Raw genomic sequence first — 72,089 nt, forward strand, 5'->3', positions numbered from 1 at the left:
GTTCCTCACCTGCTTCCTTTTCTGAAATACCTCTAGAAAAGTAACCTGGAACTAGGGGTGGTTTCTGTTCAGGATAAAGAAAACAAATGTTGGTAACTGTCTGCTCAAAGTGCGTGGGCGGCTGTTTAATACTGTGCCCCGTGGGAGCCAGTGGAACTGCACAAGGGTCTGTGCAGCCACGGTGAGACAGTCGTGACCCCAAATGCCTATGCTCAGAGAAGTGGTATCCCTCAGCGGGGACCATGGCGTGGGGATGGTGTGGCTGTGCCTGGGTGGGTGGTGGTGGTTCTGCCATGGTGAGTTAATTACTGGAGGGGAAAAGAGGCTTGCCATTTTCTCTAGGGCTGTGAATGGGATTGCTCTCTGTAGCCAAATATCACTTTGGGAGGCACAGCAGCACCTAAAGTGTGAGCTAACACTTGTGGAGGAAACGCTTTTCAGTCCTTCCCCAAGTTTATGCTTCCTAAACCATCTGTGGTTTTCTGCGTTATCACTTCTTGTATCTTCACTGCTTGCTGCATCGCTGACTCCATGGCATTCTCCCATCTATTTCACATCCATTTCTACCCTTCCTGAACAGCCTTTTCGCACCTTCCTCTTATCCCAGAGCAAAAAAATGGAACTTTGGACCCATTTTATACTGGTCTGGATTTTTATCCAGATGTTCTTCTCAAGGAGCTCCAATCCTAACATTAGGCCCTTTCAAATACTGTCATTGTGCACTGCATTATTTATACATGGAAAATAATAAGCGGATGCTAAACTTCTGGGCCAGCTGTTTTAGCAGCAGAAGTAAACTGCCTCTGAGTCAGCTGCTGATAAAGCTTAGGGCTGATTCTGATCTCAGCTGCACACCATGTCAGCAGAATACTTGATTTTTGCAAAGTACTTGGAAACATCCAGGATAGACTATGGATCAAAATCCTGCCAAAAGTAAGGAGAACTATAACTGAGACCCTTAAAAAAACCCCTCTAACACCAGTAAGGTGCCTAATTACACTGAGCTGCTTTGAGAGTTTCTATCTAAATAATAATAATGAAAATAGGGCAACAAAATTAATCTAACAATACACCAATCAATATTGCTTCATACTTAATACAAAGGAATGGAAATTAATTCTAGTAAACTGAACTCTATTACAATAGAGACTTATTAGTGCTATAATCACTCTTGCTGGATTACAACTATCTGAAGAGCTTATGTTATTCAGGACATTTTCTCCTGTTATTAGTCATCTAAAAAGTCAGCTCACTAGGTGGTTGCATGCAGGGTAACCACATAAGACTGTGTGTGTTAGACTATGAGCAAAATAAAATGCCTCGCGTAGTTAAACGTCAGAAGGGGCATTGCTGTGGTAACAAGGTTCCCAGAACAACTGCGCAGCATAAGCAGCGTTAATGGCATTGCGGCTATGCTGACTGCCTGCTTACTCCATTCGCGTCTGCCCTGGGGCATGTGCTGAGAGCTTTTCACTTCGTTCTTCACCATGTGCATCCCACAGCTACAGAAGAGGGGCATTTCAAAGCAGAGGCTCACTGAGATGATTGCATTAGAGTCTGGCGTTGGAAGATACGTGTTAGACGGTTTAGGGGCAAGGTTCAGGATGAAGCCCGAAGGCCCGTGGTCAGATGAGTGGTGTAGGACATTTCCCCTTCTGGGTGAGTTCTGTGCAACCTCCTCCAGCTATTTTGCTGCAGCCATCGCTTATTTGCACCCTGCCTACGCACATTGCCTGTGAGATGTGTGGGCTATCCAAAGTAACACTGGAACTATCGCTTCTGGTCCCTTCCCAGCAACCAGGGAAGCTTGATGGTGGTTTATAACACAGGCCGCAATCCACAGCTCTCAGTGGTGCATGAGATGCATGCTCAGATGCCTGTGCATGTTGACAGCTGTGGCAAATATTGCTGCATAGGAGCTTGTGGGGACTCTGGGCACATAAGCAGCAATTTTCTACAGACTTTCATTCAGCAGCACTTTTCTCTTTGCTTGGTTAAGGCTTCTGCAACCCTGAAACATCACAGTTTTAAAATCTAGATGCAATCCTAAAATACCCTGTTTCAAGATACCTGGCACAATCAGCTGACCTATACCCATTTCTCACTTGACTCTTCCTACTCCTCTCAAAGAGAGAATATTCTCCTTTAAAGTCCCTGTTTCCACCTGCTGTGACACAAAACCTGTTCCTGTAGTATGTTGAGGGGGGTGCTGGCTCCCAGGCTGACTGCATTTGCCATGTGATTTTTAGAGCAGATGCACTGTAGTTTCTTGAATGCTTCCCTCATGTTCCCTTCCAGCCCAAGAACAACGGTGCCTTTGCAGGCTGCAGATGCTCTTTCTCTTGGGCAATCTATGGCTTGAACCTCCATTTGCCATGATTTGCACATAGACTTCCATCAAAACCATTTAAGCAAGACTTGCAGGTTGTGCCTGTGTCCAAACCTGCCTGAGCCTGTGAAAACAGGGCATTCCAGCTTTTCCAGCTCCCCAGCACTGTGTCCTTAGGGATTCCTGCACCAAAAAGGTGCTATAGAGGTACCTGGGCTGTCCTCACTACATGCAGTGTAGTGTCCTGTGCATTTAATCCCCTGCAGGGATTTATTTGGGGAAATAGAATGACTTCTCTCCAGGAACGTACACTTGAGTCCTTTGGGCTGTGTCATAACTGTCCCACATACCCCTGTTGAGCTGAGAGCGGCTCAGAGGCAGGATTTCATCACTGCTCACCTTTCCTGTGCTGGAAAGCTATTACTGTGCCTAATGTGGCTGCTTTTACAGTTCTTGCCTTTCCAGGCAGAATGACTTGTTCACTAATTGCCTACAAATGATTCACTTCACCTGAATCCTGTCATTAATGAGGATTTTCAGAGATGATTTATAAAACAATTTCTGGTGTTTATTAGGCATTTATTAGACACAATGAAATGCTAACTAATTATTAGCTTACTTGCTGTCTCAGCTAGCCACTTTCCTTGCTCAAATGCAGATATCCCATTTTCAAACCAAATTTCCCAAGTCTTGCTACGTTTTGGACAGATTAACATTCCCCAGTCACTGTCCCTCTGAACCCATTTAGTCAGTCAGGGATCTCTCCCTTTTCGGCAGGTCCGTTTCAGTGACGGAGCCCAGGGCTGCTGGGCTGCTGCACTTTGCAGCACCTATTGCAACTGAGAGACTGCTGTTATTTGTGCTTCGACCTTGGCAGCTGAGCAGGGTGTGTGCAGCAGATCCACACACCTCTGAATTTTTCCTCTCTGGTCTGGTGGCCCTCCTGAACTGGCAGATTTACCTTATACTAGTAACAATTCTATTCTGTAGCCATTTTTTCTTCACTGCAAAACATTCATTTTTTCTTTTTTTTTGCATTTCCTCCAATTAATGAACCCCATTCATCACCATTCCTAACACCCCCTCCTCCATACCACCATGTCTTAGCATCTCCTTTCCCTTCCTTTGCAGAAAAAAGGCAGAATTTGAGACCAGGCCTACATGGATGGATTTCCATCTTCTTCCCATCCCCTCAGCAGCTGCTGCCTCTCTTGCCCACTGCTCTAAGGAAAGACTCAACTTTTGTGGCAGCCTCACTCTTTGTCTTTGGCCTCCTAGCAGTCACTTTCAGGTGACGTCTTTGTGAACATCCATGGCCAATTGCCCTGCAAGGGCTTGTTCTGGTCACTGGACTGCAGGAACTGAAGTTACCGTGGGGTCCCTTTCTCCGAGCTCTCTGTGCTTCCCTGCCCAGCTCAGTCCCTGACCATATGTGAAGGACCTGCTGCAGGTCTGGTGTGCGTTATCTCAGTCCTGGACACACGGACCAGCACTGCCTGCTGCAGCTGTTCAGCTAAATCCTACTTTGCAGGGCTCACAGCTGAGCCCAGAGCAGAATGAGCCATAAGATGACCCTTTCTCAGAGATATTTGTTTGATAAATCAGACAATATGAAAAGCAAAGATGCTTCTCTGTGTGGGGAAGGATTCCTGAGTCTTTTCCGGTGAGTAGCGTAAGAAAGAAGCTGTGAGTCAACTTATCAGAGACAAGAGTGGGAACATCTCCAGCCTTCTTGGAAAGCAAATGAAAAGAGAATTATGCTTTGTAGTTCCTCTTTCTTGGGACAAACCAATCCAGGAAGGACATGGCCACAAGATGCTGACTCAATCCCCACTGTTGGTTAGGATTTGATGAGGCAGGAGCTGACAGTGACCAGACTAGTTCAGGCAAAGAAATTGTAAATGGAATCAGCTGTTTGCAAGAGCCCCTGTTCCCACATGAGAGCAGAGCACAGGCGCAGAGCAAGTAGAAAGCCACCGTCTGCTGCTTTGCCTCCTCTGCTCCTGCCCCAGCAAACTGTCTGGAGAACTGCTGGAGCTGAGAACGGATGCAGGATAGGGGCGGGGACTCTCGGAGAGAACTGAGGCTGGTCGGTGCTGTTTTGTGTAGTGACTTTGCCAGCGGTTGTTTCCTGTATGCCAGGAATCCCTGGAGACTTGCAGGGATTTCTCAAAAATGTACTTTCCCAAGTTACCAAATCCAGGCAGTGCTCTTCATTGCTCTTTTTATTCATATTTGGCTTAGTAAATCCTCCTTCCCCACTGCTCGGCAAGCATGCTGCTCTGGATCCCCCCCAAAAACTTCACTTGTGTGCTCAGCACCCCTCTTTCCAGCGGTTTTCAGCTATCTGTCCAAGAGAAAGCTGGGAGCCTACTGGGCGGTTTGGCAAGGGGAGTCCTCAAAGATGATGAATCTGCCCAGGAGCAGAGCGCACCAGTGAGGGCAGGGTGGCTTTTCCGACAGCCCCAGGAGCTGCGTCTCTGAGCGGTGGATCAGTGGTCACAGTGAAAGTGTGAGCAAGTGAAAATTCAAGCACTGGAAATCCATATAGTGGATTTCTCTTATCAATTTCTAGAAAATTAAGCAGTAAAAGAGGTTCCCCATCCCTCTCTTCCTGATACATACTCTGTTGTCTTCTCCTTAAGTCCCTGTTAGGATGCACCACTTGTGTTTTATGTGTCCCTGGGGCACCCAGGAAGCAGTTGTGTATGGAAAACAGCAGCTGGATTTCTCGCAGACAGGAAATAGCATAATGCCTGTGTTCCTCAGGCATGTACGCACTGTCACCAACGCGCTGGACTGTGCTGTCTAGGATAGAAACCACTCCAGTGCAGCACACCCACTAATGGGATGGGTCCTTCTTGTGGAAACTCTGAAAGGCTTTTGACACAATGAAGCAAAGATAGAAAAAACAGAAGAAAGGACAAATGCCTGCTATATTAATGCATATAAATTTCACTGACTCTAAACAGCCAAAGGATAGAACGATATTTAAACTGTTTAGGCAAAGAATTCACTGTACAGAGGTATCACAATTCACCTCGAGTAAGTCTGAAACACGCTCTTTAGACTGCAGCTCCCACGTGAGCGAGGGAGCGTGCTTGAGAGCCCTCCCCAGTTCAGTCTCGGCACTGATGCTCTGATGTTCCCCCAAGCACTCAACGGGGCATTAATGAGGGATAAAATATTGAAATGCCTGCCAGCTAGAAAGGCTGAGCTGGAATTGCCATTCTGCTCCGATGGCAGGAGGAGACAAGGGCTCAGCAGAGATGTTGCAAAGCAGTCGGCAACCAGCATGCGATCTTTGGAGGCTCCTGCAAGAGGGCTGGGATGCAGTGGAAGGGGAACTAATCGCGTTAGCTTATCTCAGCCCAGTAATAAAAATTAATGGCAGCGGAAGCGCTTCCAACAGGACCAGGCAGCTCAAAAGAGCAATTCGTAGAAACGCTTCAGCAACATGCACCTGAGTAACAGCAGCAAAATGAACGGCCCCGGAGAAAACACCGTGGCAGCTCAGGCCACGAGGGGGAAAGCAGAGCGGGTGCTGCTGGAACAACACTTGCTCTGGAATTGCTGTGGTAACTCCTGGGACCTAAATCTTCCTGTGCTTCTCCCCAGATTGCAGACAGCTTGAGGCAGCGCTTCCATTTTCCAGTTACTTCTCTCCAAGTGTATCCCGTCCCCAGAGGTACCCAGCACCATGCCCATTCACATGCCAGAACACTGCAGAGGGCTCAGGAGGAGTCTGATCTCCCTTCACCCCCCTGCCAGAAACACTGGCAATGCTGCTGGCCTGCTCCTGTCCCAAATGGAGGTCAGCTGGGGACTGGCAAAGCTCTTGTCCCAGGAATGAGGGCTGTTAGGAAGCGACAGAGCCTGTGGCTTGCAGAGAAGTGGGTTGGCAGCAGACCCTGTGGGACAAGGCTTGCAGCAGCTGTGGGCACACACAGCCTCCGAGGATGCGGCCTGGCCCACGCTCCCGCACCCTGTCTCCAGCAGTGTCAGAGCCCCTTACGTTCAGCCAGGCCAAGGAGGGGTTCAGCTTCCTCATCTCCGTGTACTATTTCTTCCCAATCATCACGCATGTCATCACGATATGCTAAGAGCACATTCAGGGTAATTGCTGCATTTTCTTCTGCAAGAGTAAGGAAACATCAAGCTTGTTAAGACAGGAGTGGTACAGAAAATCAGAAAGGTGGGAGGGCCTTTAAATATTGAAAGAACCTACAAAAGAGGCATATAGTTACAGTGGCAATAAAAGCTCTTATTTTATTTAAAACTATAGATCTGAAGACTGTGAAGTTCATATTGATTTCCCATAATAGTTAGTCTCTAACAAGAAAAAGAACTCAAAAAGCCATGGGCTGTTGTATAATCTTAATGTCAGGTGCTAAGTAGGAAAGCAGATATGTGAGCAATGGAGCACTTCTTTGTGTCAACTACCCAGCAAACCCTTCCAAAAATAAATCCATTGCTGCTTATTTTACTCCCATGAAAAAGCATAGACTTCGTCTCATCTTTGAGAGTAGGAATGACAGACATTTATAATACACAAACTAAGCAGAATTCAGCAGCAGTCTCCAGCTGTATACGTCTTGTCTCTGATGGTTTATTCTCCTGCCATTCTTTCCCCTTGCAATACAGGCACTCCTTTATTTTCATTGTAAGGAAATCCCATTTGATAGCTTTAGGCTACAGGCTCTGTGGCAGGAGAGCAAATGTGTTTCAGTATCCCCACAACATACTAATTGCCAGGGTCCTTCACATGACTTCTCCCAGGCCTAATACAACATCCAGGCAGGATAAACAGTTCCGTATTGAGGCAACACCCCCCCCCCCAAAAAAAAAAAAAAAAAACACTTTGAGCAGGGTGCAGCTGGGTTCACAAATACCCAGGTTGGGCATATCAGTAACAGCATTCAAAAGTGTCTTCTGTTATAGAGGAGACTGGGTTCTGGGGAAAGGACAAGACCAAGGCATGTGAGGAACTACTTATTTTTCCTCAAAGCCTGAGAGGTGGCTCACTGCATTTCTGCTACTGGATGAGGAGCTGGTCCCTGTCTTTGGCAGGAGCTCAGGACCAGAGCTCATTAAACATGCTGATTATACAAGTGTAATGGCCAGGGCGGAGTGTTTCACTGACACAGAAATACTGCGTCCTCTTTGGGAGCCCAGTCATGTGTACACATGATGTCCCTAGTGCTGTATGCATATACAGTACTGCAAAGCCCAGGGGAAGCGCTGTCTCCGTCAGAGACTTCTATGGGCAAAGCCATTTCTAACATGTTCACACAGACAGAGTCCTCTAGGTGCTCCAAGGGGAATGCAGCAAGGAAAGCAGTGGACCAGCTCTCATTTCAGCTTTCTGCTTTCCTCTGTACTACTGTGCCCAAGCTGGTCTGCACCAGGATCCCCTGTCTTGGAGGGAGTGCAAATTTTGTTGTTATTCCAAACAACAGAAAGAAAGGAATTGCATACCTTCTAAAAAGATTTGATTTCCAAAGATGAAATCAAAGGTGTAGAAGGCATGGTTTGGTTATGCTGATTGAACTTTTAAGAAAAGAGAGAAAGTGACTTTCTTAGGTTGTTGTCCATCTTGAATGCAATGTCCAGCTGCATGATGAAAAGCATGAACTGGAACCAGGGGCTCATCTCCTTGTTAGGAAGAGGAATGTGAACAGCAAACACGATATCATTGGCCTCTATCTGCCTGCTCACCGCTTCGTCGAAGTCTTTGATCTTCTCACAGTGGTTAGGTCCCCAGGGCGTTAGCCGCTTGGTTTTGTGGTGGTTTTTTCTTACATCAATGCACTTCACTGACATGTAAGGAACTTTTATTAGAGGACACATCACTTAGCATGACTTAAGAGAAGGAAATCTCTTGGTAATTTCCTGCTACATGAGAACCTGCTTGTGTTCCTCACCTAAGGAGCTACAAACTGGCTCTGCGGGAAGATGCTGGTGTGCAACCCGCAGAGTTACGTGTCCTCCTACTGTGACTCCTCTTAGTACTGCTCCCTAAATGAAATATGCAGTCAAGACTTTAAAATGAAAAGATAGGAAAGCAGTGACCCCAGTACAAAATGGCACAGGTTCTTTTTTTCTTTTTTTTTTTTAACAAAAAGATATTTTTGTGTGAAAGCATCTAGTTAATCTTTGCTTTTGCTTAACTGAAGATTGGGCAATTCCCTGCAGCCACTCACATAAGCGACAGAACTCTAATTACCTCCCTTTGCACAACCATTCATTCCTTTCCAACTTGATAATGAAAGCAGGAAAAACTGTTCAATTGCTTTTTTTTTTTTTCCTGCTCTTTCCTTCTCTGTACTCAAAGAGACTTTATAAAACTCTAATATTTTAACAGGTAGCTAAACACTGAGGAAGAGAGAGGGAGAAAGATGGAGGATATTTGCATTTTTAACACTCGCCAGTGGGACTTCCTAACAGAAATGCAGCGATTTGGAAAAATCAGCAAGATTTTGAGCCTTTTTGAAATCTAGGTAGACAATATAAACTGGATTATCCTTATCCACATGATGGTTGACTCCTCAGAGAACTCTAAAATGTCTGAGGCAAGACTTCCCTTTACAGAAGCTGTACTGTGCTGCCTCTTCCAAAACAGCTCAATTTGTTACGTATCTCCTAGTTCTATACTTTATTAGAGTTTCTGCTAACATGTCCAATATAGACATCAGGTTCACAGGCCCAGTTCCCCAGGTACCTCCCAAAACAGAAGTTGGCATCCTATTTGCTGCCTTCAGGTAAAAAGGCAGTTGTAGCATAAAGTTACTCATTACTGCTAATAATTCAGCTGTTCATCCCTCAGTTCCTACAGAAGTCGGATGAGTATCATCTGATCCTAGTATTTGTTAGCACTCGCTTTATCAACTTGTTCCGTAAACAAACCGATGACAAATTGTGACTCTTGGAAAGGGTTCTCTGGTGTAAGACTCTTCCTCTTTTCTTTCATTGCAAATATAAAAGAACAGAATTCAAGTGGCTTCCTTGCAGTTGACAGGCCCTCTCCGAGGACGATGCTGACCACCAGCCAGGCTGGCTGGCAGCAGCTAGGAATCTACACCGAGATCCACCAGCAAAGCACTCTGACATGGGCCCAGCCAGAGAAGGTGGAGAGCGGGCTAGCTCGCCGCAGCTTGAGATCAATGCCATTTTATCCGCCTGAGCAGACATCCTTCAGCTTTCTCTCCTCTCCCCGGGGAGCTATTCCGCTTGTGCGGCAGTTCCCAGGCTGCAGGAGGGGAGGCAGAGCTGAAGCACACGCTCTCAGCTGCTGAGGACGCAGCAGAGCACCCGGCTGAGAAGCTGGCTGAAGAAGGGGCGGGAGATGGGACTGAAGGTCCTTGCAAGGAGCAGCACCACAGAGAGCAGGGAGAGAGGGAGCCCGGGAGGAGAGGGAGCCCCACTCACCCGAAGCCACGGCCTCCTTCTGGGGCTGTGGACAGTCTCAACAGCAAAACCATCAGGAGCGCAGCTTAGCTCAGGACCTTCCTCTGCATATGGTCTCTGCTCCTCACTACTTTAAATGACGTTCAAGCTGATGAAGGGCCTTCAGGGAAATGTCATGATGATCTGAGGTTTCTGTTTGAAGGTGAATCAATTTAGAGTTGCATACTTACATCTCAGTTTACACAGATGTGAGTGGGAGGAAAGGAATAACAAACAAGGCTGCATTGGAGTCTGCTGGAGTCCTTCTATCTGCTGACTGACTTTAGAGCAGAAGAGAAAGATTCTGGTCCCAGCCTTGTTATAAGAAAAAATCAGAGAGAGGTCTAATAAAAAAAACAGTCAAACTTTCTCAACTAAAAGACCATTTGCTTACTTTTCTAGAATCATGGCCCCCAATTGACCCACAAAGGCCTCATATAATCCACTTCAGTTTCTCCCAGCTAATTCCAGCTGCTTACAGCAACATCAGTTAACCCTTTAAAGAAAATCTCAGGTACTTTTTCCTGCTCCTCTCTAGTTTCTATGCCCAGCTGCACTTATGTACTAAGCTCCTGGGATAGCTTTAAACCTGAAAAGCACCTTGCAAATTGTAGGAACTTTTACAAATAAGCATTTTTTCCCACACGTTAGAGGGTTTTTGTTGTTGTTGGTTTTTTTTTAATCTAGATTAATCCAGATGTTCTCCTGTCAGCAGAGGGCAGCAAAGGACTTCCACTGTAAGGAGTACATCCCCAAAGAGTAACAAAGAAAGTCTACATAAGTAATCTGGAAAGAAAAGCAGTGTGGGAGGGTAGTAGTGGTTTTACAGTAATTTAAAATTCATGAATTTGCTCTTTTGAAATTCATTAGATCCTGGAAGTGCTGTACTCCCTTCTAGCTTGCCTTTGAGGAGCCTGGTTCTTTTCTGTGGTAGAAGAGAAAGAAAAGCTTTAGTCAACATGGTTTTAGCAGAAAAGGAGTCATGATCTCTTCATAAAACAATCTCATCAGCATAGTTCTTCTCTGATGTGCAATTTTATAAAGACAGCTTCCTATTCCAACTTCAAGTTGTTGATTATTGCACTTAATCTGTGGTCAAATTTTTCATTACTTCTGAAGCACAAGTACTGGGAAACATTTTTTCCTGAATAATAGACAGAAAAACACATAATTCTTTGTCAGTACAGCATCTCTTTCTGTTGTTCAGAGGTTATATTGAAGACAGAGTTTGTTGGCTACCAGAAATAGGCAGTCCTATTTGTATTAATAAAGTACCTGTTAAGGAGATTTGAGCATAGCGGAGGTCTCAGCCACCAAAAGCCGTCAGTTTGGTTTTAAATGTCTGCCCTAACAGAATTTGCAGAAATGAGCTGGATTTTTTCCTGCTCTGTTAAAACACCCAAGATCCAAATAAACAGGAGAGTGGACTGCAGGACTCGGAAGGCAGTGCCTTCTAACATGTTACCAAACGAGGCTACCAAAATCCTGGAGTCATTGTAGAGTAATAGGAGCATTCAAAAGAGCCATAAAATTGCAACTTATGAAGTCCACAGCATAGCTGTGACAAATTCAAGGGCCAGACAGCCTGGACAGGCAAGTCCAACGTACAAAACCTGATGAAAAACCTAGCAGTTGCACCACACTGCCTGAGCCCAGATAACTCCGCTGTATTACGTTGGCTTTAAAAACATCGTTGGGGTATATTTGGAAAGATCCGGAGCCTCACTTGCTTTACAGGCTTCTTGCAGCATGTGTGCACAATGCTCAAATCTCATACCCTAGGTGACACAGGAAAATGGGCCTTGTTGCTGCAGGTTCCCGCTCCATCCCACCCCGGCAGCTTTCTGCGCTGGAGCCGCGCTGCCGGCTCTTCCCTCCTGGCACGGGCAGGCCCTGGGATCTCTCTCCAAGAGGGGAGGCTGCGCTGCGGGGAAAGCCCAGGCAAAGGAGAGCGCTCTGCTTCCAGTCAGGGTGGGAAGACTGATCTGTGCCTCACAGCTGCTGCGGGAACTCGTGGTCGTCAGCTGGGAAAGCCAAAACAGGGGCTTTCACACACAAGTGGAGGGGAAGACTCACGGTCCCTGTGTCCTTTCGAGCTCTGCCACCATGGAACAGGAGAGCGGTAGTGTCTAGTGGGGGCAGAACAAGAAGAGGCGCTGAAGATCCCATATTCACGTGAGGTTGAACTTACCTGCTAGCATCTGACCTGATCACTGTCTGATGAGCTGCAAATTGGTTTTGCCCTAACTCGCTGCTTCTTGACAGTGCTATCCTGCGACAGAGCTGGTAGGTCCAAGAGAAGGATGATTATCTCACTTCAAGATTTTTCACGAGATTTCACTCTGTTTCCCTCAGCGTCTTGTACAAACATGCATGTCTAAATTAGTGTGGGAAGTCAGCCTGAAATGTAGGGCTGGCTGAGTCAAGCCTTGACAGAAGGACACCAGCTGCGATACAGGAAGCAGCCCTGCTTCCATGTCCATTCACTTCAGCGGGAACAGACTCTCCATAAACAAGGCAGAAATTACTCTGCTAATGATTAGTCCTAAAGCAAAGTTTTAAAAGACAAAAGGCATTGGTCATTAAAGGACTGTTTTTCTGCACCTCAAAGCATTTAAAGAGATGCAACGGAACTGAACTAAGTTAGTCAATCATTTTCCCCAGCAACAAGTTACATGAGAGGGAATTACTAACAGCCAGTTGTCTCTTGCCTCAAGTATAAGACTAAATACAAGTAAACAAGATCACAGCCAGAAAAACTATGCTTTCTTCTCACTCAGTGAACCAGGCCAACAACAAAACCACAATACTGTTTATTTTATTTAAATTAACAAATCTACATGTTTTCCAGGTTGCTTAAAGCATTCTGTAAAAAGTGAACACAACCTAAACAAAAAAAGGATATATTTTAGTAAGACCCATGGACTACTTCTGAGACATATGAGAAGGGCTTAGGAATTAAGAAATAAAAAAGTATATATATATATTTATATAATATATATATGTACACACACACATATGTGCCCCCCCCCAACAAACCATTAGTGTTTGACACAAAATTTGGTTTTAAAGCTGCAATGCCCCATTTGTAAAGAGCCTTTACAAAATGCAATGCTATACTAAGCTGTAAAAGAAATCATGGACACATCTATTCCAACAACATAAATATTACATAATAACCCAATGTAAAAAGAATGTTAAAGTTGCAAAGTCGAGCACTCAGCCAGGAAAATGCTGGAATTATGGTTGTGTGCATTAATTTAATTCACCTCCTAGTTGAAGAACTACTGCAGTACACATTTTTTCTTCCAGCACTTGCTTCCTTATGCAAATTGCTAGCAAATTACATTTTGCCATCACTGTTGAAAGTATGGTCCTATAACTTATTCCACATACAGTAAGTATCCCCCTCCTCTTTTTTTTCCTCTTTTTTAATAAGATATCCTTTGAGTACAGGGGCATTATCATCCCACTTTACAAAAAGATAGTTACCAAAAACGTTTACTGTTCCAGTTCAAGTATTCAAAATCATCCAAAGCTACTTTTTTTTTTTTTAAGTAGTATTTAGCACTTTTTTGTGCTACAGTGATTTCATATGTTCAAACATAGCAGCATATGAATGACTTCATCTGGAGTGTTGCATTCAACAATCCTCAAGTTTGACCCAATGTGTCTTGAATGAGACACTGGTAGGGAGAGGATTCCTAGCTTCACAGCCTCAACTCCTGCCCAGAGCCCAACACACACATACAAAACAGAATTTATTGTAAAAATAGTATGCAACAATCTTTAATTGTATGTCTTAATGCATACGTTGGCTAGAGATGAACTAAGGCTACACAGGTCATATTAATTTGCAGCCTTAATATTCTAGACAGTTTATGTGTAATTTCAGAGGTCTTAAGAATCCAAGGACAACATGTCACCTTTTTTAGGACAGTATTTCTAGTGGCATCTGTGAGAACTGTCAGCAGCTTTGGAAGCTGCAGTTCTCTTGAGAGTCTTGGACACCTCTGCAACTGATGGAAGCAGATTCTTATCTTCTAGGGGGAAAACTGGGCTAGGGAGGTTGAGATACACATAACTAGCAAGAAACACAGACATGGACTAGTATCAGGTAATGAGGCCCTCTGGATTCTTAGGCTCTCCTCCAGGTCCTGGAAGAACATATGTCCTGAGCAGGATGGGCCCTTTGGTCCGAGCCCAAGCCATCAAAAGCTCTCTTTTAACTTGTCCCCAGCATAGTCCAGTTTAAGCCTCCATCCCATATTAGTGCCCATTCTCCTCCACCGCTAGTCATCTCACAAGAGTCAGTTCCACCTATTCATGGAAGGGGGGTGATCTCATCTTCTACTACTGCTCTTCCTCTGAAAAGCAAATAACCATGCTAGTACGTGACAAGTGGATTTTTTCAAGTCTGTTAATTGTCAGAAAAATCCATCTCTACCAAGTATGCTCCATCCTGGCAATGCAAGGACAAGCAGGATTCTCCAGCAGATCCTTTGCCCAACTTACAGGCATGGAAACTGAGAACAGACCCTTCCCCGTGCTCTTTCTGTTCTTCCTCACGGCACATAAGCAGCATAAAAATGAAGGAGCCATAACAAGTAGGTAAGATGGAGGAAGACAACAAGAGGGAGTAGAGCCAAAGAGGCTGAGAAATAGGTAGGAGCTGGCTGTAAGAACCGTAACTCTAGGAATTCAGGACAGGAGCTCTAGAGCACACATTTCTCCTGAAACTGAACTCAGGCATCAAGTTTTTACATTCCCCTATATTCAACAAACAGCAGTAAAACCTACTGAAAAAGCATGTTGTTTCTTCTAGTACTTGAATCTTATATATTACAAACAATCTACTCCCTTCCCCCGTTATGCTTCACTCAAGTGATAAGAGGTTTGCTGTGGAGTTAAAGGGCTGTACTAAAGACCACAAATTGGGGTCAATATGGTTATAGATGATGGAATTAAATGTTTCTGAAGTGAGGCTTTAGTCCATCCCCCAAGCCCAACACCTTAAGGAGCTACACGTACAAAAAAACCTCAAAGTACTGAATAGCTGCTCATTGCCTGAGCTCCATTCACTGTTTGCACTGTATGCACAGGCACAAGGTAGCCAAGTAAAAATTACCCAACGTCAGGTCTGCCACTTCCTAACTTCTGAATGTGCGACTTTGCAACCTTAATGCTTTTCTAGCAGATCTTTATGTGCTTGAGTGTAACACAATATACGCATCCCTCCCCCCAGAAATAACTACACCGTATTAAAGAGTTTACAAATGTTCTGCTTGGTGTCACTGCTCTGTGAAAATACACTAGATACTGGGCATTCATAAAGCAAGTTACTTCAGACACATCTCCTCGAGGAGGATGCTGTGTCGTCCTGTGTACTCCACTTCATTCTGTGTCTCAGTTGAGATGTTCTCAGTGTTACTCCTGGGCTTCCTTGCGAGCCAGCTTATAAACCTCTGTTGGCCCATCCACATGGGTGATCGTGGTGGTGAGCTGGAGCTCCTCGCCACTGTTTACGCCCAGGTCACCTGAGGAACAAAGTTATTCTGTTAGGCTGGGCTCACAATAAAACATTGGCAGGGAGAAAGCAAAGGATGTATTTTATTCACTACTGACTTTCAGGAGCAATAATGTGAACTAAGGAGTAAGTAACATCTCTGTTAATCCTTTTATTTATAAGCTAAATACAAGCATATTTGAAGAAGAAGATTTCTATGCTACTGAAGACTACTGAAAGGCAACCAACAGTATTGCCATTCCCCACTTGCCCAGACTTCTATTTTCTCCTTTCCCCATTCCTCCGTTTGACCAACAGAATTACAGTTGGACAAAACACCCTTGATTTCTTTCAGTTTCTTGGTGATTATAAAAAATAAAAAGAAAAATAAAAAAAAGAAAAAGAAAATGAAATCTTTTCAGCGATAATCCCGAGAAACCATCTATTAACGAGCTGACCCACAATACAAAGTGCTTTGTATGATTTAAAATTAATATTAAAAAAGAAGAACAGCTAGAATGTTTTTAGAAAGCATTGACTAAGTACTCAGACTTTTCTGGTGTAGTCATCAAATAAAATGTCTGCAAGAATAAAAGTGTTTTGAAAAACAAACTATCATTTGAACAACATTTCAGGATGATAAATTTTCATTTCAGCAAAAAAAGCACACAAGTATCGCCCGCTTGATATCCCTTTCTTCCCATGATAGCTTTCATGTGCAGATCATTTAGCGCCACTTACCGTTTGACTGATCTTCACCATAATTCTTGTGTGATGGAGCATACAGGAACATAAGTGCAAAGACGTACAGGTTCCACATCCCATAGATGCCTGTGAAGAAGGCGCTGTTCACTTGTATTGTTATGTCCCCCCACTTCCAGTGGCCTTCGGTCACCTGTCCGTGAGACACCAGACACACACTGACATGTCAGCAAGACTGAATTCACAACAGCTCGCAAAATACAGAAATGAGCTCTACTGCAGTAGCTTGGGGTAAATTAATAAGAAAATAACAATTCAACAGGATCAAGTAAATGGATGTGTAATAGATTCAGTAACACAGACATTAGCCTAGAATTCTCTTTGTTAGCCTCCATCTGCAGGAAAAAATGGGACTTACGAAAGGAGCAGATCAGACAGTTTCTTTATCATTCTTAAATGCGACAAAATCTCTCACATTCTGTGATATATCATTGCCATAACTGAGGTGTTCAGCAAAGATTGTCACATAAAGAACAGTACCTAGGAGACAACTAGTTACATCTGAAAACATTAGACTTCTATAAATAGACCTTTTATACAAGGAAAAACAGCATGAATAATGCGAAAAGCTAATGTGCTGAATGCCTTCTTGCTGCTTCTGTCTTATGACAGAGACCTAGGCTGACAGCATGCCTTAGACATACAGAGATATTTTCATAAACCGTGACTATCATCAATATTAATATTACTTGAAGATATACAGACTGTTCACGCTGCAACGTTGGCTTTTCATTAAAGAAACAGACACAAGGTGACAGCATGCCTTTTCCTGATAAGGGGAGTTTCCCTTTGAAAACAACTGAAAGTTCTGCTCCAAAGAGAAGCCACAATAGTACAAACCTTGCCTTTACAGAAATCCAGACTAGCCTGGAAAGAGGAGCTGGACAAGATAGTTTGCGTTATGCCCATGAACAGTGACGGTTATGGTCATTAATACTCAATGATGCACTGAATTGCAAAGTGGCATTTCTCAAACCCTTGCTTCAGTCTAACAGATTTTTAGACCTAAATCTTCTGCTGGTATATTTTCCATCAGGACCCATCACATACCTCAAAGCATAAACAATGCAGAGAGTGAGAAAATACTCCTGAACATGTAATTCTATAGAGTACATAGTAAGAAGATCATTCGTAAGACTGTATCCACTGTTCTTCTGAAGCTGCAAGCAGCTTGTGCTTAGTAACAACCATAAATGCCATCTTTGAGACAAATGCAATTTTAACAGTAGGCTGTTTGCACAGAAAGCTCATTCATACAGAAAGTCCACGTTCTAGCTCAGAATAAATAGGTATATATGCTGTTAGAAACAACAGGGTCACTAAGTCAAAAAACAGGAAATCCTTAATTCTGGTATTTATTATGTTTCTTTGTGGGTATAAAAAGCCACAGGATCCTTTTAACATGAACAGAATATTTTTCCTCTTGCTGGGTTCTTAGAAGTGACTGAACTATTTTGGCTGATATTACAAAAAACATAGGCCTAAACGTTACTATGAGCCAGAAGCCTTAGTGAAAGTTTCAGCCTAAATGATTTTATGGCAGTGTTTTAAATAAATGAAAACAAGTTCTTAAAAAGCAAATCTACCTACAACGTGCATGCAGACCTTTTCTCTCTAAACTATAAGTAGCTGACATTGTTAGCAGCTGGAGAATTTGAGGCTGACATTCTCAAATGAGCTGAATTTCAGCACACTCACCTGACTCACTATAAAGAAGATGACTGTCATTGCTGCACAAGCCAGAGTAATGAGCATCAAGAACTTGAACCTAAAAATCAGCCCCTGTTTAGAGAAATGTCACTGGTCACATTAACAGAATCCACAAAAACCCATTTTTGTTTTTAGCATGTAAAAGACAAGTTTAAAAAAAAGTCCAACCCACGAAACCCCAAACCAAAACAACTTCCGCCCACTCCTTTGTGCTGTGCTCCTGCCAGCCAATATTCTCCATTCCCCACACACGTCTGCATTCCTCCCCAATACACCGAGCAGGGCGGGCATGTCTGGACAGCGCTTGCTTTCCATTACACTCGCTTTTGTGACTGATTTACTATGAGTTAATGAGAAAGAGGAGGCACGTCAGTCCAAACTAGAGGTTTCACTAACTGAACAGCAAATCTGATAGCTCACAGCTTTTCTTAAGCAAACAGACATGCCTTTGGTCTGGAATAACATCTGTGGAGAGACTTTACATTTTAGCAAGGCACCTCTGGGTTTCTAGAGTGATGATACTGGGTTTGCACAAGACGACTAATCCTCACCCCCAAAGAATATCTGGCAAGAAATTACAGCAATTCTAAATGCTTGTCAAAAATTAGTCTGTGTATTTGCAAAAGAATGTAGATTATAAGACAAACAATTTATGGCTCAGGATCACATTTTCTGGAATCCTACCATGCATGTTATTTGCTTTTACTACCTTTAAAATTTTACTAACAAAAAAAAAAGGTTTTGGATTTGTTTTCTTTTTTCTTTTATTTCTTTTTAATTGTTTCTGGAATTTTGATGGAAATGTCAGCGTGTGCATAACTATTAGGCCATAACATGACAACAAATAGCTATTAATTGAACTCTTCCAGATAAGATTCAGCCCTGCTAGATGTTTGTATTTGGAGCGCTGCTACAACAAAAGTACAATACAAGCTAAAAGTCTTGCGCCTCTCGTTAAAGGGAAAGATGGGGAAAAAAATGCTAAATATCTTGTCCAGATTGTTTCAGATCCTATTTTTTCTTTGGAAGGAATTATGTGCATTCCTGATGAGCGATAACCGATCTGTTCAAATCGGAAGCAATCACTATTAAACAGAACAATATTGGTGATAAATATTTACACACCCATGAAAACAACAGGCTCTCTCTCTCAGTTTTAGCACTTAAAGTGAGCTCCTCTTGTTTTGCAGCAGTTAAAGACAGCTAGGACAGAAGCAACATACAAAAACACAGGCTAAAAAGGGGATAATTAGCTGAACACATTGGTTTTTAACCCTATTCTGACAGTTTCCCTCCTGTAGTTTGTCTAGGAAAAATAACCCCATAAATCTGTGAATTTGTGCCATGGAAAAACAGGAAGGTCTTAGTAATACTTTCCATTAAACACAATCGCTGATATTGCAGAAGGAGAAAGTGGGACACAGAGACCTGATGTGCTTTCTCCCCATAGTAGCTTAAATTGTAATTTGGGGAGTTATCCTCTATCCTCAAACACTGTTCTGAGGGAAAAGACAGTAAACTGGGAGATCACAATTACTCATAAAAATGAGAGCTAGCTTACATACCCTCCTGAGAGATCAAAACATTACATCAGGGCTAAAGATCCAAATAAAGAAAAAACCATCATTAATAACAGTCTAAAGGAACACAAAGGCAATTAGGGAGATCTGAGCAACATAAGAAAGCCAATAAAAATCAGATTTTCCAGGTTCAGGAAAATATTGATAGAAAAGTTTTCAGTATGCTCTTGAAAAATCAAAATAAAGCTGAAAATGCATTTTAAAAATAAAGAGCCTAAGCAATAACGAGTTACTACCTCATAATGAAGACGGCGAGCCTTGCTCATTGCTGGGAGGCTTGACTGTTTTCCACTGATGTTTCTGAACACTTGAAACACCATAAAACACAGGAACAGAAAATACAGACACAAGCAAATGCCTGCAACTATAATAAAGGCCATCTGAATAGAACAAGTTAAAAGAAACAGTATAAACGAAATAGAAATAATATAAATTATTATTCAGGCGATTCATATATTAATAATATCACGAAGATCATAATTAAACTTTTTGAGTGCAGCAGTCATTAAAGATGGACCGCAGCTCCCATGTGAGCGAGGGAGCGTGCTTGAGAGCCCTCCCCAGTTCAGTCTCGGCGCTGATGCTCTGATGTTCCCCCAAGCACTCGACGGGGCATTAATGAGGGATAAAATATTGAAATGCCTGCCAGCTAGAAAGGCTGAGCTGGAATTGCCATTCTGCTCCGATGGCAGGAGGAGACAAGGGCTCAGCAGAGATGTTGCAAAGCAGTCGGCAACCAGCGTGCGACCTTTGGAGGCTCCTGCGAGAGGGCTGGGATGCAGTGGAAGGGGAACTAATCGCGTTAGCTTATCTCAGCCCAGTAATAAAAATTAATGGCAGCGGAAGCGCTTCCAACAGGACCAGGCAGCTCAAAAGAGCAATTCGTAGAAACGCTTCAGCAACATGCACCTGAGTAACAGCAGCAAAATGAACGGCCCCGGAGAAAACACCGTGGCAGCTCAGGCCACGAGGGGGAAAGCAGAGCGGGTGCTGCTGGAACAACACTTGCTCTGGAATTGCTGTGGTAACTCCTGGGACCTAAACCCTCCTGTGCTTCTCCCCAGATTGCAGACAGCTTGAGGCAGCGCTTCCATTTTCCAGTTACTTCTCTCCAAGCGCATCCCCAGTCCCCAGAGGTACCCAGCTGGGACTGCTTCTTCAAAACCACGCCAGCACCTTCCACAACCCCCGAGCCCTACCTGACAGCCCTGGTCTACCACAAGGAAGAGGGTTTCCCCACCTCCAGCAGGTATCTGGCAGGAGTATGGAATATGCATTTCCCTCCCCAGCAGCAAGGGCCCTTCCCCAAGCCCAGCAGAAGGATACAGCCAGCTCCGTGCCGACTTCAGTGGTCCAGATACTGTAGAAGGGATTTTTCAGTTGCACTCCCCTGGCAAGGTGAGAGAAAACACGGTGCTGTCACAGAATGCCCAAAGGCTCAGAGAGAAGCACACTTCTACTCTACAGCCTGGAAAGAGCCGGCCAACACTGCTTTCCCCTTCTGGGCTGAGGAGAAGACAAGGTGGGAAGCATTTCTTTTAGACCCTAGGGGACAGGATACGCTGCTCTGACACGCCAGAATACTGCAGAGCGTTCATTAGGACTCTGTTTTCTCGTCATGGGGAAAGACTGCCCCTAATTGGTAGGGCAACAGCTGTCAGCAGAGACACACATCTGTGTGCGTCTGCATGTTTGTGCCTGTGTGCATGATCACCTTGGTCTCTTCAGTTGACTTGGCCCTTTCCAGTGCTGCAAAAATATACCCATGTTCATCAAGCACTTCTCACTGACCCTCAGAAAGACCCGCAGAGGAAAGAGCAAGGACTTGTCACATCTCTGTGCACATCCTTCCACTGGGGAGAAGGAACAAGAAATGTACTGCGGCACATGAGACGCGTTTGCACACCCAGCCGCACAAGTTAAACCATTTACTCCCTCACTCACTGTGGCACCTTGAAACTGTGTCCTCAAAAACAGACAGGGGCCAGGAGATCCCCGGGGGGGGGGGGGTGGTATAAAGGCTCTGCCCTTCTCCTCCCCACGTGCCACAGTGCATGCAGCAAGGCCCACAAGCGCTCGCCTGGGTTCAGATGCTGAGCCTCCAGCGCGGCAGTACTTCTGCTCCCTGTTGCGGAAGGCGGCCCCCCCCGAGCCTCCTCTGCACGCTGCTAAGGAAAGGCTCGCCTCTCGTGTCGGAGCAGCAAAAGGCAGGGCTTCACCTACCTCTCACACATGTCAAAGATGAAGAGGCAGAAGGAGCCAACAGCTATGGGTCCAACCTGCTTCCAGTACCCAGAGAGATGATTCCGTTCATTCTGATCCTAATCAGAGGGTCAAGAGGTGAGGAGGAGAGCAGGAGAAACCAAAAACAGCAAGTTAGCGTGTAATCATCTGATCTGGAACGAAGCCCCACAACACTGTTTCCAACACAGAGCAAGTAAAGGGAGGTTGCCCAGGTAGTGCTGCAAGTGGGGATGGAAACCACTTTCCATTCTGTGTCATACCTACCATCATGTGCTCTCCGCAGAAGATGATCCAAAACGACAGGAGCATGGCATAGAAAATGCCTTGTCGAATGTCTCCAAACAGTAACATCCAAGTCCAGTCAAATCCAATGGAAAACCACTCCACTGGGATGTTGATGAATGTCATGGAAATTCCCAGAGCAAAGATGACCCTGGAGAAGCAGAAATACCGTCTCGTTCTAGCTTGCAAGGAAGGGATACAGAGCGATAGAGCCAGAGAAGTGCAAGAGCAGTGACCCAAGGAATCAGGCAGTGCTGGATGGGTGGCAGTGGGGGTGTTTCCAGAGCCAGGGGGCAGCACCTCGCTTCCACCAAACCCTTTGGGACTAAGCCCTCGCAGCAACCACAGGCAAATGCAGCCCCGGAGGAAGCAGCCTGGCCCACACCCCCCCTGGGGGAACGGGTCTCTGCTTGGCGAGGCTCGATAGAGGTTGTGATTTTGTCATGAACCTCAGCTAGGGGTTCTTGCATGTGCCCCAAAAGCTACCAAACACAGACTGACCACCCACGTGACTCGGCTTGGAACAGCCTAGCAACTCCAGTCACCCATAGGGATAGAGGGAGTGGCTACCAATCCTGTAGGTTTAAGGGGGAAGAAAAGAAAGGAGATGTCATTGAGCTCTCCTGCTCCCAGGGTGCCCGGGTGAAGGGAGGGGACAGGGAGAAGAGAGACAACTCCTTTCTCCCCATCAGAGGCACTGGAGCAGCAGCCACCTAGGTCAGAGTCTGGGGAGATCAGCACTGGGTCTCTTGCGTCAGGGTCACCTTACCCAAGAGCGCTCACCCCTACTCACTTCTCCAGCAGGACAGGAGCACGTGTCATCAGTGTGATCCGTCTCCAATACCAGACCATGATAATTAAAATGCTGGGGGTGAGGAAAGTTTTCATGGCAAACCACACTTTTGTAAAGCCTCCATTTTGATGGATACCCTAAGGAAAAATGAGGTTGACTGCAACAGCTGTACACATTTTAACACTGTTATTCTTACTTGTGTTTATTCTTACATTCTGTGCTCTTTCTCCTGTGCTGACGTGAGAGGCAAGTACAGTGCAGTATTTAACATGTAAGCACACGTAGATGCAACCGCTCTTTGAAAGACACTGTTTGTTCAACACAGGAAAGAGCAGCTGCCTACTCAGCACCCAGACCATCCAAGCAGACTTCAAAAGTCCTTAAAACTAAAGCCAAAATGCGCAGCTTTCGTCATGAGGAAGAATGCGGTTTGAGAGAGAGGCACTTCCGACAGAGCATGGAAAAACCATACAAAACGGTTCCCAAAAAGTAACAAGACACGCACAAAGCTAAGCCACCACTGCTGGGAAGAGCATCAGCCAAATTAATGTGTTTCTCCAGACACCTGCCCTCCCCACCCCATCTGCGAACGCCACAGCGAGCTGGCTGACAAGTTCTGCTGAAAGAGACAGTGGTAGGAGGCTTTCTAGCCAACAGCACCCGCAATCACTGAATCCCAAGGGAGCGCAGAAAGAGGGATAGCTGACAGCCATTCCAAACACTTGCTTTGAGACAGACAACTCTGTGACAGAGCTAGATGCCCTCCGAACCCTATTACTCCATTTCTCTCACTTCCCACGCTCCTTAGCTCTTTACCATGAGAGGCAGGATTTAATCAGGAGAGCTCTGTGCCCAAGTCAGACCACTGCAAGGAGGGGAGGAAAGAAAGGGAGCCTGCAGAAACATGGGAAGAGCCCAGCTCTGGAGTTAGTGACTGGGGAGCTCAGGAGAGGAGCGCTGCTCAAGGCTCAGGTAGGGAACCAGGGAGGGCTGCTCAGAGGAGACCAGTCAAAGAGGAGAACCCCTGGGCAAGAGACAGCACTTGCCTCTCCTGTCAGCCCAGGAGAGCACAGATCAGCACATTTACAGGCAGGAGACACCCGTGAAGAAGTGTAGGACCTTCACTGTGGATCAAACAGGAGGAGAACAAGAAAGGAGCCGCCATAGGCACCAGTTACTCTGCAATGACAGTTCCAGTCCGGAAGCACCTGCTGACTCCAGCACCTCACAGAGTACAGTCATTCCCTAAAGCAAGGCAAGGAACTCCGACAGAGGCAATACAGACACTTACCACGAGGCGAATATCCTTTATTTCCCCAATCCCCACATTAATGCCTTTCCTCTCGTTCACAGGGAGACGAATGTTGATGAGGTAGTACTTGTGAGCCACGCTTCCAATCTCCATGAATGGAAGGAAGTCACAGTCATAGTGACGGCCTTCAGACTCCAGGGTCTAGTGAAAGAGCACAGAGTGGCAATAGTGGTCAGGCTCTTTTATGTAAGAGCACATCCCTCATTGTGCATTCCTGTAAAACCCCAGCTCTGAACATAGCTGGGATTTTATTGCTAATCCCAACCTTTTCCCAAGGCTGGGGAGAGGCTGTGCAAGTCTAGAGATATGCATCAGCAGTGTGGGGACTTATTCCGCAAGCTTTTGATTGTTTTGGGTCATTGCATCAATAGTATTTGACCTCAAGCAGTTTCCTGTTTCAGGTTCTTAAATACACTGAAAGTCACCAAAGCCTTTCAAAAAATGGTAGTCCAGTTTGGGATCCAAACTTCCCCCACAGCAGACACAACTTGAGCCAAAACATGCATGCAACCCCCTCACACACGTGTTTTGGTCTGGAGTTTTTAAAGTCCTTTTCTACCAGCAATATTCCTCCCTGAACCTTGCATCTATTTACTGTGTATGTATGGCTTCATGGAAGAGTACAAGTGTTAGTGGAGGTGTAAGTGGTTTGCTGAAAGGGACTGTGAAATGGGAGAATAAGGCACAGAGCTGAAAACATGGCATGGTGAAGACACCAGATGAATTCAAACACAGGAATTACAGTCCGCAGCACAAAAACCGATTTATTTGAACAAGATATTCTGTTCTCACTGCTAGTTGTGCTCTTTGCTCCTAAGCTTTATACCTTGAGGCATTAAGCAACTATTTCAAGAAACTCTGGTCCTGCCTCCCCCTTGTTCTTTGACTGTTGCAGTGTCCCTGACGAGTTATTTTCCTTGCCATTCCTAGAGAGCAAGGTTTTGCTGTCATAGAAGCACAAGATGGAGAGGTCCAAGTTTTCTAGAATGGTTTGGGATGTGCAGATCTCAAAGTGCTGGAGTTCTGGCCTGTCCACAACTGCAGAGGACAATTCTGTTTGCACTTGGACCTGTGCATTGATCTCACAGCCTCTTCTTCCTTACAGTCTTGATTCACACCTCTGACTTCAGCCCTTTTCCTTACATCACAAAATAGAATCAACTGCATAAGGAGTTCATCAGGTTTTCAAAGATTTTGAGCCAAAAGAAAGCTGACAAGTTTGAAAGTTTTGGCTGAACAATTCAGTCAGAGCTTCTAGGAACCACCACAAAAAAAAGAAGAGAACAGCTCCCACCGCGCTCCCACACCTTCCCACTTCCAGCATTATCAGAACACCTTACTTTTGGTGAGCCAAAGGTGCACTTCAGCTTCCTGAGCTCTATTGCATGTGCTATTTCTTCCCAATCATCAAACATGTCATCGCGATACGCTAACGACACATCCAGTGTAATTTCTGCGTTTTCTTCTGCAAGAGTAAGGAAACATCAAGCTTGTTAGGCAGGACAGGAATTGTACAGAACACCGGAAAGGTGGAAGAGCCTCTAAATGCTGAAAGGGCCTATGAAAGAGGCACAAAAGTTACAGTGAGAATGAAATCTTTGCATTCCAAACAATACAGGTTAAACTACCTTTATTCAAAACATTTATTTCCTCTCTAGTAGAGGAGTAAGAGCCTAATTTCTATTGGTCATAAAAACCTGGTATCTTGCTAACTTATGACCTATAGCTTGTGTCATGGTTGTGGTTGAAGACCATTATTTATATAGCATTAGAAGCTATAGTTCACATTGCAACTGTCTAGGTTTCAGTTTTAAGACAGACAATAAACCAAGAAGTAATCCAGCAGACTCTTCACCACAGGTTGGCAGAGGGACTAATAAGACAAACTTTTATTCAGACCTTCTGCAGTTAAGATATGGATATGCAATAGGTCCTTCCTTTTCAGGAAGTAACTATATTGTATCATAAAATATGTTTTAAGTTGACATTGAATTTTTCTGTTTAGCTGGGGAAAAAAAAAGAGAAATAAACTATGTAACTGTACATGGTTTGATGAACTGTATAAATGAGAAACTATGTAACTAATGGTAATTTTTGTTCATTAAACATGATAGCAAAAGTCATCTAGCAATGTAACCTTAGATTTCTTCCGGTGGCCAAGTTCACCATCCACACACCTAACAGGAAGAGCACTGTCCTGCAGAACTAAACAAGTTCAGTTCCTGTTCAGCTGAACACCATCTGTTCAACTGAACACCATCAAACAACATTAAAACAAGCCCAACATCTTGAATAAAAAGACATTTGACGAAGATGTAGTTTACAAGAGAGATTTTATGTGAAAGAAAAAGGCTCACAGAGATCTTTTGGGGGTGGTGGGGCATGGAGAAACACTGCTGGGAAAAAGTTAAAATGCATCACTGAAAGTAAAATCACTTCAGAATTATCCATAATGAGGATCCTTAGATAAGCCAGGTTTCCCAGAGTAATAAGAAACACTACAGAGTTCCTTGCAAATAAATAAATAAGCAAGCTTAGCTGTGCTGGTCTTGCTGGGAAAAGGAAAGTCCTACAATTTCAGAGACAACAGTCTCCACGTGATGTTTTCTATGGGCAACATCTAACTTAAGTCATTCTACACAAGCTTGTCAGAAGGATTTTATAATCCCCCCCACAAACACAGCCCATGAGCAGCACTGGCTTGTTTCCATCTTTACAGATGCACCAATGTGCACTTAAGTAAACACACATGGAGCATTTATACACCTAGGTAAGGTGACCACACAAGATTTGTCTCAACAGTTTGTTATTCTCCAGGCAAGGAAGAATAAAGCAGAGGGGCAAATTAATAATCAGGAGGAGTAAAATGTAGGATTCCTGTGTTTGAAATGTCTCAATAGGCCAGCAACTCTTTACCAAACTGCAGATGGTGAGGTATGCAACAGGTCACGCGGCAGACCCGAAATACCAGCATTTCTATCAGCAGCTTCAGTTCTTCAGGACAGTGCTCTTCCTGTTACGTGCAAATAGTCAGCCCGTCCTTTCCTGGACACCTTCAGAGCAGTATATGGGGTGTAACCGCTTTCAAACATACTCCTTCTAGGATGTTGCTAAGAGGTCATTGCTGTAAGAAGGAAATGGGGTTAAAACAGACATATTTAGATACCATAATTGAGCAAGTCCACAAAATTGAAAGAGTTACAGTGCAAGTCTGCCAAGCAGCAACACAAACAGTTTAAAAACCTAAAACAAGTCTGTACCAGCTTTACCAGATGCAAAATCCTCCTATTTACCAGGCATCGGTCCAAGGAAAGGCTCTCAAAGAGGAAAACGTTCCGAAAAAAACATGTGCATGCTACAACCTAGCCTGCTTTCATAACTCAGACTCCTCCAGGTAGTTGTAGCCATTGAAAAACTGTTGAACCATTCACTATTTGTTGTGCCAGTGTTGAAATACTGTACTGTTATTGCAAATAGCTCATACTTTGAAGCTCCCTAGAAGCAAGATGCGGCATGCTTGTGAACTCAGTACATCAGAAGTTCCTCTGTGGTAAGTCCCGTCCCCCGTCTCCCCCCGTCCCCAAATTCCATCTAGTCTGCATCATTAGAAAGTAAGACACCATATGTACTATATCACTAAAGATATATATTCGGACTTTCAGCATGTTTACTGGAGCAGACCAAGTGGAATGCCTACAAAATAGTCAATGGCCGTAGCTTTTTACCGTGAACTTTGTGTGAAAAACAGCTACCTGCTTTCACAGCAAAATTCTACACATGGGAATAGACTGCAAAGAAAATCAGTATCTGACCCACTTAATGATTTTGAAGTTTGGCACACAGTGCTTCATTACTCCGAAAAAAAATCTGGTCTTCATAATTCTGAAGGGAAAATGTTTAATGTCTACAAGTAAGCATGACTCTTTGAAGCACTACGTGTCCCATATATTTGTCATCTTTTTCAGTTATATTTTTGTTGGGAATATGTGGTGGCACACTCATCCAAAATGATGAGAAGGGGTGTGGATGGTCTCTGCGGTTTAGACTTGCTATTTATACAGTGTTTGGAGGTGGTTCTGTTATGCTTTAATGTGGATGCAACACGATTTTTCAGAGCTTTTTTTTGTATACACATATGATCTATACTATCCAGATTGACAGCAAATTCTTTTCTGCAGCAGCCATTAGTTATGGAAAATTCATGTTTCACGGAAACCTCTCAGATCCACTATGGAGAAGACCAGCAAAAATGAATAAATGGGAACATAAGGTTAAACTTGGCCCCATTAAAGGGAACTAAAAACTTTATTTCAGAAGCTGTAAAACCAGCTAGAATGTTTGGGATTAAATCCAACAGAAACAGCTTTTATTATTTCATCTTTGTACTCCAAATGTTGCTGCTGCAATTGCATATGAAAACCATAAGGCAAAAGACATACTCGCGTACCTTTCCAAGCCAATGAAAGTGTAAATTAGAATCTCCCTCTGAATTTCCATTAATGCCTATACTGGAATACCATCTCCCCTTAGAAGAGAATTTTTTACAGAGACCCAAGCCTGCCAACAGAAAACAGAAAAGAATAAGTATTTCAGCACCGCAGACTGATACCCCTACACCAGGGCACTCAGTGCCTCTTTCGGTAGCAGTTCCCAGTGTTTGAGGGGAACAAACAAGGACGATGACATACTATTTGGCAGACAACTACATCTTCAGGAGATGGGTGACTTATTCGCACATGTTAAGATGACATGTCTTAATGATATTAAGACATAATATAGTGGACAGACAATGAGGGGGAGCTCTTCAGGCACAGCATTACTGCTCCCGAAGTCCTTTGAATACTCCTGGCACCCACGGGCCTGCGCATGCACATATACCTGCAGGGAAGAGGGAGGGCAGCAGGGGAGCAGAGCTGACGTTCCACCATACTTGGTTCAGCAAAAGGAAAGGTGTTTTAAGACAGTGTCATTTACCATCAAGATAGGGGATGAAAGGAGGGAGCAGGAGGCTGGAGACTGGCCACTGAGTCAGTATTTGCTGGGGGGGGGGGGGGGGGCGGGGGGAGAAGAGACTTTACCAGCTTCTTTTCAGAAAGAAACAGAGTTATGCCTCGGGAACCAGGCACTTTAGAAGAATAAAGATCAACAGTATGGGATGTAAAAAACAAAATAAGCGCAAGCTATGCAAAAGCAATTTTCTTATGGGTATAAAGTCACGGCCTATGAGAAAACTAAAGCCACGCAACAGAGTGCAGAGCACGCCACTAACCAAGTCCGGGGCCCTTTCCCGTCCTGCAGAGCACCGCCTTTTTTCTGCTTGGCATCATCTTCTCTACTTCCCCTTCAGAGGAATGCATGGTATTTTTGGAACAGAAATTATTACCGCAGTCAAATCCTAACAAGACTTCAGGTAGATGGTACCATCTAAAGACAGTGAAGAAGGAAACAACTTTCTAGTTTTCTTTGTGGAAAGAAAGAGAGGATAAATACAGAAAAGCAATGGCAGAGGACAGAGTATTTTATATATTCAAGGTTGAGCCACAACAGATAGGGGGGAGGCAGCAGGGAGAAGAGTATGAAAACAGGCAAGGAAGGAACAGAAAGAGCTATATACCTATACTCAGCTCAGGGAAAGTAAATATTCACTTCCTCCATGTATGGTAATTAAGATTCTCCAGAACTTCTCAACAGCAAAAAGTAGAAATAGGTAGACAGAAATCTCCATCTTATTCAGTATTAAAAAGATGAAATGGTCCTTGCTGGGAAACACCTTCTCTCAAAGGCTGGGGCAGAGCACCTCCTCAAGGCATGATCAAGATGAATCTTACAAAGAGTCACTGGCACTGAAAAACTTTTTGCCATTCGATCATAATTACTGAGATGTTCAATACAGCAGTGTAAATAAAGTCTAGGCAATTTGGAGCCTGGAAATGCAAAAAAAAAAAAAAATGCAAAAAAAAAAAAATCAGTATCCAGGATCTTTTCCATGATTCACTTTAAAGTGTGATATTAGCACACAATGTCTTCACTCACATTACAATAGTCTAAAAATAGAGAAGCTGTTTAGGAAGATGGCTCTGTGCCAGCTGCACACTAATACAGCTATCTGAAGAGAAGTCTATGCAAGCAAACAGGAAAAAAAAAATTAGGATTATGTTTTTGTACTTTACTAGCCCTCTAAAATTACAAAACCTACCACAGAGACAAATTTGTATAAATTTGAACAGGAATATATAATGCTCAGCCATACAATTGTACACAACTTCTTTTGAACAGCAAACTGAAGTCATTCTCACTTATTAACATTTTAAATTTGCTAGAAATAAAAAGAGAAGAAATGCTTTTTCGGAATGAATAACTTTAAAGACCTGTCCACATTGTTTTGCCATCCCATAAATGAAGGCATCGTTACTGAACGTCTAATATGGTGCAACTGTCATTTTGTACTTGTAAGGGACATTTATAGATGTCAAATCAATGTTAAGCTTTTTTTTTTTTTTTTTTTTTTTTTTTTTAAATTCTTCTACAAGGTGAAACTCTGGGATGAAGGTCAAGAGATTCGACTTTGTGGACTTCTGCGAGTCTGTGACAGCCAGCGATCGAGCAGACTCCAGGTCCCCTGCTCTAACTACGAACAAATACAAATGAATTAGTTCTTGGCACGCAGAAGGTTATACTGTGAAGCAGCTTGGAGAGAAGGACTAATGTTCCCTGTTATAAACACTAACGCTTGCCAAATGCAAAGGGCCTAGACCCATGGCAGCACACACACAAATCCCCAAACCCCACAACTTCCAGTCCCAGAGCACACTGTCCCCCCTTCTACAAAGCGTTCTGTGTATGAACAGTGCCAACAACTAACAACCAAGGCAAGGCAGGAATGAGTTTTTGAAGTGAAATTGAAGTATCTAAAGGGATGAAAACAAACAGATTAATGCAACCTGTAAAAGAAAGCGAATATAAGCAATTCCTAAAAGCCTACAAAACCAGGAATACTGCCTGTGGACAGCAACATTGCTGCTTTGTTCCAAGCAGCAGCAAACACAGGAATGAAAGACAGGAAGACTGCAATTAATAGCGAGAGTTTAGCCAAGCATGTACTGTATGAAATGAGGGACAGTACTCTGAGGACAGGTGCTATTTTGGAGAATGGGCTTTGATGAGCTAAATGGCCTTTATCCCTTCCCTAGAACGGCCCAGTGTTCCTCAAATTCAATGACAGGAATAAGATCTAATTGCACAGTAACAGAGTAACACTTAAAGTTTCTAAAGAAGCCTTTTGTGCTAGCTCTACACAAGAGATTTCTTATGGTCAGAAACCAGATTATCGCCGCTGCTCCTCCAACTAATTCTACTTCACTTCCAAGGCTGCTGCCAGCCAGCTAAATGTCAGATTACTGCACACAGACATTCCCTCGCAGAGCTGCATCCATCGCCCTGGTGACTAAGCTCTTTCAACAGCTGTGTTATTGCTGGAGAGTGGCCAGTGTTGTTCCTACAGAGCATTTGTTTCATGCAGTCCGTGTGAATGAGACATTCTGCACCGAGGCGAGCGCAGGGTCCTGCCTGCAGATGTTATCTTCCTCGCGGACTGTGCAAAGTTTTACTGGAGCTTTTGTTATCGAGGTACAGAAAGTTTTACGACAACTTCATCTAGTTTCTCTTTCCACCTTCTTTCCCTGTTCTGGAAGGCATCTATTTTCAGTAACTGAATGCACAATGAAGGACAAAAACAGCTTAGACACAAAAATTGTCTTTTCTTCAGAGAAAATGTCTGAATGTATTGCAGCTTTCCATGAGAGATAAACATAAGGCAAATAGTTTAGCTTGTAAATATCTGAGTTCTTGGAGTCCAGAACAGCTTTCTAGAAGTGAACACGCTAATGCCTCGTTTCTCTCCGGAAGGGTATCAACACCACGCAGCGTTCCTGGTGGCATGCTCCAGGCGGCCCAGAGCCGGCCGCCGTGCAGGCTGATGGATTGCTCTCCGATGCCATCGGGGGCACTCTGCCAGGTCTGACATTTCCTTCTGCCACAGAAAAATCCTTGCTCACTTGATGACCAAGCCTGCAGTCAGAGGGCTGACACACATGCCCGATTTCTGGCGTTCTGCGCACCCAGTGATGCGTCATAAGCAAGCAGAGCAGCCCTAATTAACCTGCGGTACAGCTGGGACTTAGCCTCCTGTTAGCCTTGCCCTGCGGCCAGAGAGACAAACTTTAGAGCTGGCAGCGGCGAGAGGAAGAGCCCGCGTCACGCGCGTGAGTCACCGCGGTGGCCTCCTCTCCGGCCGCAGAGCCCCCCAGGAGCGCACAGGAATGCTCCGAGTCCGGTGCTTGTGAACAGCTACCTTGTCCTTCAGCGTCGTCCGACCACTTCTGCGCGGCATCCGCAGCCGCCGGAGGCAGGGATGTTCCTCGGGCAAACGGGGCAGTTGGTTTCTTCGCTTGGATAAAACATTGCCAGTTACTACATGGCGCTGCTTCCCTGGACGATCCGAGGCGACTTCAGAACGGTTATTATAACGGCGACTGACAACGTCTGTAACAACTGTGAAGCCTTCCAGAACTCTGCTGGTTTGGCACTAACCCCTATTGGCATTAACTACAGCAGGATAATTGACATGTCCGAGGTCTTAAATTAAGGCTTAAGAGAGAAGCAGCTTAAAAGTGTGAAATAAACTTATTTCTGTTCTTTAAATTGACAGTTTAATGTTACTATTTTGAAAAGTTGATTCCAATTGTCTGATAAATAGAGCTCGTAAAACTCTGCAAAGTTACCAGAAAAGCACAGATAGTTAATAACTTTGGGTTAACAATCTTTTTGGTTAACTTTGTTTTATTATCCGTTTTTAACACAGTCTAGGAAGCAAGAAATGTGTTATTCACTCGTTTCTTAGATAGCTTTTACACTTAATTTAAATCTGACTTCAGCTTGGCACAAAGTGTAGAAAAACAGCAGTTTAAAGCTTTTTGCAGTCAATGAAAGAAATCCTTCAAGATGTGCCAAAGAAGCTTACACAATAAGAAGTATTAATAGGTCTTGTCTCAAAATGCTTCTTATAAACAAAGAACACCAGTAGCTATTGAACTGATAATGACCAGAAACAAAATCTTCCCAAACTACAGAAGCAGTGCATCTCATCTCCAAATACTTGGTTTTATTAACCAGAGGGTGGCAAAAGACAGTTTTTTCCTGCTTTTAAATCTCAAAAAGAAATCCCAGCTTTGAAGGAATTGGTCATTGAACTGCACAAATAACGATGAGAGGGTTCTCTCTGTGCTTACAGGAGAAAATACTGTCAAAAGTTTGCTTGGCATTTTAACAGACTGGTTCCAGGTGTTCAGCCAGTGACTTATTCCAGCTCACTGGTTTGATTTTAAAAGCATCAGAAGGAAGAGTTATTTTACTAAACACAATAATCTTTTAAAGTCTAAAAAGCTGAGGTCCTAATAAAGCTATGAAGTATAATTCCCTTCATATTTTAGAAGTAAATATAGTTAAAAATACATATGCCAATTCTATAAAAATCACATTTTTCAACTTATCTTAATGCTGTTGTATTACATAGCTGGGAAGAAACAGGCCCACATTGATCAGACAAGGCAAAGGAGTGCGATTTCAGGAAAACTTAAACAGATCCAAGCTGACCTTGCTACAGCCCCCACAGTGCATACGCCCAGCTCCCCTGCTTGTATCATCGCCCCGCCAGGGAGCTCGTCCAGATCCTCAACAAAGCAGGTAGTTTCAAAAACTCATTTGCTCCCTGAACCAATCCACCGCATGATCACATGAACACTAGTCCCAGGCCCAAGAAGAGGGAGACGGTGCAGCCAGAGAAAGAGCTAGAGAAGCCCCAGTTGAGACCAGGTAAAACTATCAAGAACTATAACCCAACTATGAATGAATAATTTATTTTTCAAAGAAAGGGAGTTTTCCATAACTTTTTTTAAAAAAAAACGCAATCACACCTACGATTGTTCTTTTGGTAAGAGGCTGATTAGTCTGACATTGTTTTGCAGATTTGTCTTGCAGGGGTTTTTTTTCCTCTCCATATTTTATCTTCTTCCAGGTACTGCCTAAGGGTGAATCCCAGTAAGACAAAGGGAAATTAGACAGATCACAGTCAGCACGAAATAAGTGACACAAAGCAACTTACTTAGGTCGTTGTCCATCTTGAATGCAATGTCCAGCTGCATGATGAAAAGCATGAACTGGAACCAGGGGCTCATCTCCTTGTTAGGAAGAGGAATGTGAACAGCAAACACGATATCATTGGCCTCTATCTGCCTGCTCACCGCTTCGTCGAAGTCTTTGATCTTCTCACAGTAGTTAGGTCCCCAGGGCGTTAGCCACTTGGTTTTGTGGTGGTTTTTTCTTACATCAATGCACTTCACTGACGTGTAAGCAACAGCTGTAGTGGGACTGGGAGCTGAAAATTAAAGAGAACTTTTTTTTTTTTTTAATCTTTGAGTATCTTATACAACAGTTTCCCCACCAAGATATGCAGCTCCCCATTCAGTTATTTGGAAGCAATCTAAAATAAACATGTCAAATGATTTTTCCCTCACAGCTCCTTCATCTTGCAGTTAAATATCTAAGTTTATTTTGTCTACAGACGTATTACTGACTTTGCAGTGGGATCAAATTAAGATTAGCTGAAACAGTGCGAATGCATTGATTCAGTCTCAGATACTCAGTTATACCAAAATTATAGTGAAAATTATTGACATTTTTCCTGTGTATATAGCCTTCCAGCTTACTCACTCAAGCAAGTCCCCATGTAAAGCGCGTACCCACATCACTAACTCAGATAGATGAGCTAATCCTAATGCTGGAAATTCTGCGGAGCAGGGAAAGGCTAACTCCAGTGATTTGAACTAAGCATGGGTTGGGCCAACTACTTGGGCAAGAAGGTTTTTCTCACTGCTGAATCATACAAGTCTTTTTAAAGCAGGCTGAAAGTCCAAAGCTACCATACCTTCTGGAAAGCACCAAGGAAACAAAAAGCCCCCAGAACTGAGTATTGCTGCTGCCTTTTTTAACTCATTTTCACGCCCACAAGTGATCTGGTTTGGTGGGTGCAAAGCAAAAAGGTTGGGCCCTCTCTGTGCAATAACTGTAATCAGCTACGATTACCTCCGTGCCACCTTTCACAGGACAACACAAGCCTCTCCACAGGGCTCATTAGCCTCAGCTCAGTGTGGCACTAACACAGTTTCCATGTCAGGGCTGGCTTAAATCTGGCTTACAGAGTCCATGCTGAGCGAGTTCCCATCTGCCTGCCAAATCCCACCACGGCGTTATCACAGACGGGCACAGCCACCACATGCCTAAGGTATCCACTGTACAGAGCCCTGCTCTCCTCAGAGAGAGAGGTTTGGATCCCAGCACAGTTCATATTATTCAGGTAAGCAAAACATCTTCCGAAAACCAAGCTAAATGCAAAGAAATGCCTATTGGATGAGGTTATCACCCACTGGCACCATCTCCAATGGGCAGTTTCCCTGCAATTTTGCCTGTGTTGCTAGAGGGAGCAGGGGCCAACCAGTGCCATTTTGAACAACGACAAGCATTTTGCCACTTCTCTTATCCTACTCCTAACCGTGCAGGTCCTAACCTACGTCGCACAACTGCAGAGAGCACTAATATAAGGGGTGCAGATTAATCTAAATCCTTGGCTGGGGGACATAGCAGGAACACTTTGCATCTAACCCATCCCAGTGCCACCACCAACACCTCCTGTCTGCAAACTATTTTTCAGAGCTCTCCCTCCCAGGCATCTTACTGTGTGCGTCTTGTGCCAGCTACAGTCTTATGTCTCAGCCCCATAAGAATTTCCCTATGGGAAAACATCAGGAAAGTTGACCACCTTTGCAATACTCCAAAGTTCTTTGCTCATCCACTTCTGTTATTTGAACAGAAGAATCTTGCATTAAGGCATTTGTTCTTTTGCTCCAAGTCAGCTGTGAACTAATGACTGTGTTAAAAACAAAGATTTGTATCCCCTTTTCCCTAGCCACAATCTTTTAAGCTCTCAGGAGAAGAGAAGCTGGATAGACACCTTAACTCTGAAAAATTAGCTGGCAAAAATTTACATTACACCTTCTCAAAAATCTCCCCTGCCCCCCTCACCACAGCCATCAGGCTCCTTAACAGGTTTCACATCTGTGCACAAGATACCTGTTTTCATTTTATCAGGATAATATATAATATCCTAAATCAGAGAATTAAAGCTACGGAGGATTATACTGCTTTGGCTTTGTATCAGTGAGGAAACAGTCAAAAACTCCTAAGTAAAAATAGGGATGTTAGCAGAAAGAAATGCATTCAGCCCTGAGCCAGTCTTTCAGTACTGAACTTCAGCATGAAATAGAACACCTGCAAGTCTTTCCAAGAGAAAGGAAAAGCTTTTAAAAACTCAAATATGTTTTCTAACATAGCTCTGTCATGCCAAGAATTCTTATGAAAACAGTTCTGCCCTGTTTCTAATATCATCTGGGAAATAAATATTTTAATAGTACACATATGTATCGCCAAACTCAGAAAAGACGAGCAGAGATGGAGTTAGCTCAGCTCTAGATCTGGCCACCACAGTTTTTAGGGGCTTCTACATACGCAAAGTCAAGTGACCAGACGTTCAGTAACAATTCTCCTGTCCCTTATGGATCTATTCTTTTTTTGTCAGAAGTATTATTTTTCACAACAGTCAGCTCAACATATTTTAATGTCTAATGGATTTAATGTCTAATTTTAATGTCCAATACATTTTACTGCAATTAAAATAGAACTGTCCCATTTTCTGGAATATCGTCAGTAAGCTACCATTAGACACGCTGCAATGAATTTCTTCCAGCTCCCCAGGTTCTGGGAATCAGAAGGAGCAGGTTAAGCCTTTGTTTTAAGCTGTTAAAGCCTTCATTTTTTATTTTTGTTTGCACTTGCATTTGAAGAGTTTAAAGTCATGTAAGGCAAGTTTTATGTGAAATTACAGTTATTAAAAAACAAAGAGTCCTATCTTTTGTATGTGAGTGTGAAAATATGGTTGCTGCCACTCAAAATAATCTAATTCAATCTCATAACTCAAAATGCTCTAATTCAAATGATAGACATTTAAATATTTCCACACTACCCACTAACGCAGAAGTGGGATATAGAGTAGCAGAAGACTGACTCCGACTGTCAGAACCGGCACAGGAGGGAAAGCCCGGGTGGCCGCGCGCAGTTCGAAGGGAGCGGGCCAGGCTCCAGGCTCCTACACCAGTCTATTTTCACGTTGTCACCACCATCGTTCTGACAGACGGCCAGAGACTTTCTGAACAGATCACAGCCCACCAAAAAACACCGGCAGCAAGTAATTATACCCCACGTACAAAATTCAACAATTCCAATGAGGAAAACAAAACAAAACAGCCCCCGCCCCCAGCCCGGCACTGGCAGCGTCCAGCTCGAGGCCAGCTCATGGTTTGTGGCCCCCCGCGACACGCAGCCGTCTCGGCCGGGGACGTCCACGCACACTACGCCCAAGTGATTCAGCCCGTCTCCCTGGTAGTCTGGCCGCAGCGTCACGACAGCGCAGCTGTGTTCCTCCGCAGGATCCCGGCCGGGGCTCTGCGGAGCGTCCCACCGCTCTCTGCTAACACGCACCTCCGCGGGCACGTTTCAGACGGGTGCGCGAGAGACCAGGCACCAGGCAAGTCACGAGAAAGTTGTTAAAAAGCAGTTTGCTTATAGACTTTTTTTTTTTTTTAATATAATTTGATGATAGCACTAGTTTTCTTCTGGCTGAAAAGCAGCAGTTACGAAGCTGTCAAGGAAGGGCTACTAAAAGGAAGCTAATCTGCTCGAGGAGGAGTCCTCCCAGACTCCTCATACCTGCTCTTGACAGCCACCCACCACCTCAGCGTATCACAGATACGTAGCACTGCTGCACTTCAACCGTCCACGGCGTCCAGCAGTCCCTGGGGAACCAGGGAAAGCTCATTTAGTCCAGCAGCTCCAGAAAACTACAAGTTATCGATAAACCAAAAGGAAACTGAGCAAAATCAAGCATTCAAAACCAAAACAAACCAGAAATCTGACAGCACGCCCATGATCACAGAATGCTTTGATGGATTGGAAGTGCATTAAAGCACCACAAAGTCATACAGTACGACATTCCTGTATGGTGGCATGATGCAGCATCCAGCAACCAAGACTAAAACTGCAGCTATACGGGAATATTTTGGATATTGCCAAGAAATAAGCTAGACATTCTAGACAAGCTCTTGGAGCTTTTTAACTTTTAAATCGCACAAAGATCTTTCAAAGTAGGCATTTCTGATTTAACATTAGTTTTCTCTGTAGAAATAATAATGTCTCTTGCTTTGATGCAACTCATTAAAGCCATAAATATATGTTTTCATCACTGACTGATTATGATTTTAAATACTTGGCATGCTAACTCAAGCATTCCCTCTGCCAAAGTTACAGCCTTGAGGAGTAAGAGACAATTACTATATATATTTCTTGTCAGGAACTGCACACCAAACAAACGTCGGCACTTGGCTTACATTACTTGTTTGGCTTCATTCCCATTAAATTCGACTGAGTGTTGAACCAAGTGGAAAAAAAATGCTTTGTGAAACTGCAGCCAAGTCAACTAACAGTATTACAAAGTGCTATGCAAAACAAAGCTAGCATCAAGGGATTTCAGCTGAAGAGTGGTGCCAAGCAGGCTGCTTTCAACCCTGCAGTCTGTGGGCTGGTATATCATGTCATATGTAAAACTGAACCATTTATGTCAGCCTGTAAATAATTAAACAGCATTTTTTGCATAACACAGTGGAGAAGTCACAGCCCATGTTCTAAATCTGCTTGCTGTGATGAGAAATAAGGCAGCAGTTATGGTTTAGATTGCTTAGCAGAAGCAACCAAGTAGGGCTTTTATCAGGCAGTGTTTCACAGAAACTTTTCACAAACCTAGCTTTCCACTAGGCAATTTAAACAGAAAATACTTCTCCAACACCTTGTTTAGCATTACCAGACCGAGCTGTGGTGGGAGCCCTTTTATGAAGGTTCTCTGGCTCCAACAAACGCAAATAGACCTTGTGCTGAGGCCACTTGCTCCAAGTTGTTTAACCACTGTAGCCCTGAATGCGAAAACTGTAGCCAGAGAGCTGTAGACACAAGGGTTTCAGAGCTGCTAACACTGCTGGTGGATACGGCCTGCCCCCCGCAAAGCAAAAAAAGCTTCCTACAGACAAGTTTAGAGATACAATTATTCACCGAAAATGCTTCTGGAGCGACAGGCACGATCTCCAAGGACTGATATGCCTGCACTAGCGGGGAAGGAGGCAGGCTGGGGAGAGGAAGGGGAGCATCACCTCCAAGGCCCTCCTTAGCACTGATGGGAAAAATGAGTACTACGTCTTTCTTAAAAAGACCAGGCAAGCACACACATGAAGACAAAACCAAGATAGTCTCAGCAGCCCGTCTTTTGTAGCTCACTGCTTTTCATACTAGTTTGGGTAAGTTTGGGCAAGTATCATTTACCATCTTCAAAGCTTGCCTGCATATACATTATAAACACATTTGTCTTAAAGGTATGCAGTGACTGGCTAAAACAGTCTGGCCATGTGTTTCTGAGGAACTAGAAGACAGTCTGTTTCATCTCTCCAGGAAGATACTTCAGAGATGTCTTGCTCACTACAAAAGCCCCAAGGATATCACAAATTACACAGGGTTAGCCAGACTGGGCTATTTCCTGCCAAAGAACCACAGCTCCTTTTGATATTTTTAGTCCTTTAACACCAAGTAGATCCAGATATCTTCATCAATATGTCCAGCATTTCCTGGGTAGGATTTTTGATGAACTTTAAAAGCCAAGTTTTATTTAAGCTAATGCCTCACATATAGCTACAGATTGAAGTAATTCTTGCATATAATTTCCAGTGAGACTTGTCTCACTTTTCACATTCAAAATACTCTTTAGCCATTGGCTCAAGCAAATATCCAAGCTATAGCTTTACTTGAGCTACATCCACAGAAGATAGCAGCACTTAAAAGGAACAGAGGCATTTAGTGTTGGACTGCAGGGGGGAGAGCATGGGACATCAAAATTTGAATTATTTTCAGCTTTGAATGAGCTGAAACTACTTGGTTTCATGTTGAATTGGTGACTGTGTTCCACCTGAAACTAAGAGACAGGATAGTCTGATAGGAGATCAGACCAGATTGCTTAGGGCATTATCCCATCACATCTTGAAACTGATGTACTGCTCCTGGGATGCAGGTATGTTGTTGATCTTGTTGATCCCTCTTCCCCATTTTTAGCACTCTACACACAAGTTAAACATTAAGTCGCTGTATAGCGGTTGTAGTTGAGTTTAGATGAGATAGAGATTACTGTCAGCTGGATAACGCACATGTACCAAAGTCACAATGAGTATATATTCCAGTTCTTTGGACTTCTGGTCCCTACTTGCTTCGCTCCATCTTCTGAACGCCCAGAACCCTTGCCCCATCTCAAGTGGTCACATTTCATTCCTCACAACACGTCATGCTGTTTCTATAACCAAAGTCTTACCGTGCTGCGTAATCTTAGATCAGACTGAAACAGACATTGAAAAACTATGCTCTCCTCTGCAAGGGTGAGGCTTGCCTATGCCAAGAAGCAATTGCATCTGGTATCCACCTAGCTGGCAGTGGCACTGAGAGCGTCTGCTAGGGAGAGCTCAGTAAGGCTCAGCATGGCCTCCAGCACAACTCACTTTTCAACTCAGAAAAGTTACAGCTGTTTTTTCCTGCAGCTCCCAGTTCTCCCATGTGCTGTGTCCCAGATCTTGGCTCTTTACCCGCTTTCACACAGATGTTTCTACTCTTCTCCATTCAACTTCCTCCCTTCTACTGGGTGCATTTACAGTCACCTCCAGGCTGCCCCTACAGAAAGCTTGAGAACTCAGACTTTGATTGGGGCAGAACACAAAACCAGAGAGTAAACAACAGTAAAGAAAGGAGGCTTTTTGATGGCAATAAACCTGTAATGAATCTTCAAGTGCAGGAGAAACAACATTTCACCTTCAAATTTCTAAAAGAAAAACCGAAGTTAAGACTATTAGGTCTTTAAGAGGGAGAGCACAAAATAAAGGATGAACATTAGGATTATTTCTACTGCAAAGCATGTTAGTGATTGTCTCACTTCCTGTGACATACTGAGAGAGAATGAATTAAACAGAAAACTCTTGTTCAGACAACCTCCAAAACCACTGTAGCCCATGACCTATCCTGCAAGGGAAATTAAGGTCAGAAAAAAAGCTTGAAACAGGATCACATCTTTCTCAAGTTCAGTAGTCCTCAGATTACTTTTTACAGCCTAGAGCTGCAGATTATTTTTTTTTTGGTCTGGCCAGAATACCAGGTAGTACTGGGAGTGTACCTCAAACACAATTTATAAATACAAACAAACAATTTGTCTTCTTTTCATACCTGGACCCAAATCACAAAGATGCTAGCAAATAACACCGATCAGCCACATAACTCATTTTTTTTAAATCTGGAAGTCCCCAACTCAAACCTTCATGCAGGTTAAGATGATAATCATTTAACGCATCTCTAGTACAGCAAAAAGTACCTTTTGTTTTATTTTTTTAACTAAACCATCCTAAAAGCAATCTATCTTCATTAAATATAGGCATCCATCTCCCCTTTTTCAAAGAAAAGCAGAAAACAAGATACCCACTGTAAAGGGACTCACCTCAAGAACTGTTCATCAAAGAGGAAAAAAAAAGTTTCACCTTATTTAGACTAAACTTTTTAGGTTAAAAAAAAAAGATTTACTATGGAATAAGAGAGCTCAATTATTTGGTGCATTTTACAGTATTATTTATAAACTTCTATAAAAGAGTCACCATTACCCAATATAACTATTCAGATTTAAGATCCACTTAATTTACTAAACTGCTATAATAAACCCTCAAGTAATTCCTTTCTTCTCCCCTATTCTGTATTCCTGTAAACAAGACATTCAGCCCAATTATAACATCCACTCTTCTACTACAAGAATATTTACCTCTATGATATATATTTTTGTACCTTCTCATCTAGAACACCTACAGCATTTCAAATTAACTACTGACCCTTGCTCTCACACTATAAACAAGCCCTTTAGAAAAATCTCAGTTGTATTGTGTCTACATTGATTAAAGCTTGAATCCTAGTGACCTCATGTGGTGTTAACTTCTCCCATGCACCAAGAGCATTCTGCTTTTCTACTCAATTACCCCCTTCTGTGCAGGGCCATCACTACCCAATGAGCACATACAATGGACTTCCGCTTCATTACACTAACCAACAGCAGGATAGGAATAAACAAGCTAATTTATCATCGGACAGACCAAGGTTTTCCAATTAGAACAGTGAGAACCTGAATAACGTACTATACATACATATTTACTGCAACATGAAAGTTATGATCTCTTCTACCTCCGTTTTTCCTTACCTTGATGCTGCAGTTTAACATAATGTTCATGACAGTGACCACTAATGCAATCTTTAAATTATTATTTTTTATTTTTAGTTACTGTTTCAGAAGCCCGTGTGAAAGTCTTTTTCTGAACACTAACAGCAGCCTTTATATAATTTTTTTTGAGCAGGGGGTTGGACTAGATGATCTCCAGAGGTCCCTTCCAACCTCAACCATTCTGTGAAATAATAGCCACACTCTGCTGAAAGCCCACTCCCCTTGTGAAAGGTATTCCTTTTCTATATTATCATTTGGCTTCAAGCTTCATCAAGATCACAGCCCTGTCTCGCCAAAGATTGCATAAAACGTAGCAGGACTCCAGCCCTGGTTAAGCAATCAGATCCATGAGATAAGAGAAGGAGAAAAAGGCAGAGGTTTACCACAGGGCTCACAACTGCATCACGAGTCAGAAGCAGAGCCATAAACACCTAAAAAAATCCAAGCAGTCCCAAGTTCTGGTACAGTGCCTTACCCATCTAGCTTCGTTGCACAGAAAATGTATCCTGCAATGTTTTATTGCCTTTTATTCTGCTTTTACTGAAATTGTAATTAAATTTCTTTCAAAGAAAGCACAAGTAAGGCTTGTAATTGGAAAAGCATTTTTCCTCCTTGTAAAGAAGGCACTATTTTCATAAAATGGGCACCATTTCATCAATATTTACAACGGGATTTCACAGACCTATTACTGTGGCTGAACACTCTTGTTTCCCTCTTTTCCAGTAGATTTCCCATTACTACATGTTTCTCAATCTTTCTGGTCTCAGACCATAAAAATGAATCCGTCAAAACAAAGCAGACCCAACCCCCCCACACACACACTTGCCTTCTACTTTCGAGGCAGAGAACAGACGAGGACTTGTTGTGCGCATACCCTGTTCTGCAACGGGGCCAGCTTAGGCGCTACTTATTTTTCCCTCCTCCTTTGCACAGTGGTAGGATTCCTGACCCAGTTCGCTGTATGGCTCAATGAAAGATAAAACCAGGTGGCATAAACAGCAGTTCACGCTTCTGCCAAACTAAAAACTATGGTCTGAATGTGCAGAGGTGGGAATGAGCGGCCAGGATTCGGAGATCACTAAACCAGTGCTACCGCCAACAGAACAGTCTTACTGTTGATTTCTATGAATTACTATGCTTTTTTTATTATTTTCTATAACCAAGCAATATCTAGAGAAAAATAAATAAAAATAAAAACACCCACTTTTTTTTTTTAATTTGCTCTTGAATGGTACATTATGCAACTTTGAAAGAAGTTGTCCAGAAGTTGTCTGTGCAGCCCAGCCACTTTAAAGCAACACAGACTGAAGATTTTCTTTCATAAGAAAATTCTCAAAGAGCCACAGTAGTAGCTATGCCAAGAACCTTTAAAAATGAAAGTGCAGTTGGGATCCCTGCTGTGGAAACAGAGAAGTCAAAGAACCTTGTAAAGCGGCTGACACAGAACACACATCAAAGTGCTTCTGGGGAATGATCTTGTTTTCACAGATAAGGGATTATTCCCATCAGCCACAGGCAAGACTCAAAGCAAGAAAATCTTTCGAGGCAGTAGAGTACAAGCATACGTGTCAGGAGAACTAAATGAATGACCTCCATGATACATACATGTACCCAGTAGCAGGGACAAACATACATGAAGCAAGCACTAGCAGCACGAGTTCCATAAATGCAAAAATATACATTAAAGAGATTTTACTTAAAAGAAAAGAAGAAGGTAAAACTGATTTACTAATTGCCACAAAGACATTTTGATCTTCTTCCAAGTCTTCCCTTGTCAATTTGCAACTCAGATCAAATGCATTTCCTGCTACATCCAGCCAAGATATTAAATCCCTGGAAACAGAGGTCTAAAATAGCAATGGTGACCCAACATCATCCAGTGCTGCTTTTAGAGAGAAGCTTTTCTTTTGAGTGACAGTCTGAAATTCTACAAGTCGCGCACTACAGATAACAAGATACTTTGAAACTGCCAATACTCAAATATGTAAAGAATTTCATCTGCATTTGAATACAAGGGATTAGATCCTCTTAGAGTGAATATATTAGCCTATGTATTTCACACATGCCAGAGCTAGCGCTAAGGAAATCCTGGAGCGGATGTATTATACCTTTGCTCTTCAAAGGGATTCTAAGGCTAACATGAAAGAGTTATAACTTGACTTCAAAGACTATAAACGTTATTTACTAAAGAAAGGACTTCCTGTTTAAATCTTTATCTCATGCAAAGAGTAGAGAGACAACACGACCACTGCTTGATCAGTGTTCAGATCAAGTTTAGAAAACAAATCTAGTTAGTTGTATAACAAAAAGGAAAAGCACTGCACAAGCAATTTTTACTTTATCCAAACTATGAAGCACAAGATTTCCCTGATGTAGCTCTCCCAAGCTAACTGTACTTTGAAAGTGATGCAACTGCAAGAAGAGCAAAAATATTACCTCATAGGATTTACAGTCTTTACTGCCTGTTCCTCAAACACCCAAGCACAGAAGCTTCTGTCTGGGAACTGTCAATTTCTGGCACATTTGCCCATTCAGCTACAGTTACAACCCTTAAAAAGAAGAATCGAGTAGACCTAAACTAAATAGACATGACCTTTCATGTCTGCTTTTTCATCAGCTCCCAGTGCTTCTGCCAAGACTGCAGCACTGAAGGAATGTGTCTATACAGAGGAGTCTATTGGCATTCATGTCCACAGTACAGCATGGACCTATTCAGCACAACCTGCTGAAGAGAGGCTAGCAATGAAAGAAAGTCAGGCAAATAAAAATGGTCTTTGTCCTAGAATTCACAGACATTCTTATTTAGGAGTCTGCATCCACATACCTTATAATCCAGAGCATTTCTCCTCAGGAGATCAATTCAGTCCTAAGAAGGTAATGAAATCTGAGGAAAGAAAATTAAATCCTGGAAACTCACTGCTCAGCAGCCAAATCAGACATTTAGATAATGAACTGGAATTGTTGGTAGCTGCTCAGCCATTTAAACACATGACTCATTATCTCTCTGGGTAAGGCATACAACTAGAAGTTCCATTTCCTCCAGTCAAAACAATTCAGGGTTGGGTTTTTTTTTTTTTTTTTTTTTTTTGGACCTTAAGCCAATACAAGGAAGCAGTGAGCCTTCACACTCTCAGATGCATCCCTCTCTTCCCAGGAGACTTATGTGCTCAAATAAGAAAACTCCACTTCTCCAATCAGTTAAATCAGTAAAATGTATGGTTGGATATTGGACTTTCAGCACTTAGCTGTATTCCTGCTCTTTGACTTTGTCTTCACTATAAAAAGCTTCTCTTGAATTCAAGTCATCTTGTTTGAATTGTAAAGATAATCTGCAAATTGTCATGAAGTGCCCTTGTAGTCTCTAAGTAACTCACATAAAACTCTTCTCGGACAACTTTGCAATAACTCTTAATTTAAGGGAAACAAAAATACAGTTTTGCAATGGACATACTGCTGTCGAGAGCTCTGTTGCCTACTTTCCTCCTGCGCCCTTCATTTCAGCCTGCTCATCTTCCCAGCAAGCTTGGTCTTTGCAACAGCCTCCCATAGTACCAGAAAAACAGCGGTAAGAAGCACATCATATTACTTTAATCATGCAAAGCAGAGATAAAGCCAAAGTAGGACAATTTCTTAACCCCAGATCATTATAATAGAGCAAACCATTCAGTGGAGCACAAGCTGATAACAAATCAGCAAGCCTAGCAGAGTCAGACATCGCAGGTTTATACATCCGCCCGGCTTCTGCGCTGGCCAGGGGGCAATGCAAAGCCCACCTAGATGCACAACACACTGCCCGAGCACCAGCAGCACCCGTGAGGCTCAGAGCTCACCAGCAGCCCATAGGACCTGCAGAGCTACACAGCATTATAAAGAGTGCCTGTCACTTTGGGATTTAAGACCAATACAAATAAAATTTCCTGTTTTCTCCATGAACTCTGAACAGATTTGAACAGGAAAGGCACAATTTTGAGTTTGTTTCTTTTTAAGAAAAAGAAGAAATACTGTATAGTTTCCCTTGCCTCTTGGAATTTTTTTTTTTTTTTTTTTAAACTTTTAAGAGGCAACACTGTCAACAGCTTTCCATAGAGTCTACAGAGGAACATGTTTGTAAACAAAAGCTTTTGTTAAATAAATAAATGGCAACACAAAGACACAAAGCCCCCACTAGTCATCAAGTCAGATCTCTATACACACAGAATTTCTAACACACCTGGCTGGGCATGAGAAGGAGAGGACACAAGGTGCCCTAGCCCATCTTTGGCACCAAGACAGCAGTTGTGATGTGACCTCTGCTGAAATGCCCTAGTCAAAACTTTCAGTAACAAGCTGGGTCAGATGCCTTCGCTGGTCCAGCTGCGAGCAGGTTTGTCCTTACGCTGAATACAAGGCCTTCATGAGCTAATCTGACTCCACATCCTGGCTATAAACACGGAGGCACCCCTGTGGGCAGCCAAAGGGTGAGATACCTGACTAAACCCACCTACTACATTAAAAAGGCAAAATATACATATGCATAGTATTATGCAAGGGCTCCTGGGACTGCTGGCACAATTGTAAATTTGTTTTATTGTAATTTCTCACAAACATTTTAATATTGCCTTGGATGCCAGAAGAAAGCATTCCTGGTTGAGCAAAATCATGTTCTCTCATAACATATATATGATACTGTTTATACCAGGAAAGTGGAAGTAGGGTTTCATTACGACTAATTTCAGGGATCATGTTTTATCTAGTACTCATACAACCTAACAGAGCATCTAACACATTATCCAGAAGTGCAAACTTTAAACAAGATATTTACAACAGAGCAGGGACACCAGAAATTCTGCAGGATGGTTTCAAGTAGTGACGCAACCCCAGTCATCCGGGCCAACATTTCTCTGCAGTAGTATGACAACAAAGAAACACCCCTTCAAGGTGTTTTCTCGCTCCTCAGCTTTGCAGAGCTCCCAAGGACTTCCACAGGAACTTCACCCTACCAAGGAATGAATCCGGTATGCACACATTGCGTTTTTTGTCAACATACAGTTCTAAGCAAAATCCATGCAAGTGCCGATAACAGTCCTGCTTCCAAATAAGGGAGTAGGCTACAGGAAATCTGTAAGCCTTATTAAAATTCAGACATTAATACAGTTGACTGTCTAAAACCAGGCAGAATTGGCACAACTTCAGAAAAATGAAGTTTTGCTGCAAGCGTTGTATCAGATACCAATGCACTGCATTTGTGTATTTTGGACTTGAAAAAGTAATCTGTTAAAATAGAGCACTTAGTCATTGTTTTGAAATATGACCTAACTCACTGCTAAAGGAAAGGGTGTTTTAGCTTTGTAGCTGGGTTCCAGTTGTGTACATATTTTAGTTTGTCTAGACCTGAATAAACTAAAATAACTAGATTCCAGGCGTTTGTGTGGTGCACTGGATCAAACCAGACCAGGAACACTATTTCAGCGACATCTCAGCTCTCATCCCACCTTGTAGTACAATACTCTGGAGAACAGCATTCTCCTGTCATTACTGCCAGAGCTCTGCACAGTTGGACTACTTATAGCACTGTCCCATTCCCCCACCCCCCCTTTCTTCAGGCGCTTGGTAGGAGAACACCTGCCACGGATCCATTTTTCATCGGATTCCTCTCAGAAAACGCCACATGCTATGAACTCACTAAGAGGGTCTGTCCTGGACCCGACTGCGGGCCCAGGGACAAGCCGCGCGCCCCCGGCTCGGTTCAGCCCCGCAGAGACGGGGAGCAGGGGAGGACACCGACGAGGCGGGCTCCAAGGCTGCCCAGCGGCCCGCAGAGGCCCAGCGGCACGCGATACCCGGCTCACGTTGTGCTCCGCTCCGCCAGATGTTGGGAGCCACACCACACCCAGTTACACGCAGGAACCTACAATTGTTTCAAGTCAGCAGGCACCATATATGCTTAGGCACCGTATACGTACGCTTAGAACCTGTTTCTGCCCAGACAATGCCTGTTAACTCTTTGCATGCCTCAGAAGTGGTACACAGCGAGGAAGAAAGAAATTGGTTTGGGTGATTGATTACTGCAGTTTTACCCGCTGCAAGATTGGGGGGGGGGGGGGTCCCAGGAACCAGAGTTTCCCCACAATAACCCCCTAGGACTTGCCCTCAGATGGCAGATGCACTTATTCAACCACCAATGTTAAGCTACCCTCAGTTTGTGCAACGTGCTCAGACTCAGCACCGAATTACCGTCTTCATCGTGACAAGAACCGATCAGCCAGGCTGGGCCTTGCCTACCAGAACGGCACACGCAGCTTTTGGATATTGGCAGCAGGCGGCTCGCGCCCCTCAGCGAGGCAGCAGCCCTCCCCAGGATGCGCTGAGCAGCGCAGTAGCAGGCTGAACGAGATGGAAGGTGGCACCAACAGGAGCCCTGTTCTTTCATCTCTAAAACCTCATAAACCTAAATACAGACATGCCTGATTATCACACCTGGCCCACGATGAAGACAGAGGCACTGCTTTCTGATCAGTGCCTTCCTTCTAAAAAACTTAAGCAAGTTACTTGTAATAAACTTACAAATGAAAAGCTACAGGAAATGCACTTTGAAGATATAAGATATACCCTTATGAACATTGACTCCAGCTTCTCTGCACGATGCAGGCCAAGGAATTTTATCTAATGAATCAGCGTCTGGTTCAGTAACTAGCGCTTGAACTAGCTCCTAAAGAACACACAAGGAAAAAAAAAGAACTGCCAACCCTTACAGTCTTTGGTGTTGGTCAGGCCCATTTTGTGTGGTTCAGGCCCACAAGACTAGAAAAACTGGGTTTTAATCTAATATTTGTCTCAGATCTCCTATGTGATTGACCAAAAGTGAGGAACAGAAGCAACAGAATGAGGAAAGCTTAAGTTTTTGAAATTTATATTTAGTAGTATTTACACGGTATTTAAAATTGACAATTAGAGAGAATACTACAAACGCAAAGTATTACTGGGCATCAGAAACAGTCGGCTTTCTGGGGCATGGGTGTAGAAATTTCTACAATGTCTCTAAAATAAAGATTACCTGGGGAATAATTCAACTTTATTCCCAAAATAAAAACTGTAAGAAATGTTACCAATGGCCTTTCACGGAAATTTTAACTTTATCACCCACATGCAGTTACAGCTGCTACTGAAAACAGTCGCCAGGTATCGGAGTCATAACACCACAGAGTAAGAATCCATACAAAAGGAAAGTGAATAAACACTTGGGCAAGCCGATCTGTGTGCCAAAGCCGCCTCCAGGGGAAAGAAGGAAATCAATCCGATCAGAAGATTCCTCCATAGCGCAGGCACCACTTCTTAGCGAGAGCTGGGTAAGAGGTCAATAGTGGAAATCACCAAAGTAGCTCTGTGTGCACGCCGATTACTCCAAGGAGCTGATGCACTCCCCAGTGAAGCGCAACTCAGCTGCTTTCTCCCAGAAATAGTTCTTCAGGACTGCCCCAACATCAGGATCTCCTCCATCTTTCTCCTTCCAATCCCCATTTCCTTGCCCAAACAAAAATCACAACCGGAGACAGGCGGATAGCAGATACCGCCCGAAAACGCGTTGCCAAAGGTTACATCGCACGCCAGCACTTGCCCGCAGGTCTGCAACGCTCCCTGCGAGCTAATAAACGGAGACAATGGTGGGCTGGAAAGTTTGTTTTCCCGGGAAGGGGCTGTGTGCTCCGCTCCCAGCCCGGCAGCGCGGCCCGGCGCGGGCTCCCCGCCGCCCCGGCCCGGCGCCCGTCCCCGCGGCCTCCAGCCACCCCCGGCGTTTGGGGAAAGCAGAAGCAGAGGCGAACAAGCCCGCGCAGTTGCGAGCGCCTCCCCGCAGCGCACCGGGAGAAGGTGTCCGCGGAGAGCGGGGCGCGCACGGCCACAAAAGCCCGAGTCGCCCGGCGCCGCGGCCGCGGCCCCCGCCGCGCTCGCCCGCGGCCCGGCTGCGATGCGAGCGGCAGAGCTGCTCGAGGAGGAACCGCGCAGCGATCCGAACGCAAAGCGCCGCAAATTAGAGACAATAAAAACATTCCTCTCCTCTGCTGGAGGAGCTCCCACTAATTCTCCCTTTTTTTTTTTTATTGTTATTACAGAAAGCGATGAGGTTTCCTCCCGCAGTCGATTCGGAGACCGAGAAACAGGGAGGGGGCGAAGGTAAGAAAAGAGTGAGGGAAGAATTAGAAAAAAAAAAAAAAAAATCAACTTTGCAATGCAAGGCTTCCTTGCGCCATCAGTCGCCATGCTGAAGATTTTCCCCCTTCCTCTTTCTTTAAGTACATGCTAAAACCAGACCAAAAAAACTTTTCTCTGCCCCTTCTTTTCTTGTAGGCACTAGAGGGAAATGTGCACAAAGAGGCCCATGGAGCTGTGTTTTCTTAACCACAATAGCGGGGCTAATTAGATCATAGAAGCAAGTCAGTGATACTGTAACAAGTAGCTAAACAAGACGAAAGAGGGAAGGAGAAAGAGAAAGTTTGCACCTTTAACACTCACCAATCAGACCTCCCACCAGAAAGGCGATGACTTGGAAAATCAGCAAGATCCCTCCAACAATGCACAGCTTTTTCGTGCTCATGTTTTCTATAATTGCCCCAGCCATTTTTGCCGAGATTTCTCCCCCCGCTTCTTGCTTCTGCTGCAAACTCCAGGCTCTGAAAGTGCTTGCAGGGATGGGAAGGAGGCAGGCTCAGCACTGATTGCCCAGGCAAGCCCGGATCTGGCTCCCCCTCTGCCGAGAGCTGTGATTGTGGCCGGTGCTCGGCTGCATGTGGCTGCTTTAAAGGAGCAGGGAAGCGAATCACATGATACCCACCTCCTCCTCCCCCTCGCCGGTCCATTCAGCGGAGCGGCAGAGCGCGGGGCCGGCCCCGTCGGGCGAGCCCCGGCCCCGGCCCCGGCCCCGGCCGCGGAGCGAGCCTTGCCCCGCTTCTCCCCACATGCGCGGCGAGCGGCCGCCGGAGCCCCGCGAGCCTCGCCTCGCCCCGCCCGGCGGCGGCGGGGATGGGCACGGCCCGGGGCGCGGCAGCCGCCGCCGCCGCGCAGGTGGGAGCGGAGCAGCGGCTCCCGGGGGCGGAGGGAAACGCGGCCTCCCCCCCCCCCCCCCCCCCCCGCGACAAGGCTCCGCGCTGCGGGGGAACGCGGCAGCGGCTCCGCGCCTGCGGAGCGGCGCGGGCAAGGCGTGCAGGAGCGATGCGGCAAGAGGGGAGCAGCAGCGAGAGAAATGATGGCGAGAAGGAAGCAGGAACCGGCGGAGCGCGGCCGGGCGCGGGGATCGGGCGCAGCTATTCCTGCCGCCCGCAACGCGCTACGGCATTTGCTCGCGTTTCTGTCCGTCCCGACAGCTAACAGGCAGGGCTTTCTCCCCCTCTCAACCCTCCTGTCGCTAATCTCATGGAGTCACACTCAGCATTTTTTTTTTTTTTGAGTTTTGTTTCCCTTCATTTGTCTCTGAATTTTAGACCAACGTCGGGCGCACTCGGCAATGCAGGCGCTGTGGACCGATACCGCTATGGGGAAGTTACCTGCTTCCCGGTCCAAGACGGTCCGTTTGGTCACACATGGCCATAGATGACCTGGAATGAGTTCACTACCCCCCCGCCATCTCCTGCGGCTTTTAGCATTAGCGCCTTCCCGTCCCTTATGGGATACCACAAGGGTCTATGCTATGCTGCCCTGCGCAGCATCCTTATACTGATCACAGAATATCGTCATGTACCATTAAAGCTAGACTGGGAGTAGCTGCAAACGCTCCTTGAGAACAAACAAGCCACGAAAGGAAACAACTGGTGACAAAAATACGGGCAAGAAATGTCAAAATGTGAGATGGCTCAAATAGTCAGAGGCACAAGCAAATAATAATCTGAAACTAGTATTCAGTGAAAAAAGTTCAGAAGAAACAAGAGCAAAACGACCGACAGAAATCATGCACAGCAAGATTGCTGAGTGTTGGCAATGCAGTGTGGAAGCCATGTATCCAAACCACCAGGCTTCAAGTAACATGGAGGCAGTATCGGTGTCCAGATTTACATTGCCTAGCATAACGAGAACTTTATGCGTTACAATAATACAGGCAGCAGAAACAGCAAACACTTCAGTATCAGAAAAATGAATAAAAAAATCCAGGAACAGCAGAGAAACAGAGTATTCAGGGTTTGCCTTGTAAGGAAAGATCACGGGAATACATTCCCCAGGCCTTGACCAGACAACGTATAGCCAACCCAAGGATGTACACGTACACGCTGCACGTCCTAGATGTTTTGTTGATAGATGTTGCGGAAGAGGTCCTTCTCGGGAAGGTATGTGTCCCTGCCGAGGATCAGGCCTCAGTCACTGCGGCTAACTTGCATTCTCTGCGCCCTTTCATGACCGGAAAAAAGGGCCGCAGCTTGGTAATTCATGTCTTCTCTCAATAACTAGGCAAATTCCACACCTGAATTTACAACCTAGCACTCCAGGTTCACTGTATTCAAAACAACACGTACGTGTCAGACCCCCCGGGTGCCACTGGGGCCAGAGACAACCGCAGAGCTGTAAAGCTGACACTGGAGGCCAACCAATGATATTAATGAGGTATTTTGGATCACGTGGTAAAATGTGATACTGCTCTCAAGATCCAGGATACAGGAGAGTCCATTTGAAAAGGACTGCACAAGTGATCCCAGATGATTAAGCTGGTCTTCAAGCACTAGACAGCACTAAGTCTTTGGCTTCCAAAGTCACTCTTGGAAAAGTAAATGAAGCAAGCTGATGTGCTATTGTTTTTTACATCTGTGATCTTTTCTTGATCTGCAGAGCTAAGAAAAGGGATTCTTCTCTTTCTCCTCACATTAGGCTAATACAAATTGGAATATAAAGGTTAGGGATAACTCTAGATAGTTTGTGACAGTGGGACAGCCCAATCTTCTAGAATATATGAGGTTTAACTTTTTTTAGCTTATTGTTAGCTTTATTTTTACATTATGACTTAAAAATAACTCTTCATGAACAGATCCCTTGTACCCGTAATGAATCCACTAGAATCATTTGCACAGATGTGCTTGCAAGATCAAAGCCTGTTAGTAGCTTTTTGCCAAGACAGTACTTTATATTGAAATTTCAAAAAAAAAAAAACAAAAAAACACAAGGAACAATTGCTATTAAAGAGGCTTATTTTGAAATATCTAATCTAATTTTTAGGATGTCTAACATTTAATTTTGATTTTATGAGTGACTTCTTTTGCTATCTTCTCTGTTTGAGACAAAGCTTTTGAATTACATGGGTTCCCTTACTTGCAGTCTGTAAGACTAGAAGAAAGTCTTACAGGTCCAGGCTACCCTTCAAGCTCCCACAGTTATCCAAACACAAGGACCTATGTGTCTGAGCATCTTCTGGAGCCTGTCCGTTACAGCGACTACACGGCTAGATCTACCTGCTCGTACCGAATGCCCTTAGTGTCTCCGTGGTGCCAGGCAGGCGCAGGCCGCCCCGTCCCCACCTCCCCACAGCACGCAGCTCCCAGCGCGCGCAGAGCCCTGCCCCGTGCCACCACACACGCAGGGGCAGCACTTCGGCAGGGCACACGACGCTCTTGCGCTGCGGCAGAAAGTCGGGCCCTTGAGAGAGCAGCCGTGGGAGTAGTCGCAGCACCAGGCACCACACGCTGGAGTGCTGGAGCCCTCTTTCCTCCCAGTAAAACCAGTCTGGCTTAATGACTTTGCAAATGCTACACAGTGCATTCTTCTGCTAAGAGCTGCATTTATTCCAATCAATTTTTTCTGGGATAAAATGTAGGAAGTAGAGTTAAGACCCCACCATAATCAGAAAGTTCTTTGTAAGTAATAAGGAAAAAAAAAGGAAGAAGAAGAAGCAATGACAATGAAAAACAATGCTCTGCATTTTTAGGGTACTTTCTATCCCTACCACATTCCTACATCTTCAATACCACAAAAGTTAGAGAGCTCCATCATATGTGCCTTGGGACACTTGTCCAAAGCGGGTACAGGGCAATGCCACAGTGAGTTGGGACCTCTCTTTTCCAGAGAAGTGACCCTGCTCAAAATCTCACAAAAGCAAAGCTGACCTAAAGTTTGTTAAAATGTGAATCTCTGGCCATCACTTTTCCTTTTCAGCTGTTTACAAATCAGAATTTCTGTCTCTGTAAAGTCTCCAAAACCAGTCACCTGAGAACTCATGTCTTCGCTGCTTATTAATTTTTTCCAGACTACCTCAGGCTGTTTTGAAAGCCTCAGCTATTAAAATACCTATCTTGCAATCAGCTCCAGGCAGGAGTAGGAGTCTTGCCACAGAGAACGCTTTGCAGCATTGGGCCTATAGCCTGGATTTTCAAAGGATTTTAGCTGCCTAAAGAGGCAGATAAGGGCTTAAGAGGATTTTCACAAGCTCCTAATTTTTGGTGCTACATGTTTATTATTTTTTGCTAATTCAATAAGTTACTGAAAAACTTTTGGAAAACTGTCTCTGGATGCTTGGTTTGCACAGAGATCAAACTCTCTGAAAGTCTGAAAAATTTCTACCTTTTCATGTGCTGTCTCATTTCATTTGGGCAGTTATTAGAAATCATTAGAAAAAAAATGCTAGCTCAGAGGTAATTTTCAAACACAAAACTGCAAAAGAAGGACATACACTGCAAACACAACATAAAGGCTTGACAGAGAGATATCTATCGCCTGGAGTAGGAGGTCAAATGACATGACCATAGTGATGATTTCTATCTTTAAAAAGCTAAAACAAAATAATCACCAAAATTATTTGGACTTATGTTGCTGCATGCAAGTCTAGTATTGAACATCTTTTTTCTTGCTTTACAAAGGCAAGTCTTTTAATATCAGTAGCACTGTTGTTTATACCAGCACAATAGTGGACTCTGACCCCAAATGTAAAATACCAAGTAACAGTAGACAAAAAGTTGATTAAATTACGGTCATCTACAACCAGATACATACTTCTGAACTCTTGCTCGTACTTGTCTACTGTATTTACAATACCGTACACAACGACAACAGACCTATGGAGATTAAATGTCTGTCTCCCAGAAACGTTATGGAAGTTAGCTAGCTGACTACACCTTTGGCTCTGCTCTTCAGTTTGTAGGCTGTATTTTTTTCCGTGTGGGTATCAGCGTTGTTTGATGCCATGACTGCGGCTTCTTGTTTTGTTTGGAACATGCCAAGCACATTATGGAATACACCTACCACATTACAATCTTGCTCCTTGTCATAAGTAACATTGAGTTTGCCTTTTATGAGGGAAAGATGATGTAAACATTTAAAAACACTACTTAGCATTAGTGCTGACTGCTTTCATAGTTAATTAAATGTTTTTGTTGCCTTTACAAATACTGATAACATGGAAAATTTTCTCATAGAACAGGAAAAGGGCGTTTTGTGTTATTTCCAGTGCACAGAAGGCAGGAAAATTTTTCTCTGTGCAAGATAATCCTTTTCTATGGCTTGTAAAGATACTCAAAGGTAAAATTTAGTGCAGCATCCAACCCCTAAAAAGGGTCCAGATCAGTGAGTAGACAGAGATCTACAATTTGCAGCTGCCCGTTACAGTTAGGATTAGGAAGAAAGAAATTGTCAGATATGCAATGTTTCATCTTAAGCAAACCCTACTCTGCAATGTAAGTATCTTGAGCATTTCCAAGCCCCACTGTAGTTCAAAGCTAAACGTTCATCCACTTAATATGAATTAACTTCCCAGGAATACATTTTATAGATAAATGATTAAAAAATAAAGTAAATTACTGTTTGCTGAAATAAACTTTTTTTTTTTTTTATGAGAAGCTTTGTATTAAGAGTGAACTGGGAAACACACTGAAAATTCAGATAAACACCAAATGCTTTTACAACAATCTGACAAAAAAGTATTGTAATACATACATTCCAGATTTATCTTCCATTCTGTGAAATACTCTGCTATTTCCTGTCGGCTTGGTGTGTGCCATTTAGGGAAATGGTATCACTAGGTTGGCAAGAAAACACCTAGATCTATGATGCATCTCCATGAGGGGGCTCTGCCAACACAGTCTCAGCACCAAAGATTCTTCTGATTTAGGCAATGCCTAAACTGAGTTGTCAATACCATCTCAATTGACTATTTTTTGTAACTTATCACAGTTATGTCACTCCTGACTTGACTACAGCTACCCCTCCTTCAAGTCCCAAGTTTACACAGACACAGGTCAAACATGCTAGAGAAACAAAACGTAATGGATGCACTGTATTTCTTGCTATTCCTCCTCTACGTAAGCTGCAGAGAGGGAATGTAGCCATTTATTCTACTATTTCTCTACATGAGCACCAGCCAGTTGTGTACCTAATTTCAAAGCTCTATTTTTCTCAGGCCACTTAGGTTTAAGTTGAATTTTGCCACTGTTTCTAGCTTTGGGAATTTTCAGCTAGATCCACGCTTAGGCTCAGATTTTTTTTGCATGACATCTTTTACATTAAACGCCACCCAGCCTGCTAGATCTCAGGTCCTATGACTGAAGGAAGTATTCTGTGTTCTTCAGTCCTTTACCTGTGTAACTCAAAGCTCCATCTCTGCCAGGCACCGTGGACTCCTAGCGTAAGTTCTTTGATGGCAATACGGCAAGAAAAAAAGGAACACAAACTTAGCAAAGGAACTGTCTAACCACGATTTTAGTCTTAAAGCACACCACAACCACAAATATCTGAGACCAGCGAAAGACCTATACAGTGCACCTCCACAGGCCTGTTCTCACCCACTGCACATGTACGAAATCTGTCAATAGTTAGTACTGGTTGGGTGGTGGTATCCATCTCCTTTAAGACCTTTAGAGCAACTATCTCCACTGACTATCCCTCTGTCAAATGCTCCACCCTATTCTTCCTCAGCAATTCCTGCTTACTTCAGCTTAACTACGTAAGAAAAGCCATTATTCATTGGGTGTGGACCAGCATTTGAAAACATTCAAAGAGAACAGCCCTAGATAGCTCTCTTGATGGCTTTCCTGCGATATGCCTTCAATCAGATGACAAAGCCTTTGTGACATAATGTAAAGCCTGACATGCATTAGAATAAACTTTCAATAGGGGCATTAAGGCTTCCATTCAGTACATAAGACAAAACAGAGCTCATAATTTGACAGAGAACACATTTTAGCCTGTCAGACTGAAAGTGGAGACTTGCGATGTCCTGAAAGAGAAGACAATAATAGCGTAACAAAATAATTTAATTTTATTTTATTTTCATTAAGGGTTGGTTGTTTAAATTTGATTTTTAAGTTTTCTTTATAGTCTCTACAATTACCATATGGCCAAAACGCTCAAGACCTCAAAAGCAATACTATGGAAAGCCTAAATTTTCCACCTTTTAATTAGGCCTGCAAAGCTGTCTCTTTTGACCTTTAATCCAATCATCAAGTGGCAAAGTTTCTGCAAGAGAATATCTGAACAACTCTAGGGCAGATTAATCATTAGCCCATCACTAAATTTCCAAGTTCTTCCATCCAAACCTCTCCCATGACATAATGATCGTCTAGTAGTAAGTACAGCTGCATTTGAATTCTTCTGTTTGATTAACTAATCATCCAAAGGCCCGAAAGGTTTTTCTCATGAAAAGCACTCCTTGCCCCTCCTCCCCTCCCACAGTACTGCTTCCCAGCTCTACCAAATCCAAGTTCAAAGCCACATACTTCAGGTCACTCGGAAGATTTTGCTAATATTAAGTTGGGGCTTGACGATATACTATGCTGAACTAGTCTAAATTTACTGTACCAATTCAAATGGCATTACTGATATTTCTGACAAATTAATTCTGTGCTGTCAGACTTTGTAGTGAACCACGCATCATCAGCCAGGTCTGCTTAGCCTCTCACAGCTTTATCACCAACCATTTTGCTAGTCATTCTTGCTTCCTTCTCAGACCTCACGTAAATGCAAACCTGGCTCGCTGCACTTTTTACTTTTTCTTAGGACTATCACTCCAGACGGGCCTTTTCTAGCTGCTGCATGAGGGTCTTTGCCTCAGCCACCTTCCCTCACATCAAATCTCCTATCTTACATCAAGCTTCTGCAGCGGTTTTTGCCTCAGTCACTCAACGTCTTGTGGGACTTCTTGCCTTATGTTGAACTTCCACATCGAACTCTTTCAAAAACTTGTCATTGCTGGAATCTCTTGTGATACTATGGTGTTACATAGCTAGAATCAAGCCCTAAGCAAGAATCAGACTCCCTCAAGCAGCATGCACGTTGTTTGCTTTCCTCTGAGTTCCCTTCTGCCTTAGCAGGCACTTGATCCAGTAGTGCACAGATCATTCCACGCACCTTGAGTCAAAATCAGCCCCTCACAAAAATAAAAATATGCAATACTCTCAAATTCAGCTGTCAGAATCCGGGAATCACCGGAAGTGGCTTTCCTTCATGGAGACCATTCCAGTCTGCAATTTCTCTATCTACATGCTTGTGTCTTCTTTCACACCAGTGATGGACATCATTGGTATCTGTTCAAAAATGGTGCCATTGGCTAAAGGGCCTCCAAGGAAATCTGTATCCAAGTAGGCACCATGTGCAGGAGCAGTTAAAGATCAAAATGGCTCCAAGTGTACATTCAGTCTGGGAGGCTGCCTTTCCCCTGGGTTTGTACCCTCCTCAAAAACAAGCAAAAAAAGTCATTTTACTAACAGATATGGGCACTATTAAAAATGTTATATTAAAAATATTAAAAATTATGTCCACTGTGCTATCTCAGGACGGTAAGATTAACAGAAATAAATTCTTTGTCATAGCTAATTGTACAGTTGTTTATAGTAAAATCTTCACAGTTCTATCAGTGTTCAGAATATGAAGAATCATTTCAGAGGTTTTTTTGAAAGCCTTTTACCATTTCACTTGCTCTGTTATGCCTTCGTATTCCCATGAATCCAACCCATTTTAAGTTTAGCACTGAAGATTGAATTAACAGATGCAGCTAAATTTAAACCAAAGCTATTATTCATAGTCCCATGAGAAGTGAACAAATGTGCATGTGTTGAGCACTTGTGATTGCGGTACCTGCTTCAGAACTGTAACATGAAGGAACACACTTTAATTCAATTTTAGTAAAAGCCGATGATGTTGGTTAATTAAGAAGGCAGAGGAAGGAGAGGTTTGATTAAGTTCCGGTGGTAACAGTATTGTAACATTACATGAAAAAAAAAAAGAATGACAAATATAATCTAGTTTTACCATTTCATATTTCTGTTATATTAAATAAGATATAGTTGCATAGGTTGACCATATCAGTTATTGTATAAAATGAGCTGCAATTCTCAATGTTTGGGTTGTGTGTACAAAGAGAATTATCAATTAATGCAATTCAAAGACTTGAAAGTCTTGAGAAATTAGAAATTTAAAGTTAAACCAAACCTGTATATACACCCAGCTAGTTTCCTTGTGAGACATTCTCAAAATATCGCCTGAAAATAAATATAAAGCACATATTAGTTTTAAAGATCTCCTAGAAAGAGACATCTGTTTTGGAACAGTCACAAAGGGCTATCGCCAAAACTATCCCGTAATAGTTATGAACTGTAACTTGACATTTTGTTTTAGATACACATTCCTCCTGCCAAGTAATATCATATTTTTGCTTTTGGCAGAGAAAATAAAGAGAAGAATATATCCAAGATGAGTAATTTAGCACAGTGTAATCAAGACAAGCTGCCCTGCAGAATAAGGACTGAATTAAAGTGAGTAAGATATTTTTTTGTCCTCTTAAAATAAAGAGTGTGTATTCTATATGGAAAATGTAGAGAGAAAAAATGGTTTTCTTGCTAAGTTTTATTTTTCATCTGAGCGCAACTGATTCCAAGAGCAGATGATTAAAGGTGAGGTGGCTAAGCCTATTATTGCTTCTAGCTGTGTTCTTTAGAGGTTTCCACCGCGGTAGATGCACATCCCATTCAAGCAACCTTCTGTTCCTCAGCTGTCCCAGTTCACAACCTAGCACATTTATGTTAACTCTCACTGATTCCAAGCTACTTCACTATATTGAGCTGTATAAGGAGTCACCCAAGAAACACAGACAGATCCCAATCCTGTTAGGAGGTGATCCATGGCAGAAGAGTACAGCATACAGCTGGCAGTAATAACTGCCTCAGTTGTCACAGATTAATCCACCTGTAATTATGAGTTAGTGCTCTATGTTCCTGGCCAAGTGCCTTGTAACTAGAGTAGTAAATCACTGTTTCTGTGTCACTGCTTATTGTAGCATCTTTTCACTGAGCTAAATAACAAAAATATTTCATGTGCATATAGGCAAAAGGGTCAAAGGACTTTGCATTAAAATTAGAGACTTAAGTTAACTATGTCTTTAAGCAACTATTTTAGACTGACTAGAAAGAGGATAGCAAGATGCATCAATACAATGATTCACATTCATATATAGTAGTAGTTAAAATTATTAGTGACCCCAACAGTCTGCTCTGTGCTTCTGCTCCCAAATGCAAAGCTGGCAAAATGGCTGCATCTTGGCTGTCTCAATTAACAGTCCAGTATTTTTGGTGAACCTACCTAGATCAACTGTAAAGCAATATCATGTCATATTACCATAAATAGATTAGCTAGAGCTAGTCTGTCAGTATTCTTTGAGTTCTCTGTTCTAACTACAAGAAGAAATTACCTAGATACTTTTTAATATTGACTTCTCTCACATTTTACATTTTAATTAGAACAATTTCCTTAGTTTGCTATCAAGTGTTTATCTAAACTAAAAGCAATTGGTACAAGCACATATCTTGAATTATGACATGGATTTTATGTGTTATTTAATTGACGAAACAGTTTTCTGAAAACATACTTTGCAGGGAGCAAATATATTTGTTAAACCACCTATTATTTTTAGGAGATCTTATGATATATAAAATTGCATCAATATAAGCAAAGGAAGCAGATTACTGATGAAATGATGCATTCAAATATTTCAATGTAATTTGTACTGTAATTAAGCTAAAATTACCAAATGACATAGTATATGCTGATAAACATTGTAATTACTTTACAGTTGAATCACAAACATTTCAGCTAGAAAAGACTAATTTGGTTATCTTGTGCATTACTGTCGCCAAAGAATTTTATGCAAGTATGTATGTACTAGTTCAAGTGACATAAGCATCCATTTTGACAATGTCTAGCATGTTAGAATTAGGAGTGTGCTTAGACCTTTTCCGAAGTAAACCTTTAGAGGAAATGGTCCCCAGAAACAAAGAAATGCTCTTGAAACCTGTAAAACGCTGGAGACTAGAAATGCATCTTTTTAACTAGAAGTTGGCTGTAGGGACTAATGGAATACAGTGAGATGAAAAGATGAGAAAAGCAAACTCAATTCCTCAACTCCAGTGTTGCTAATGATTTAAAAGAACAAATGGATTTCTAACAGAGAATTCTCACAACAGACAAATAAGATGCCCATCTCTCCTGTAAAGGATGGATCACAAGAATGGAAAAACAGGGAGAAAGTTGTAATACCATATACTCCTTCTTACAAAAAAGGATAATATATTTTCAGGACATCTGATTCTGTAACAGTAATAAGCCCTGCCTACAAGAATAATGCAAACCATGTAGAATGTGTCACAGTAGACCAAGTTTCCTCTTAAGGGAAAAAAAAGAAAACTGAAGTCATTGTCCTGGAATGCACTGAAACCTCTTAGCATGAGTTCCTGAAATATTCATGAACATTTAGAAAATAGCAAACTTTTTCAACAGTATACTGTTTAGATGTAACATGCTATGTACATGTGATCCACCAAGCTGTTAAAACGTAAGAGGAAGGTTTTTTACAGAAACCAAAAGAAGTAACGGGGACTTGGAAATTCTATCTTCTGGCTGCCACAGACCACATAATGTTGGTTAATTCAATCCCTCAATTACTCATCCTTAACTGTGAAAATTCTTATGCAACAGAGTGTTCACTAGAGCTCATTAATGAGTAGGTCAGAATTTTAAGATGAGAAGATGTACTAAAAGTGTAAATGATTAATCAGTAGTATAGGAAACACTGAATTCAGTATTTAATATATCAACTGAATATAGTTTTTAACATTAACTTTGTTCTAAGGATGCAGGTGCAGAGCAGTTTAAACTGATACGCATGAGGGTCAGGTAGTCCGTCTCTGCTCCTTCTCGCAGAGCTGGTGTGCTCAGACTCGCCAGACTGTCTCCCTGCACCTGCCCCACTGCCCAGTCGCACAGCGCAGGTAACAGAGGAAAGGACTACGTGGACTCAGCTACGAGTATGTGTCTGACCAGGAGAGAAGAGGCTTCCAGAGCCCTTTCTGAACCACACCATGAGCCTTCAGCCTTTTCAGACTGCTCCTGAATTTTCGTTACATTTGGAAAATTCAGAGACAGGCAGCTTTTAAACCTCAAATTCTTATGCTAACCACCATGAAAAAGGAAGAAATAGGAAAAATAAAGGAAAAAGAGAAATAAAGAAGTGAGCTTCAATTGCAGATATGCAAAGATGCAGCAGTGTAGTGGTCACTTCTATACGTAAACTTGTTTCTCATATTATTGGGCTATGTGCCTTTGTATAGGTAAGTTAGGAACTTACCCAGTGCAAATTAGTCATATTTAAGGAGGCCAGCAGTATGGAACACAGCAACTTCACATGAAGTGCTGAAAATAAGTGCTAAAGAGACCACTGTTGAAATGTTTATATATTTTGCAAATACATAAATATTTGGAGAATAGCAAAAGACAGTGCTTGGCATAAGCAGAAAGAAAGTATTTTACCTTATTACTTGGCCCTCGTTCCAAAGACATTTCGTTTGGCAGCAGTACCAGCTTAGACAGCCTCTCTTCTCCCCATGCCTGTTCATATGAATTATTCTTACTCCACACTGGTAAAGCAGTTTGTGGTACCGCATAATGAATCAGGTTAAAAAGAATAGTGCAGAGGAGGGAAAAAAAAAGGGGGGGGGTGGAGAGGAAATTGTTTCTGGGTACAGTAGCCTTAGGCTGTTTTTCACATTCACTGACTGAGTTACTTAAAAGTGTAACTCACACAGCTACTTCTTCCAGGCTCTGCACGGTTCTCTGCATAGCATGGCACAGCTTTCCTGCAAACAAAGCATGAAACAGGCTGAGGAACTGATCTGGCTGGAGGATAATTTTTTGTTAGAATGAGGATGTAGATTTTTGTTTTTCCAGATGGATTAATTCCCCATCTGGTTCATCAAGAGGCTGTGCAAACACTTGTACAAATGTTTCTGTGTGGTGAACTGGGTGAGGAATTCACTGAGGTTAAAAATAAACGGGGAGAGGGGAAGCTAAGTTATTTTAGCTCTTCTAACCCAATTCACAGGATAGCACCACAGACAGTTTTACCAATGTCACATTATGACACGAGAAAAAGCAGGAGAGCTGCTAAATCAGTCACTGTTATCAAAGGAAACGCCCCTCCAACCTGGCCTCAGCTGCAACGCCCGCAGAGGGAGACGTCTGCAGAACCACAGCTATGAGCAAGTTGGGCCAAATAAACCATCCCACCCCTGAGAGCTTGGTTCTCCCTTGTCCCACTCACTTTGTGCAGCCATTTTTGTAAGCAGAAAGCTGGAAAGCTACTGTGAAGTGCTTCAGTTCTGCTTCCTAAAAGATATCTTTTAACTCTAAAGTTTGGCGCTTGCCCATCCTAAGCCACCGGATCCCCACTGCTGGGATTTGCACTGGCCTCAAATGACAGCAAAGTTACGGATCACTCTGCCTCCAGGGTCACTTTCCTGCCCGCTGATGCTATGAAGATGAAACGAGAATTTGCCAGTTTGGTCTAAGCATAAAAATTCCAGTTCACCCAGACAAAAGTCAGTGCACGAATACTTTCATAACACAACCTCCTCCTCACTGACTGCTCCAGACACAGGATGAAGGATGGCAATCAGCTTTCTGTGGATTTGGATATAAAATAGGTGATCTTTAGGCTTTCATCCCTCTTCCTCTTACCCAGATTGCTTTCCCTAAGGCTCTTACATAGAGATACGGAAACAGCTATGTATCTGGTGATGGCCCTCACCTGCTTGTTTGGGTCAGCCAAAAACATCACCTAGACACCAGGTGGCAGCATTAGATCCAGATAGAAACAATTGAGTTCAAAGATATTTGCATCTGGAATATTAGTTTGCTGACTTACAATAATAAAAAATCCCCACATATTGTGGAACACTCATACAGGCATATTTTTCCTCCTCTTTTTAATCTGCTAACTTATTGTTGCATAAATGCAGGTCTTCTTGGAATGAAAATAAAACCTCATGTGACCAAGTTAAAGTCATTTCCTTCAAATGAGTAAATGATACAGCTATGCAATCTAAGAAGGTAAGGGCTTTTTTAAAATTTCTTCATTGACTTAAGTGACTTTGCTTTTTCTGTATGTATTCGAAAATAAAATCCAGTAGAAACTTTAGCATAATGACTGGGCACTAACTATTCTGAGCTAGCAAGAAGCAAATGCCACATACGTTTACCACGACATGACTACGTGTAGTAGCACTCTCTGCACAGATATTGATCACAGGTCTAATGTTGCAGATAACATTCTGATTTGGAGGTTTGTCTGTAACTGCTATTTCTAATAGATGTAGCAACTTATTTTGGATTTAGTTATTTTAAAAATAGCAATCAGGCTTCCTAAACTATGCTCAATATAATTATTTGAATATAAGTAATGCAGAGTTACATTCTTCTACTGTTTCAGAGAGCTTGTCACTGTCTAACACTGTTACAATGATTAGAACTTCCTAAGTATCTGCAACAAGGAATGCAGACTGTCTAGGAAACCCAACTCCATCCGGTACAATGAGAGAAGAGACACAGAAAAGACATATTTCTTCTTGTGCAATTGTTTCTTATACATTTTGCATTTCTGTCCAGGTATATTCAGTTTTGTTCGCACTTTATGGTTCAGTACAATGGCTATTACAGTTACTTTGTTAGACCTTCTCAAATCAAACTTAGCACAAATTTTTAGCCCAAACTTCTCATTGTATACCATCATTTTATGTATGCAAAAGAAATGGGAATAAAGGAAATTTATTTCTTTACATACATTTTGTTAGTGTTTTTGACTATTTCATGACTGAAGGCTTCATCTTCTGAGGCTGTTTCAATAGCTATCTCAGTCAACAGAAAGAAGGAAACTGAAATTTTTAAAGTGGACATTCATCCTTTAAAAAATAACTAATTATCAAGCACCTCCGCCAACATATCTGAAATTTAACGTACTTTATTCATGGAACTTTCACAAGGAAATAGATATAAGAAGTGAAAGATATCTGATAGACATGGAGAAACAAGAACTTTCCTGACCCATTATCATATTTGGCAGTTGAGATTCTGTTGTTGTTAGCTTCCCTCATCCTGCACCAACATCTGCATTTGAAAGCTCTTTTTCCTGACCTGTTGACTTAGTACATGGTGGGAAGTTCAGGGTGAAGTTACAGGAGATGGTGTAAGCTGATCTGACAGCTTGTTGATACTGAAAGGGGGAGTCACCATTCCTCCTCCTTTCAGCCAGGCATTCCTGAAGCTTACCACGCACCGGCTCTGGTGCTTGTTGGGCCCCTCAAATTGCTAACCAAGCAGAAAATACAAGTTTTATCTTGCTGAGCTAATAGTTTCTTGCCAGATGAGGATATAAATCAGCTCACTAAAAGGTCTAATGAGTGCTAGACTTTGAATAGTAGAATGGAGGCAGAACCATAAGGCTTAGACTAAGGAAAAGGTAGAAAAAAGAGGGAATACAACCTTTCACTTTTAAATTGTTCATCAAATCGCACACACAGTCTTTGTATGTTTATGATCTGTAAAAGGAAAAAGCTGTAAAAATTAACAACAAACACAGTCCACAGTCCAACTAGCACAGTTATTCTTGACAGGTAGGAGTGACCAGCACTGCAAAGAAACTAAAGTGCTTTCAATGAAAATACTTCAGAAAATCTTGATTTTGGTGCCCAGTAACACAAAATGTGGCCACAGCTCTATGATGGAATCGTGGTTTACTCAGTCCTGACAGGGTTATGCTGAATTAGAATTGCTCCAGTCTCAGAAAAGATTTTGTCAGAGACAAAGTCTAAGGTCCAGATTTTCAGCTACTTTGTTCCTGTGCTTTGGCAAAGAACAGGGATCATGACATCAAAGCAGCTTTAAGATTCCCATATGTTGTGCCATACAAAGGTCTGTGGTTGCTATAATTACACTCTGTCTCCTATAGCCAAAACCACAGAATACTGCAGGGCATTCTAGGTATCTCCCCCTCAGTATTCCAGTACACCCCATGACTGAGTACAGGACTGGTCTAAATCCCTTAGACAAGTTTTATTTGACTGAGAAAGCTTCCAGTGCAATTGGTATTCTCCAGTGGTGGTTTCCACCCAATTTAAAAGGACCCATACAAACCCAGATGGTTTTGATTAGCATAAGCCTTGTTTGTGCCAGAAGTCTGAAACTTCATCCTCCCCTGCCATTAGGAAGTGACACTGAGAAGAAGGGCAGGTCCTGCAGCACAGCAGCTGGCTGGCCAGCAGCCACAGATATTGGGGCTGGGTAGGAGACTGACGGAGCCGCTGGCATCAAACAACGCTAAACAGTGAAAATGCTCTCAGCAGCACGAAGCTTTAAAAGGAACTGAAGACAAAGGAACAGCACAATAAACCTTGGTTCCTTTGTCGCATTGCTGCCCCACACTTCAAAAATTTGGGGATCTCTGACTGAGCCCTGGTACACTCCAAAGCAGCTCTGGTAACCAGTGCCAAGAGCTACAGAGCTGCGATCTAGGAACTCCTGACTGCAGACTGACTGAGCAGCCAAACCAATCTGCCTTGCATACTACCCTGAATTTTTTTCACAGTTTCTTATCAAAATACTGACCAAATACAGGGAAGATCTTAAAAAACAAAGTTTGTTGCTGCCAAGGAATGATTGCTGCTAGCTAGCATTTATTTTTCCACAGTTATATTCAGGGCTGTTCAGGCTTGGTTGTCCTTTCGAGACAGACCAGATCAAGGAGTGGCGTATACAGTACATCATCCCAGGATAAATCCAGGGAGGCTCCATGACTCACTTCTGAGTCACTGCTCCTCCTCTGCTTCTTCCAGACTCTTGGGGGTGTACTAATTTATTGTCGGTCTGTATCTGCAGTAAATTATTACCCCCAGTTCAACTATCCTGTGCAGAAAGAATTAGGACAAACTCTGCTCATCCCTTGCCTCATAAAACATGTAAATAGGTGAGCAGATTCACTTTACTGCTGCACAGAGATGTTGGCCCTGGCAACTTGTGTAGAGATTTAAGAGAAATGGACAGAAGTGGAGGAGTTATTCTTCCTTGAATTACATGCTATCCAAATTGATTATTTGGAACTAGACTGTTTCTACAGCCCCCCCCCCCCCAAATCCCAATTACAAAACTAAGATTAACCTTTCAGAGGGTTATTTCTAAGAACATGGATAAAATAAGATAGTATGACTCAGATAACAGAAGGAGAATACATCATAGTTAAGCCACACAAATTGCTTTCACTGTCAGAATTCTAAAAAAACCAAGACCAAATAACTTTTTTTTTTCTCTTTAGCAAGACAATATTGAAGTATTCTGGCAAGGCTAGACAGGAAGCATTTAAATGATGTCTTCTTAGTCCCAAGCAAATCTTTGCTAGTAGGAATGCAAAGTTTAGGTTGGAAAGAAAAACAATAACTAAAATAAAAGCTTTAAATATATGCATATCCAAGATAAATACATTCAGAGAATCACAGAAAAGCATGAAAAGGTACTGAATAGCCATAGGCCTCTTCAGCTCTTTACATCTGAAGTACAGAAGCCTGAGGACACTGAGGGTATAGTAGAAATACATAGAAATATGATTTTTCCAGTGGCAGTGCTGATTTAAGAAGTTCTTTCCCCAAGTCATTCATCCTCATCCCCATGCTCACTTTTCCACCCCTTGGTTGTGGTTTCATGAGACAGTTTAATGGCAATACTGACTTAAGGTATAATCCTTTTGTCATCTCCAGCTCCTTATCCCCACCCTCCTGCCATAAGGTACTAGGCCACACTGAGGCAACTGTTTGTATGGCCTTGTGGTAAGCTGAATCCAGGAACTCATTCAACTACAGAAACCTCAAACAGTTTTTGTAGGACGACAGTTAATCCAGATCAATTCCTTGATCCATTACACTGTGTGAACCTACAAAGAGTTGGGCTGGCCTAACCCAAGGCAGAATGTGAAGGCAATGTGTAGAAGAGGAAGGAGCTATGCTACTTATGCTAGTACTGCTATCAAATTAAATATTTAATGTAATCTTACTTTATGAATGAATTCTTGGTCCTGACAAAAAATGATCAAAAGACTGATCTCAAGCACGTTAGGTCGACCTACACCCAGTGAAGTATAAACACAACTAAGCATGTGAAAGAAAATTATTTTTACTTGTTCTTAGTATGATAAAACTAAGGAAACTTGATCTAACTGATGCTTATTTCTAATAGGTACTGATATATGCATAATCAAATATCACCTGTAGCCTGAAATGCTTGCAATCACATACCGTGCTTGATTGCCTTTGGTTCCTAAAAACAAGTAATAAGGAACCGTAGTCAATGGTTCAGGATATATTTGGATAAAACATTTGTTAACAATTCAATTCAATATGGACAGGCTTAAAATTCTGACACTTGTTTATTGTTTGCATTCCAACAGAGCACTCTTTTGATAAATATGCTACAATATAGATCACCTAGCAGCACGGGGTTCTGTCTGATCACCGCACAAATACTTGCCAGCAATATACGTGGACTACACTGTAGGGCCTGGGGAACGGAAAGTGATTTTTACATATAGCAGAATTCTATGAAGACAAAAAGAAAATTTCAACTGTATCAGTTGGTATTTTACCAATGTTAGAAACTACAAAAATAAAATCATAACTGAAGAATGTCATCCTATAGAAAACAGAATTTCCCATGTTCCCACTGCATTAAAGAAATGAGTTACATCTTTTTGTTTTATCTTAGCAAGCTAAACAAAGAAAGTACTATTTAAAAACACAAAAAGCTCCTTAAGAATAGCTTTTCTGTTACATCACAGAAACCTCATTTGGGAAATTTAAGACTAGACGGAGAACAACTCTGAAATGGCAAGAAATGGACTGATAATACATTTTCCTGTTCTCTGGTTTCTGCGAAGCTATGGTCTAACATACAAAATTAGAAGTGATGTATTTTTGACTTAAGAGAAGTTTTGCAATTCCTAAAAATAGATTAAAAATTGGAACACTGAGGTGCAGCTGAATTTGGATTCTTCCTGTGTATAATCTGGCAGAAGGAAACAGCACCAGAGTTACCAAATGAGGCCAATTCATTCTCTGGAATGCAGCCGCACAAGTAACGGTGATTGATACTGACAGTGCTGCTTTCATGTAGCAATATCCCCGCCACCAGCTGTGCAACAGAAAGAAAGGACTCTCTGGAATTCACAACATTCCCCCTCTGATTAATCCCCAGCCTTCCTGCTGCGTGTGAATGAATTGTGCTAGGTATTCGTAGCTCTGCTGTGGGAGATTTGCCGATTTCTTTGAACCCCCTGGGGGGAAGTGATATAGAGAGCAAATAACCAGCATGCAGTACTGAAGTGATGTAATGAACAAGGGTATGAAAAACGCTTACCTCTGCTATACCCACACTTACTGTTCTTTTCTCGGTATGTTACCAGAATTGGATGCAAAGAAAAATTTCACTGTACTTCCAGATACTCCCGCTTTACAGACAATTTAAAAAGCATTCTCAGACCTCCTAGCTGGGTTTTATGCAGATCAGTTAAGTTACAAGATAAGACATAAATAATGTTTAAACTAAGATCTTGGTAACACAAAGACAACATGGTTGCTAACTGATATCATTAAATCTGAGAATAAAAATAGGTAAACCTATAAAAATAGGGCCTGTGAGGCCCCAAGACAAGTATAACCAGTGCCCTCCGGTGAAGGCCACACATCCTGTAGGACAAAACTCCTAAAAGCAAAAAAAGATCACTGTGATCTTCTGCCATACGTGTTACCACTTTATTTACTGGACAAAACCAGTAATTAACTCCTGTTGGGTAATTCAGGAAAGCCAATACAAAGAATATCTGGCTTCTTGAAAGGCTAGGTAATAATTAGGTATTAAATTAAAAAGTCATTTTAAAAATGATGAAAAAATATAGGTAGAACGGTAGGAATGCTCTGTAAGTGTTAGAAACTAATCCAAAACTTAGAACAGAGTCATTTAGGAAATCTTAGTGATTAAACAGATATCTAAGTACTATGTGAAAATGTACAAAAGCCCAACACTCATTGTTAAAACATAAAAAACTAAACACGCCATGATATATGTATTTATTCCTTGTATCCCTACATAAAATACTCTTGAATTCTAACTATAATCATACAGGTCTTGCTATAAAATAACACTGCTGTACTATTCTGATGCTTTAAAAAATGGTAAGGCTTCAAATACTCGTAATAAAGACAAACAGAAATTGTTAAGTATAGGTAAATCTTAGCATCACTTACTGTGTCTCTCCAAGTTAGTTTCTCTAAAAAAGAAATGTATTTTCCTGCAGTGCACCCTTGAAACAGCTCCAGTTTGTACTTTGAAGATTGTGAGGATGGAAATGTGACAGATGATCTGATTCTTTTACCTGTGTTTCACAGGATAAACGTTATAGCTAGTAATCTCAGTAATTTAAAGATCAGAAAATATTGCAAGATTTTGTAATTTTTTACATTAGTTTTGTTATTGTTAAGTGCATGCTCTGAAATCTACTATATTTTTGAGAATATTTAAATATTACATTTATACATAAATTTAATAAATATAATTTATAATTAATTATAAAGAAAAAATAAACTGGCATCTGGATTATTTGGTCAATTATAAATATGAACCAGTTCTGAATATTGCATTGAAAAAATCATAGCAGATAACTCATGATCATGTGGTAGTGAGGAAAGAAATGATTCAAATATATTAAACTTCTGATATAATCCAAATCTATGTACAAAGCGCACTTGTTGGGTAAACCCAACTTGTTGGGTAATCTCCAGTTCTTTGTGGATTAATTACTCAGTCCAGCCAACAGCCTGCACTTTTGCCTTAGTCCTTTTCCGTGAATGGGTGGACTGTGAAACTGTTATTCCGAGCAGTTGTAACTAAACCCATTAGCTTTGTTGGGACCTATGTAAATTATCTGTTCTGCAATGCAGTGAGCTCACAGTTCAGTTGACCCTGTCTCTCATTTCCTCCTCTTTTTTAATACCCTGATATTGTTTTAGACTCAGATTACATAACCTTTTTCACTAATTTTGTACCTTAGTGAATGTTGCTCCAGAGTTCTGAAGAATCAGAATGCTGCTAGAATTCTGGTATAAAATTCTCAGCATAATAGCCACTTTTGCAATAGATGATGACTACTCTGGCATTAATAAAGCTGTTAAATATACTGCTGTTCTTCTACTGAGACCAGAGGATGATGGTCGGAGACCTAAAAACAAAAATAGAATAGCTGGGACACATTTTCAAAGCTAAATACATAATAACTGGAAATCTCTTTGAGGTTTTGTGAACAATTTCATTCTGCTACACACCACATACGGCA

General features: G+C 42.7%; 1 protein-coding gene across 1 annotated transcript; it reads right to left on the minus strand.

Moving 5' to 3' along the window:
- Positions 1 to 12,577: 12,577 nt before the first annotated feature.
- Positions 12,578 to 51,208, minus strand: WLS (Wnt ligand secretion mediator). Its single transcript, XM_013945110.2, has 12 exons — positions 50,951 to 51,208; positions 34,124 to 34,396; positions 25,305 to 25,429; positions 23,944 to 24,105; positions 22,653 to 22,789; positions 21,842 to 22,010; positions 21,557 to 21,654; positions 20,660 to 20,723; positions 19,570 to 19,713; positions 17,742 to 17,825; positions 16,023 to 16,176; positions 12,578 to 15,312 (listed from the first exon to the last, which is right to left on the minus strand). Exons 1-12 carry the CDS (start codon positions 51,054 to 51,056, stop codon positions 15,203 to 15,205), a joined length of 1,626 nt encoding a protein of 541 aa, XP_013800564.1. The 5' UTR covers positions 51,057 to 51,208; the 3' UTR covers positions 12,578 to 15,202.
- Between the last annotated feature and the right edge of the window lie 20,881 nt (positions 51,209 to 72,089).

Source organism: Apteryx mantelli, chromosome 8, assembly GCF_036417845.1.
Source record: "Apteryx mantelli isolate bAptMan1 chromosome 8, bAptMan1.hap1, whole genome shotgun sequence".
In the NCBI taxonomy this organism is placed as follows: domain Eukaryota; kingdom Metazoa; phylum Chordata; class Aves; order Apterygiformes; family Apterygidae; genus Apteryx; species Apteryx mantelli.

Coding starts and splice junctions, on each gene's coding strand:
- WLS (XM_013945110.2), bottom strand. CDS start 51,056: ATGGCTGGGGCAATTATAGAAAACATGAGCACGAAAAAGCTGTGCATT. Junction 34,397..50,950: donor TCTGGTGGGAGGTCTGATTG/GTGAGTGTTAAA, acceptor TTTAATTTTCAG/CTCCCAGTCCCACTACAGCT. Junction 22,790..23,943: donor TAAAGGATATTCGCCTCGTG/GTAAGTGTCTGT, acceptor ATTTTTCCTTAG/GGTATCCATCAAAATGGAGG.